This window comes from Thermobia domestica, chromosome 4 (assembly GCF_964235325.1).
Source record: "Thermobia domestica chromosome 4, izTheDome1.hap1.1, whole genome shotgun sequence".
NCBI lineage: Eukaryota > Metazoa > Arthropoda > Insecta > Zygentoma > Lepismatidae > Thermobia > Thermobia domestica.
Window position 1 is genome coordinate 327,329,481 of NC_137457.1, and position 60,948 is coordinate 327,390,428.

General features: G+C 36.4%; 1 protein-coding gene across 1 annotated transcript; it reads left to right on the plus strand.

Moving 5' to 3' along the window:
• Positions 1–38,265: 38,265 nt before the first annotated feature.
• Positions 38,266–60,395, plus strand: LOC145684437 (uncharacterized). The gene is made up of 3 exons (XM_081756819.1): positions 38,266–39,671; positions 47,635–47,688; positions 53,800–60,395. Exon 1 carries the CDS (start codon positions 38,403–38,405, stop codon positions 39,609–39,611), a length of 1,209 nt encoding a protein of 402 aa, XP_081612945.1. The 5' UTR covers positions 38,266–38,402; the 3' UTR covers positions 39,612–39,671; positions 47,635–47,688; positions 53,800–60,395.
• The last annotated feature ends 553 nt before the right edge of the window (positions 60,396–60,948 follow it).

The following is a 60,948-nucleotide window of genomic DNA, read 5'->3' on the forward strand; positions in this document are numbered from 1 at the left end:
ACCGTGAAACGTAAAATTTTTTTGTTTGAAAGTTTTTGTTAAAAACTCTTGTTTCAAATTTGTTTGAATTTTTTTGAAAACCGTTTATTTGTTAATCGAATAGTTAAAAACCGGATAAAGTTTGACGGTTAACCGTGAAACGTAAAATTTTTAGTTTGAATTTTTTGTTTGAAACTTTGCTTGAAAATTCTTGCTTTCAAATTTTTGTTTGAATTTTTTGTTTCAGAATTTTGTTTGAAATTTCTTTGACAACTTTTGTTTCAAAATTTTTTGTTTAAAAATTTTTCGTTTGAAATTTAAAAAAATTTTTGTATCAAAATTTTGTTTAAAATTTTTGTTTGAAATTTTTCGTTTCCAAATTTTTTGTTTGAAATTTTTTGTTTCAAAATTTTGTTTGAATTTTTTTTGTTTAAAATTTTTTGTTGAAATTTTTTGTTTGAATTTTTTCGTTTCCAAGTTTTTCCGTTTCAAAAATTTTTTTTCAAAATTTTGTTTCAAAGATTTTTGTTCGAAATATTTGTTTGTAAACTTTTTGTTTGAAATTATTGTTTGGAAAATTTTGGTTTGACATCTTTTAAGTTTGTGCACTCATTAGTAAAGAACCGGAACTGTTTAGAACTAAAACCTCTGGCAACATTGTGGTGCACGTCAGAACATGATAATGCAACGACATCGGTTTTGCATCATCGTTCGAGTTAGTATTCGTGGTAACGTCATCATGGCTACTTGTCTGCAGTTTCTAAATACGCGTGATGTGATGAAATCATTTACCAAGATTAATGATTTACAACAGAATGTACCTTATAGAATCTTAGCTAGCCAAATGATCCCTACAAAGTTTGGATTAAGAATCGTAGTGAAGCTTGAAAATGATAAGAATATAATTTTACCAGCAAGATATTTACCCATGGAAGCATCAAAACAAGAAGAACTGCTGCGTTTCTTAAATACTGGATCTGTATCTTTATGTTACAAAGGATTCTTGGGTCGAAGTCATCAGTACACAGCCGGATTCGTCAGCAATTGTGATTCAAACGTCAGCACATTAGACATAGTTGTATGAATTTGGTTGGTCGGCATGACGTCAGCAACTGTGATGAAATCATGAATCAGCACATTCGACATCAGCAATAACTATAAACCAGCAAATACAGTGTCATCCCACGAAATCATTTGAGCAAGTGCTTTTCAGGAGGAAAGATGTGTACTTCTAACGATAAAGAGTTCATCTTCGCAAGCTATTATCCAATAAACAAAACATGTGATGATTGGTATCAGTGCTAGAACATTTGAACCAGTGATTCGATTGGGCAAAGCAGAACAATTTGGTGTACAACTGACCTGTGAAGAATGGCACGAATCGACCAAATGAACGATGAGCTAAATGTGACCATAGTCAAATCATTAGGCTCAAATCATGAAGTGGTGCTGCGTACAGTCCTCGAAGAGAAGATGGTGCTGTTACGTAAAAAGAGTACATTCCATGTCCCTCGCAATATGGTGTATCTAACGGAAACAGAATGGAACAAATTTATCAACGTATTTCAGTGTGTGAAACATGCAGTGGAAGTGTGCAACAAAACAAGTATATTCCTTCAAAAATGTGTTATGCATATTGTACAACATGTATCTAGATATTGTCAACATTGTTCGTGGGTGCATAACTGTATTGATAAACAGTTTATTTGTGATCAAATGGACATTGAGTTTCCACCAATTGATATCGCAATAGACCTTAAAAGACTTCAATTGGAATTAAAATTATATGCTAAAGACAAACTAGTGCACGAAGTTCAAAATACATTGTATCGACAATATCCAGAACCACTATCTGGTATGGATGTATGTGGAGTGTAATAAAATGATCCATTTCAATGAAGTGTTTTTTTTCATTTCAAGTACAACCCCATGTTCTGACGTGCACCACAATGTTGTCAAAGGTTTTAGTTCTAACAGTTCCGGTTCGGTTTAAAAATTCGAAACAAAAAAAATTTTAAACAAAAAATTTGGAAACGAAAAATTTCAAACGAAAAAATTTTAAACAAAAAATTTTCAAACAAAATTTTGCAACAAAAAAATTTCAAACAAAAAAATTTTCAAACAAAAACTTTCAAACAAAAAATTTGAAACAAAATTTGGAAACGAAAAATTTTTTCAAACAAAAATCTTGAAACAGAAAAAAAAAATTGGAAACGAAAAATTTTAAACAAAAAAATTGAAACAAAAATTTACAGACAAAAAATTTTAAACAAAATATTTTCAAACAAAATTTTGAAACAAAAAAATTCAAACAAAATTTTGAAAAAAAATTTCGAAACAAAAATTTTTAAACGAAAAATTTCAAACGAAAAAATGTCAAACCAAAGTTTCAAACTTTTTAAATGTTAAAATAAAACTGAATGCAGCAAAGATTTGAACATCAGCAACCAATCAGATTGCACGAAAGATAGTGATCAGCCAATCAGATTGCACGAAAGATAGTGATCCACCAATCAAATTGCATCAACAATAACTTTGCCAGTGTTGTAGCATGTATTTCCTTAAGACTATGAGTCATAAGATTCAATAAGGTTAGCTATGTATCCCTGTACACTACCTCATCAAGGTCAATCACGTGGTACATCGTATTGCTTACGTTTATATTTGGCTGTAATAATCAATACCAATGACGCATTCTCAAATTATCCTATAAAGTTTAAATGTACCAATGTCCTGGGCTCCTAATCCCATCATAGGTCAATAACTGATCACGTGATCATACTCATATTTGACAATAATTTACCCAAAGAAAGAGATACCACCCAATTCTAAGAACAATTACCAATTATTGATATGACAATAAGAAATGTACCCCCTCCCAAAATTTAAGATTGGTACACAAACACACCTGTGTCTTATGAAAAAAGTAATAAATCCTGTACTTATTCAATAATAAAGCCGGTCAATAACCTTTAAATTTTGAATATTTGGCCATAAGAGGGACACCAATGGGTCCTAGAAAACGTTTACCGAATTTTGTTATTTGATAATTCCCAAATTTAAAAGGGAACATAAACATATGAAGGTAATAAACCATATAACGTGCTAAATAGGGGTCAATAACCTCCAAAATTTGATTTTTGGTAGTTCTTTACCCATGAAAGGGAACGATGTGGACCATCCAAATTTATAGTGGTACATATTGAGGTCCTGTACTATGATACCAAATGCTTATATTAAACAATTTCTAAAACCGAGTGGATGAGCCAAGATACCCCTCCCAAATTTTTAAAGTATGCGTCAATGTACCCATGTCTTATGATAGGAAATGAACCCATATACATGTCCATATAACCATATAACGTAATAGAACATCATCAAAGGGGAAGAATTGGGCCAGAAACCAAACACATGGTACAACATATTGCTTATGTTTATATTTTAGCAATTTTTTACCCATGAAAGGGAACAAGATGGACCATCCAAATTTATCATGATACATGTTGAGGCATGTACTATGATACCGAATCCCCTCCCTCGGGTGCATCAATGTACACATGTCTTATAATAGGAAATGGACCAATACATACATGGCCATATAACCATATAAGGTAATAGGACCTCATCCAAGGGGATAAATTGAGCCAAAACCAAACACGTGGTTGTACTAAAATTTGGCAATTTCGTACCCATGAAAGGAAACGAGGTGAATCATCCAAATTTATACTAATCTATATTAGGGTCCTATACTATAATACCAAACATGTAAAAGGGGCAATTTCCAAAATTAAAGGGGTGGGCCAAAGTACCCCTCCCAAAAATTTTAAACGGGGTGCACAAATGTACCTATGTCTTATGATAGGAAATGAATCCCCATACGTGACCATATAACGATATAAGGTAATAGGACTTCATCCAATGGAATAAATTAGGTAAAAAAAACGAAACACGTGGTACAACGTATTGCTTACGTTTATATTTTGGCAATTTTGTACCCCTAAACGGGAACGAGTTTATAGTAATATATATATTAGGGTCCTATACTATTATACCAAATGTTTAAATTGGGCAATTTCCAAAATTTAAGGGGTGGGCCAAGGTACCTCTCCCGGGGTGCATTAATATACCCATGTTTTATGAAAGGTAATGAACCCTGTATACGCCCATATAACCATATAGGATAATAACACCTCATCAAAGGCGATAAATTAGGTCAAAAGTCCAAACACGTGGTTGTACTAAAATTTTGGCAATTTTGTACCCCTAAAAGGGAACGAGGTGGACCACCCAAATTTATAGTAATATATATTAGGGTCCTATACTATTATATCAAATGTGTAAAATGGGCAATTTCTAAAAATGAAGGGGTGGGGCAAGGTACCCCTCCCAAATTTTTCAAGGAGTGCACCAATATACCCATGTCTTATGATAGGAAATAGACCCCTATACATAACCATATAACTATATAATGTAGTAGGACCTCATCCAAGGGGATAAATGGGCCAAAAGAACAAACACGTGGTACAACGTATTGCTTACGTTTATATTTTTGACAATTTTATACCCCTAAAAGGGAACGAGGTGGACCATCCAAATTTATCATAATACATATTAGGGTCCTATACTATAATACCCAATGTTTAAATTGGTCAATTTCCAAAATTTAAGGGGTGGGCCAAGGTACCCCTCCCAAATTTTTCAAGGGGTGCACCAATGTACCCATGTCTTATGATAGATAATGGACCCCTATACATGACCATATAACTATATAAGGTAATAGGACCTCATCCAAGGAGATAAATTAGGTCGAAAACCAAACACGTGGTATAACGTATTGCTTACGTTTATATTTTGGCAATTTTGTACCCCTAGAAGGAAACAAGGTGGACCGCCCAAATTTATCACGATACATATTAGGGTCCTATACTATAATACCCAATGTTTAAATTGGGCAATTTCCAAAATTTAAGGGGTGGGCCAAGGTACCCCTCCCAAATTTTTCAAGGGGTGCATTAATATACCCATATGTTATGAAAGGTAATGGACCCCTGTATACGCTCATATAACTATATAGGGTAATAACACCTCATCAAAGGGGATAAATTACGTCAAAAACCCCCGAAATTTGAATTTTTGGCAATTTTTTACCCATGAAAGGGAACGACATAGACACCCAATACTGATAGAGGTACATACTATGGTCCTAGGCTACCACACCAAATTTTTAGATTTGGCAATTTCCAAAATTTAAGGGGTGGGCCAAGGTACTCTTCCCAAATTTTTCAAGGGGTGCACCAATGTACCCATGTCTTATGATAGATAATGGACCCCTATACATGACCATATAACTATATAAGGTAATAGGACCTCATCCAAGGAGATAAATTAGGTCGAAAACCAAACACGTGGTATAACGTATTGCTTACGTTTATATTTTGGCAATTTTGTACCCCTAGAAGGAAACAAGGTGGACCGCCCAAATTTATCACGATACATATTAGGGTCCTATACTATAATACCCAATGTTTAAATTGGGCAATTTCCAAAATTTAAGGGGTGGGCCAAGGTACCCCTCCCAAAAATTTAAAGGGGTGCATTAATATACCCATATGTTATGAAAGGTAATGGACCCCTGTATACGCCCATATAACTATATAGGGTAATAACACCTCATCAAAGGGGATAAATTAGGTCAAAAAACCCCGAAATTTGAATTTTTGGCAATTTTTTACCCATGAAAGGGAACGACATAGACACCCAATACTGATAGAGGTACATACTATGGTCCTAGGCTACCATACCAAATTTTTAGATTTGGCAATTTCCGAAATTTAAGGGGGGTGGTCCTATGTACCCCTGCCAAAATTTAGGGGGTGGGCCAAGGTACCCCTGCCAAAATTTAGAGGGGGTGGTCCTAAGTACCCCTAGGTCATTGACCCTGGGCCAGGTCATTGACCTTTCACCCTGGTCGTAAAAGAGAGTGAGGATGAGTCATTCGGGCATACGCGGGGGCCTACTACTGATGTTCACCTCAATATTTTACTTTATGCCAAATAGTACCTGCACGAGATTCCACTGTAGTTCTGTATCTTAACACAGTGTCCAAAATATGTATCTCAAAACATGTACTACAAAAATGAAAACAAAGTACCCCTGGGGCTACGAAGATAATAATTAATAATTTAATAATAATTTAAAATCTATGTTAGTATTGTAAAAAAAAAAGGAAACATACTCTACCCAATGTACTACGCCTTCATAGAAGGGTAAGAAAAATTATACTTGGTTTACCTATGGAAATTCGCCCCCTCAAGTATTCATTCAAGACGGAAATGATATAGGAACTAAACGTTAGGACCCATGGTTCACTTGATTACACGTTCGTTTGATTTTTATTCATTTTCATAAAAATATTTTCAAAATGGAAGCATAACAAAACACAAATAAACTCATCATTAAATAAAATGGAGACAGATTACATTTCATAATGCTTAAAAATGCAAATTTATAATGCATAAAAATGAAATTGCATATAAATAATAACATCTTATTCTACCATTACTCCCATAGATAAATGGATTAAATAACTTGAGTTGATTAAACCAAGTAAATAGAAAATTACCTAATATGAATTCTAGAAGTATAGGGTATAAATTCATTATATATATACATTGAAGCTACCATATCAAATTGAACCTTCAATAATTGATTCACATAATTGTCTGAGTTAGTGTAAAGATTAGAACACATATGACTTACGAAATAATTAAATTGTTGTGTATAGCAAATAGCAACGGACCTAAAATAATTGGAGATATAGTATTCATCTATTAATAAGAGCAATGTTTGGAGGAAAATGTCCAAAAATAACGATGAGAAATAAACATGATATATGTAATTAACATTCCCTATCAATTGCAAACACTTTAACAAATAAATTTATTCGAAAATTATTCAAAATATTTTCAGGGGCCCTCTACGAAGTCGGACCCCGGTGAATACTTCCAGTAAATAATCATTAATAAGAGACATTCACATCAGAAGTTATGAGATTATATTGTTCAGTTTTATACTCAAAAATAAAAATAATCTAAAAGTGGGCCCATATTTTGAATTATGACCCTGGAATAATAATAGCCCATAGCTCAATGAACCCAAAAATTCATATAAAAAAACATTTTCATTAAATGTGCTGGATCTTAATTCGCAAACTCGTTTTAAATTTAGAATTTACGTTATCTACTTATTGATTTTACGCTCAGTCATTTCACTATATTCAAAGCCTTCTTACAAGGCTGGCTAGAATATTTATTATAAAAAATAAACTAATAAATATTCTACCCAGCCTTGTACGAAAGCTGTGTTTTTCTTTATTCAAGATGAACACAAGGCCATATTGTCATAATATCCATATTGAAAGCCTGTGACATTTTTGTGTTCACTTTGAACCGGCAGGTTCAGAAAATCTAAATCTGTGTCAGTCACTAACAATGAAATAAGTATAACGAAATAAAATTCACAAGACTGATATTTCGCTTTGGATTTTTTTTTAACTTACGACTGAACGAAAATATGGTATCACAATTACATTATTACACGGGACCTGGTGGTATGGGTATCCAGGGAAGTCACCCAACCCCAATATCCTTCAATAAAATAAAGTCTCGATGGAATTCCTTAACTATTGATTACATAAAAAGGTACCATGCATAATCAGTCCTTATGGTTCTGGGCATCAAACCTCCCATACCGCTTAAAGCTAGAAGCATCCGCTTACTAATAACCAGGGATGAGTCCAAAGTTAAACCTTAAATCTGGGAATAACCTATATATTTCCTTAAAAGGTTTGTCGACCAAGTTCCGAAACAGCTTTCAATTCCTTGCTCAGAAGTGACCCACCGCTTCAGGGTTGGAAATATATAGAAAAACTTGACCTATATATCCTATATATCAAAGCGCTCCGCATTACTACTAGATTAAGAATATAACATGCACTATCCAACAGGCATGTAGCAAGGATTTCGTGAAGGGGGGGGGTCCGTGACATGAAATACTGTGGTCATCACAAAAGGGGCTCGATCACTCTAAACTATTTTACTGGAACATATATTCCAGGTTTAGCCAGGTTTTCGTAACGGGGGGGGGGGTGACATGAAATTGTGAAGGCCCAGGAGCTCGATCAATCTCAACTACTTTACTATCAACATATTTTGGTTTGTTAGGACAATAAAATGAGGATATGTTGGCAAGGATTTTAATAAACTATGAAGAAATTTCGAGCAAAATAATAAAAAAAGTATTGAAAAAGATTTTGCAATATTTACGTCCTTCTCCTGTTTATTCAAATATAACAATTTTCCTTTCGTTATGACCTCAATTATTATAAAAAGTACATACTGAATACTGTCTTGTAAACTATCTCCTAATATAAATAAAATAAAGAGTTTGTTTGTGTGTTTGTCTGTCTGTCTGGGGACTGGGTCTGGGGACCAGACGAGTTGACTGAGAGTTACCAAATTTTGGTCAGGTGTGCCTTGGCCCTGGCCCCACTTCAAGACTAAGCGTTTTTTTCAAATTTCGAAACAGTGGGGTCTCAGGGAAGCGTTTACCGGAACCGGCTTGGGAACCAGACAAATTGACTGAGAGCTACCAAATTTTAGTCACGAATACCTTGGTCCAGGCTCCAGACCAGAGTTAAACGTTTTTTCGAAATTCGAACCAGGGGGTCTCAGGGGGGCGTTTACCGGGACATGTAAAAGTAGTAGAAAATGACCGATATTTATTTACTTATTTATTTAATAATCACCAGATACAGCTCAGAGGCCATTTTACATTGAATATCCAACAACATTAACAATGGAAAGGATTTGCGAAGGTATCGGCCAGGGTCTGTTTAGTAGGTACCATCCCGGCATTTGCCTGGTAGGACTGAGGGAAACCCAGGAAAACCTCAGTCAGGATGGTAGGCAGCGAGATTCGAAGCCACGACCTCCCGAATGCGAAGCCAACGCTCTACCACTTGAGCTATTAGTGTCGAATTCATATCTTCGCTGTCACTGAAATCAATGGTGAAACTCCAGTCGCATTAACTTCGAAATTCACGCTATTCGGCTCCGGGCCGGGGGTCACCGGAGGGGGGTGAGATACCAAGTCATATAAGAGTAATCCAAAATGACCGATATTAGTGTCAAATCCATAGTTTTCGCGGTCGCTGCAATCAATGGTGACACTTCCATTAGCGATGACTGCAAATATGCGGGCCGGGAGTCAGCGGGGGGTGGATACCGAGACATATAAAAAATAGCCCAAAATGACCGATATTTATTTATTTATTTAACAATCACCAGATACAGCTCAGAGGCCATTTTACACTGGATATCCAACAACAACAATAACAATGGAAAGGATTTGGGGAAGGTATCGGCCAGGGCCTGTTTAGTAGGTGCCATCCCTGCATTTGCCTGGTAGGACTGAGGGAAACCCTGGAAAACCTCAGTCAGGGTTGTTGGCAGCGGGATTCGAACCCGCGACCTCCCGAATGCGAATCCAACGCTCTACCACTTGAGCTACTTCGCTCTAGTATCAAATCCATAGTTTTCGTGGTCGCTAAGATCAATGGTGATACTCCCACAGGCGTTGACTTCCAAATACAGCTCCTGGGCGAAGCATGTGTATATTCAACTAGTTTTACAATATATGCGTTCCTTTCTCTGTTGAATAAAATGCTAACAGAACTTTCTTTCAACATATTTTTTTATTATTTCGTCAACTACTGTCGGTTCCAAATGACAGGTTAAGGGAGCAACAGAAAATTGTCCTTGAAATAACATGTTTGATACTGCAAGGATGCGATGACGAAAAATTATTATTAAAAATGTCCACGCTGTTACACAACGGCACTTATGCTTTCGAAAGCTTGAAATCTCCCTGACTAGTAGCATGAATTCTGAGAATTCCATAACTTTTCTTGAAATTTCAAACTCCCTGACTCTTCCAGAATACCTCGCTTACCTCGCCACCATATTGCAAGTAATACAAATCTCCTCATAAGAAAGAGTAAGCAAAAGCTTCCTGTAGTTTTCTTTTTAATTTTTAACGCTGATCCTTCTTTTTGTCATTTCATTTTATTTTATTCTTCATTATTTTTTTCATTTCTGGTCTCGAAGGGGGGGTCCGGACCCCCCGGACCCCCCCTTGGCTACGTGCCTGTATCCAATTATATCATAATTATATCATATATCAAGGTAATAAAACCAAAAAGTGATTATTTCACTATAAAAATACTATATCAGTGAACCTAACTATCACGCTATAGAATGATCGTGAGGCAATGTGAGTTACGTGGCGCTCACAATTTAAAGACAAAGGCCAAGTCCTGGCAACACCATCTTACCAGGACCGTGACGTGTGAGTTACATGGCTCTCACACACAGCCAAAAACAAAAGCCAAGCTCTGGCAAGCAACAACCAGCCGAGGCTTCTTTCCTCTCATTACCCGGGCCTTTTCGTGGCTATAGGGCTTAAACCCGGAAGGGTGACCAATCTGGTTTATATAGCTACAAAGAAAGAGTTATTTAGATCAAGTAAATGAGCTCAAATTACCACCACGACTAGTGTTCACTTAATTACTAACTCAAAACCTATTGAAAGTTTCTGTATCGTGTGACATATCAAACAACTTGTCTAAACAAGCAGTTGACAAATACATAATGAACGTATTGATCTGACAACGTACGAGAGATGAAATTGAGGAAAATATAGAACTTGGAATACATCGAATATGTTACATGTAGCCATAACAATGAGTCACATTAGGAAACTAAACTAGTAGTTACGGAAGTTACACATGAGACTTGTTTGAAATTAAATGAAAATATCAAAGCTAGAACAATTGAAGAAATTAAGTTAGTGAATGAGTGTCTCAAAATTCACACAATTCTCTTTCACTTTCATCATTTCAACATTTGTTCTTTCTCGACAAAAGAACTAATTCTCGATAACAGAAGAGTATGCAATGAAATTGAAGCATTTGAAAAATGGACTTTGCTGGAATCGAACACGGATCTTCCAAACGGCAATTCATTGTACTAGCCACTAGCCTACAACGTTCCTTTACCTTACATAGAGATTGTTAATTACTATAGTTAAATCGTTTAATGTAAGACCATACACAAGATACTAATGCCCGTATGAAGAGACATCCTTTCAGTGTGATGACTTAGGATTTCCTTCTATTTAGAAACAAGTTGTATAGACTTCGTAGAAGCACTAACCCCTATGTTTATCTTTCGTAAGTACGAGTTTATCTTATAAGCTTTGCACAAGTGATTTGTGGCGAAAATGGTAACGAACTAGACAATCCATAAGATTACTCGGAGTAGGTTCTCATCGAAGTAGTTGCTTTTTTGTTCGATTAAAGTTACTTTTGCTTTATTATTATTATTATTACAAAGCCTAGACTTGGCTACATATTTTATATGAAGCTTTCGATGGAATTTGAAGTATTTTTGTTGAAAAACCAACACACTCTACTTTGGAGACTTAGAGGAGGGAACATCATGTCCTTTTTAATTTGTTTGTTACTTGAATGCTAAAACAAGCCTGGATACTAAATTTCACATTTCTATATCTACGGGAAGTACCTTAAAGATTTTGATGATCATGAGAATGACTAAATAAGTGACGAGATCAATGAACTTCGGGTATAAACATCTGAAGTAACAGATTTATCAGAACATAATTTAGTACTATTTCTAAGCATGGTGACTATCTTATCAAACGAAAAGCTCAAAAATATACCGAATCGCTTCGAGAAAAGATGTAAACAGTAGCGTCTTTCAAGCTCATTTTGGGAAGGATCGATGCCACGATCCCAAATATTGTAATGTAGTTTGGTAACCCAGTGCAATATACTGCAACCTATGTGGAATATCCGCATTTATTCATTAACTATTATATATGTATGTAAGAAGTGAAAATGGATGCAGGTATAGGACTATGTCTATTGATACAATGAGCATAAATTGACATACGATGGTAAGATTTAATAACTTCAGTGTTCCGTAACGACCAAGTCATGAAATTTTCTTACACTTACATCGAGAGACTCGTACTGTTCTTAGAAGCAAAGTATTAGAGTTTATATAGGAGGAATAGACTTGGATCTACACGAGGTTACTTTTTAAGAGTGAGAGGCGCAAGAGTTCGCAATTTTTACATGAATTTTTTATATGTATTTTAATACAATACAGTATAAATTATCGTTAATAATAATAATAATAATCTTTATTTTAGTGCCGCGAACAGCGTTTGGCAAAAATACAGCACGTGGTATCAGAGTATTACATTGCGATGGAATAATAATACTACTAAAAATAATAATAAGTAAGAAAACAATAAAAAGAAGGGTACTAATATAAAACACAATGTAGATAAAAGTCAGTTAAGCAGAAATAATTCCTTGTCAATGCAGTAAAAGTTATCAAGTTTTCCATCCATCTAAAACAACAAGAAGCTAAGAACAGCAGTCATAAAATTACATTTGGCTTAATGTTTCTAAACGTCATTGATTAAAAACTATCAGTCAGATCACATAAAACTTTCACATTGTTTAATACAATAAGTCTAAAATGAGCTTAAAGAATATGTCAATCTTTTTAAAATTTCACATTTCCAATTCAAAGGAACTAAAATCATGGTATTTCTTATGCTATGATTTGGCACTTTAAAACCTATGTTTTGTAAGCAATATTCACTGATATAAATGTTATCTAGTATTTTTTGCATGCATACTCTGTCGAAATTTTTTCGTCTATTCATAAGGCTTTCTAAACCCCAATAATCAATCCAATATTCATAATTATGTGAGTAATAGCTCATTTTCATTTTAAAACATAGCAGTCGAATAAAACATTTTTGCACAGATTCAATCTTTTTTGTCAAAGTTTTAGAAATACTGTTCCATATTACCGAACCAAATTCTAATTTTGGTCTTACAAGTAATTTATATAGAAATACATACGTTTTATCTTTTTGAAATTCCGGCCACTGTTTAAAAATAAAACCTAGTATCCTTCTGGCACCTTGTATAATACAATTTATGTGATTAGAAAACCTTAACTGACGGTCAAATGTAATACCTAGGTCTTTAATAATGTTTACTTTCTCAATTTGTACACCGTTGACCTCATATTTACTGACATAATATTGAGTTTTATTGGTGTATGTCATAAATTTTGTTTTCTTATCATTAATTTTTAGAAAATTATTTCTACACCACGTGTTTACTGCATTAAGTCTTGTTGCAGTAAATAATTATCGAACTCATTGTTGACTAATCTGAACAACTTCATATCGTCAGCATATAGGGGAATTTTAGAGTATTTTTTTCTATCAGGTCATTTAAAAATAAAGAAAATAAGAGAGGGCCCAAGGGCGACCCTTGTGGTATTCCGTTTTTTTTTACATAGCCTACACTAGAATGTACAGGTCCGATTTTAACTTTGTGTGTTCTGTTTGACAGATAGCTTTCAAACCAGCGAATGTACAAAGGTGACAAACCAATATTTGATAACTTGCTAATGAGATACTTATGACTGACAGAGTCAAAAGCTTTTGATATATCTATGTATATTACATCGACTTGCAATTTATTTTTCCGGGCGTTATAGGTAAAGTCTGTAAAATGAATTAGATTTGTTACAATTGACTTGCCCTTATAAAAACCATGTTGAGACTCATTTAAGATATTTCTTACATTAAAATATATGTGTTTATGGACAATTAGTTCAAATATCTTCGAGAATGCATTAACAAGAGTTATTGGCCTGTAGTTGCTTGCAATCTGTCTATCACCTGATTTATATACCGGAACAACATATACTTGCTTCCACATTGAAGGATATACACCTGTACGTAATGAAACGTTAAATATATTTGCTAAATTAGTTGAAAGTTCAGCTGCACAAGCTTTTATTACATAATAAGGAATATTATCTGGACCTGGAGTAGTGTTCGGTTTAATTAGTTTAATTGCTTCCATTACATCTAAATCAGTAACGGTAGGAATTCCGATTAAAGCACTATTACTAACGATATTCTCCGGCAATACCTCTTGACCTACTTCTAAGTTAAAAGCTTCATAAAATACACTCTTAAATGCTTCAGCAATTTCGATAGTGTCTTGAATTAGCATACCATTACAATTTATTTGCTTTGGTACTTGTTTACAGTCAGACTTTTTAAAAACGTTCCAAAAATATGAGCTGTTCTTATAAATACTATTTTCTAAACCTGAATAATAAGATTTTCTTGCTTCAATGTATTTCTTTTTTACAAGTTTCCTTAGGTCTGAATATCTCTGACACCATACGTCATCATTTGTTCTTTTGGCTTTAACAAAATATTTAGTTTTTTTTTATTAGTGCTTTCAATTCTCGTGTCATCCATGGATCCTTATATTTTTGTTTACAACCAATTGACTTCTTAGATACATGCTCGTTAAATACAGAATAAATTAATTTATATAAATGGTCAGTGGTTTCATTGACACTGTTACTGCAATTATTAATTGAATTTCTCTAATGCCCTTGTAAATACCTAGGAAATTTGCTTGTTTCAAATTATAAGTATCGTACTGAGGAACGGGACAATATTTGTCACTATCTATAATTTTCCACTCAAACATGAATGGGGGATGGAAGCGATCGACTTTAGTCAGTGGTGGGATGTCAAAATGCATAGAACTGTTATCCAGATTTGTCAGCAACAAATCTAATACTCTTCCCGGATTACTATAGTCATATGACTTGTTTTCTGGTTTAAATTTAAAATATTGTTTAATTCAAATATTTTTCTGCTTTTTTCTTCGAATAATAATTATCAGTTGTTATGTTACCTGAAATCCAATCTATGCCTCCTGCGTTAAAATCTCCTAATATAATTGCATTAAAATCTTTCGTCAATACAAAAGAACATAGCCAATCACAGTAGTTACTAAAATCTTGAAGTAACATGTCAGGAGGGAAATAAACTAAACATAAAATCAATGGGGTACTGTCAGGAATTAAAATTTTTGCTATAATAATGTCTAAGGATTCGTCAGGGGGATTAAGGATTTCATAAGAATATTCATTTTTTATTAAGAGTAAACACCCTCCACCTTTAGACTTATTTGTGAGGGTTAGATTTCTATCTTTTCGTATCACACTGTAGTTTCTAGAGATTTGAGAAAGATAACAGTTTTCCTTTTTATACCACGTTTCTGTTATACAATAAAAATCATAGTTCTCACAGTTTATTTCATCTGTAAATTCTTTTTCTTTTGTGTTCAAACCATTAGAATTTTGATAGTATAGTTGTAAATATATCGTATGCATTGATTTTGTATTAGTTACGTGTTGTTGCTCTTTTCCATTCCGATCGCTTGCCGACGTGGGTACCACTATTTCATCCTTCAAACGTCCCATGAATCTTGTAAACAATACTCCTTCAGGCCACATGTCTGAATTGCACACAGTATCAAAATGTTTTTCATGTACACTAACGTAAAAGGATGAATAACTGTTGTGTTTAGTTTTTAATTTTGCACACTTTACAATCTCAATGTTTGCACTATCTTTAATAAATGCACTAAGCTCATCACACGAAACACTAGGATCAAGTCGAGTCACAAACACTGCGGATACACGAGGTGTTTTTTTGTTTACCTTTAGTTTATCACTAGCACTTCTTCCCTGCATTAGATTTGAGCTTCTTATAGGTTCGCGTGATTCATGGTTTGTTACGATTCCTGGCTGTTTTGCTGGATTAATACTCCTGGAGCGTTGGCTTACAACCTTCCATTCACTATTGTTTGCATTTTTTGCAACTCGCTCATATGGCATGTCGTTCGCTTCATTGACCTTGACATTGTTTTCATTCGAGCACCCTTGCACTAGAACATGGTCAGGTGTGGGTGGACTATTTACAACTTCTGCAAATGTCTTAACTCTGTTCTCACTATTTGCTTTCACCTATTCGTTTAATTTGATGTTTTCTTCCTTTACAGAAATTAATTCAGCTTTCAATGCCTCATACTTGTCACTTATTTCCTGTAATATAGATATTACATGGTCTAACTTTTCATTCACTACACTACAGCATGAAACACCTTTTGAGTTGTTATTTGAAGAAATAGTATTTGAGGATTTGTTTTCCTCATGTTCTAAAACTTCATCATCACTAGAATCACCACCATAATTGTCTATTTGATCAGTGTCTATGGAACTTACGTGCTTCCTCAATGTAGGAGTAACTGCCGTGTTGTCGTCTCGTTGCCTTATGCAGTTTTGATATTTATATGTTGAAATGCCTTTTTCCGAATACATTTCGTATTCAACACGTCCAAATTTGAGACAGTTCTTTACATGATATCTATTGTTGCATAGACAACATGCTAGAATTAATTGTTTTCCAAAAAATGGCTTACGACACAGACCACACGTGTCGTCAGTTGGCGCCATCTTGATTAATAATAATAATAACCATAATAATAATAATAATAATAATAATAATAATAATAATAATAATAATAATAATAATAATAATAAAGGAATAACACAATTACAATACATTCCAATAAGAAAAAATAATTCACGACAAGATTCGAACCCGGTTCTCTGCGATAGGAGTCTCCTGCTTTACCACCACGTCACAAATTCTTCATATAAAGCTAAAAAAAATAAACTAGTAGTTATCGAAGATAAACATAGAACTTTCTATTTCTACACGTGTTGATACAATTGAAAGAATGCGAAAATAATATCTCCCATCCTTCATTCTTTCAAAATTAGAAGTTAAGGTGAGGAAGAATATTGTAATATAAATCAGGACCATCGTTAAAAACGATGAGGTACCCTCAACTTGAAGAACATTTCGTGATATTTTCCCCATTGAGGGATGTCTATATAACTTCTTTTGGAGTTAAAGAAGGAAATCTCGAGTAAATCATTCTGACACTCACATAAGGAACGTCTCTTTATACAAGCATTAGTACAGGGTCGTCGCGTGGGTTGCAAGAGCCCGGGACGAGAATTCCAAGGCGCCCCCTTCCCAGTGTGTTATGAGAAACAACCAGAGTTTATTCTATATTCGTACATTTAAATATGGAATGTAAATTAAAATAAGTTAGTATTATGTCAGTTTTTTAGTGAATGGCTTTTATAGTTAAAACATAAAAGTTAATGAAAGCATGGTTTTTGAATTATTGAAATCGAGTGCTATTCTTGCTTAATTTGAACTAACATCAACATAGTAATATCTTAGAATATACAAATAACGATACAAATATGAAATTCCAAAATAAAAAAATTCTCACAGAGGGCTGGAGAGAGTTCCAGTTGAATTATCCTAGACAATGTTTCACATTACCGGTAATTTTCAAGTTCAATACTCTATCGAGAGTCCCTCAAGGATCTAATCTAGGTCCCCTTTTGTTTCTTCTTGTCATTAATGATATTCCTTTGTGCATTAAAACTAATTGTATTAAGTGCTTGTATTAACTCTGTGTATTAAGTTATTTTTGCCGACAGTCTCAAGTTACACTCCAAAGTAAGTTCAACTTATGAGTGCGGAAAAGTTCAATAGGATCTACAAAGAGTTAAAATATGGTGTAATAAGAACAAATTAGTTGTTAATGTGCCCAAATGTAAATCTGTATCTTTCACGAGGAAAGAGAATCCAATTAATTTCTATGCAATAAGTGGCACTTCCTTGTCTACTTCAAATACTATCAAAGACCAGGAGTTATATTTGATAGCAAATTAACCTTTGCTCAACATGTGGACGAAATAACGAGTAATGCATGTAGAAACCTAGGTTTAATTTATAGGATAGGGCAGAATTTCTACAAAGAATCAACATTTATAAGGTTATATTTTTCGTATGTAAGATCAAACTTACAATACTGTTGTACTATTTGGACACCAAATGTCACTAAATACTCTGATGCAATAGAAAATATAGAGTTTATTTTTTTTAAATGCTTGCATACAAGAAAACCAGTTTCTACCCAAAGTATATCCCCTATGAAGACTTAGTAACGAATTTTACTTTTCGAACATTAGAAGAAAAGGGGATGAGTGTTTTATCTGTTGTTCTTACATAAATTATTAAACGGTAAATTGGACTGTCCACAATTAGTTTCAGAAGTATTATTACTTGTCCCAATAGGTAAGACTAGATCAGCAAACACTGCAACACTATAATTGTCAGACAATAACTTCTGCATAATTAAACGGCGTATATTTGTGTTTGTATAATAGTGTATGATAGATAATTATCTGCACAACACTATAACTGGGCATTAAACCTGTTGTGTTGTTCTTATGAAATAAATAAATTTTACTTAGCCGTGGTCTGATCATCATTAACATATTTGATTTAACATTATTATTTTTTTTTAAATTCATTTACCAACACAAAATGAATTCCTTAAATTTTGTTGATTTGTCGGCCCGACGCCTCCCTGGTCGAGGCGCCCGGGGCAATCGCCCCTGTCGCCCCGCCCACGCGACGGCCCTGCATTAGTATCTTATATATAACCTTACATGAAACGATTTAATTAGCTAACAGTCTCTGTGTAAAATTAAAGTGAGGCTGTAGGCTAGGATTAGCTACAATGAATTGCCATTTCGGAGACTCGAGTTCGATTTCAGCAACTTCTAATTTCTTTCAAATGCTTCAATTTCCATGCATAATCAATGTGACAAGCAAAATCTTTTCCTCTCCAAAAAGAAAAATATGTTGGAATGAGGAGATTGAAGAAAGTATGTCAAGTCAACAGAGGCAATGATTTCAAAACTTATTTCCTGAAGTTGTTGTAGATTTGATATTTTCACCTATTTTTAAACATTTTCTGATTCATGCGTGATGAGTGTTTTTATTTCTTTGAACATACAATATATAATGAAATAATACATTACATACACTGCAATATTGACATTAATATAAGATGTTCATTGGACAACATGCTCCAAACCATTGAGATTTATCGTAGAATAAAGAACTGTTTCGTTTGTCACATACTCTACAATTTTACCTACATAAATTTCTGGCTCAGTGCTACCAACTGCTGTCAGTACCGTGTAAACCTTCGTGTAAAGTTGGTTGCATTTGTCCAGGCGCTTTCACAACTGCAAATATTCTGGGCACTGTGTTTTGATTTATTTATTTTTTAGAAGGCGAGAATTGAATGACAAATCTAATACTAAGTAAAAGGGAAGAAAAGAAAGTTCTTAATTACATTACCGTGAAAAGTTAGCACCTTAAAAGAGGGCCTCTTTTCCATCCATGTTAGATCGAACGAGTTTTCAAATTTTATGACTTCTACGTATAAAACGGGTGTAGCGTCTTTACTAGCAATGGTCAGATCCGGTTTTCGGCTCTGAACGGATCCTGTTCTAGAAGATCCGGTACCGACCCCGGGTTTTCGGATCCAGGTCTGGAACCGGTTACTGAATTTATGCACGATGTCGTCTCGCAAGGAGGAACGTGTGAACGTAATAGAACAGGAATTCTTGTCTGTAAGGTACACCTGATTTTATTTTTCGCAAACGAGTTCTGAAACAGATGTTGTAATACAAAATCACTACTAAACATAAATAGCTCGGAGTCATTCCAGCTTTCACTACTCTAGTAACTTTTACTTTTCCTATGTGTATTTTAGTATTTCCGCTGAAAAATTACCACAATAATGTATCTACGAATAATTCCAATTACCAATAAATTTTAAATACATTGCAATGCAAAGTCAAAATTAAAGCTATAGAAAAAACTAGCCATTTTTGTTTTCACACTTCACTAAACTTCAGTATTTGTGCATCCAACCAGGCACGTAGCCAAGGGGGGTCCGGACCCTCCCCCCTTCGAGACCAGAAATGAAAAAATTAAGAAAGGATTAAACAAAATGAAATGAGAAAAAGGAGGATCAACGTAAAAAAAAACTACAAGAAGCTTTTGGTTACTCTTTCTTATGAGGAGTTTTGTATTATTTGCAATACATGCTGGCGAGGTGAGTTAGATATCCTAGAAGAGTCAAGGAATTTGAAATTTCAAGAAAAGTTACTGGATTTTCAGAATTTCTGCTACTAGTCAGAAAGATTTTAAGTTTCCGAAAGCATAGTGCCGTTGTGTAACAGCGTGGACATTTTTTATCATAATTTTTCGTCATCACATCCTTGCAGTATCAAACATGTTATTTCAAGAAAAAAAATTATATTGCTCCTTTAATATGTCATTTGGAACCGACAGTAGTTGGAGGAATTATAAAAAGAAAAATTTGTATGGGAAGCTCTGTTGGCATTTGATTCAACTGAGAAAGGAACACAGATATTTTAAAATAGTTTACAAGACCTTATTGAGTATGTAGTTTTTGTAATAGTGAATATGTACTTTTTATAATAGTTGAGATCATAATGAAAGGAAAATTGTTATATTTGAATAAACTGAGGAAGGACGTAAATACTGTAAAAATCTTCAATACGTTTATTATTATTATTATTATTTTACTCGAGATTTCTTCATAGTTTGTTATTAAAATACTTACCAACATATCCTCATTTTATTGTCCTAACAAACCAATATATGTCGATAGTAAAGTAGTTTTGATTGATCAAGCTCCTGAGCCTTCAGAATTTCATGTCACCCCCACCCCACCTTGTTACGAAATCCTGGCTAAACGAACCAATATATTTTTCAGTAAAATAGTTTAGAATGATTGAGCTCCTGGTATGATGACCATAGTATTTCATGTCACGGACCCCCCTTCAAGAAATCCTGGCTACGTGCCTGCATCCAACAAATACCAGTATTTTTATACACAAACATGTATCTATTCACAAACATGTATATCTTGAAAAAAAAATGTAAAACCTTTCTGACACAAAATTCACCTTCTGGTGATTGCTTTTAGGGATGGCCGGAACGGGTTCCTGGTGGAACCGGTTTTCGGCTCTAAACGGATTCGGTTTTAGAAGATCCGGCTCAGAACCGGGTTTTCGGATCCAGGTCTGGAGCCAGTTCCCAAGATCTGCTTTCGGAAGCGGGTTTTCGGATCCAGCTCTGGAACCGACTTCGGAACCGGTTCTGAAAACTGGATCTCCAAGAACCGGTTTCTCGAGGAACCGGTTCTGCCGGAACCGGAACTTTGTGGCTATATCTAGTCTTTACGTAAGAGATTTCTTACTTGCAATAAAGTTTTATATATATTGTACCACAAAAATAAGAATAGCCACTGACCATCAGATTCCTTTCTATGTAATGTACCCTCGTCGCCAAAAGTGCCTTTACATCGCCATGACGGGTATGTGACAGCGCAATACTCTAAGAAAGGGATGGTTGTATAGGGAATTGTGATTAATTTTGAAGAGTTTTTATTTTGACTAGGGAAATAACGTAGGTATAGGGAGTAAAGGCACAGATTTGAAGCATCAGTGCACTGTCATCTCTGAAACGATTCGTATTATTGCCTTATATGTTAAGTTAAACACCACGACATCTGTCACTGATAGCGTAGATCATCTTACTTTTTAAAATTGCCTCTGTAGCCTATTTGTCCATACATTAATCTCCAGACATGATGTATAGAGAGGAGAAAGAAAGAGATACAACATCTGTAAGATTTATGTAATTCACTAAGGGACAATAGGAAACGAATGAGCTAATTACTGCTACTAGCGCTTTTTACTCTTCAGGGATTTACTACATGTTCGCAAGACACTATTCTAAGTCCTAAATCTGTGCGTGAATTATTTCATTCGCCTCACTGTAATTATTTGAGAATGGAAACTGATTACGCTGAACGTGAATATGTTTCTCGTAAAGCAAGAGCCATAATAAATGTAAATAAGGTTCTCATTATTATATAAAACTCATACGTATTTATTCCATGTATAGAACATTATAATACAGTAACTAAGCAACATCATAATCACTAACGCCCGCAGGCTTTTATCCAACGGGGGGGAGTCCGATATAGAGTTTTTTTGTTTTATTCCCTGTCTTTCGCCACTGTAGCCTATTAGTGAGAACATTCATCTCCAGACATGATGTCGAGAGAATAGAAAGAAATAGATATGAACAGTGGTGTAACTAATTTCACTGCGCCCTGGATCGATCGATCATCGATTTACTCATACTCCCCAGTCCCCCTGCCCCAGGTATTTCAGCTGCTGCGTTATATACTGTATATGGTTCCATGTCAGAAGGGCCAGACAAAAGGGCAAAGACAGAAAGACCCGAGTCAAAAGGGCCCTGCGTCAAACGGGCCCGGGTCAAAAGGGGCCCCGCTACAAAAGGACGCGAGTCAAACCGGCCTACGTCAAAAGGGCCCGAGTCAAAAGGCCCTGCGTCAAACGGGCTCGGGTCAAAAGAGCACGAATCAAAACGCCCCTCATAAAAAGGACCCGGATCGAAAGGTCTCCACAACAAAAGGGCCCGAGTCAAAAGGCCCCGAATCAAAACGACCCTCATAAAAAGGGCCCGAGTCAAAAGGGACTCCGCTACAAAAGAGCCAGAGTCAAACGACAGTGCGTCAAAAGGAACCGAGTCAAAAATGGCCGAATCAAAACGCCCCTCATAAAAGAGCCATAGTCAAAAGGAGCCCACGAGAAAAGGATCCGAGTCAAAGGGCCCTGCGTCAAATGAGCCCGGTACAAAAGGGGCTCCGTTACGAAAGGGTCCAAGTGAAAACGGCCCCACATCAAAAGGGCCCGGGTCAAAAGGTCTCCACAACATAAGGGCCCGGGTCAAAAGGGCCCGAATCAGAACGCTCTTCATAAAAAGGAGCAGAGTCAAAAGGCGCCCCGCTACAAAAGGGCCGGAGTCAAACGGCCGTACGTCGAAAGGTAGTGGGTTAAAAAGACCCTAGTCAAAAGGGGCTAAATCAAAACGCACCTCATAAAAAGAGCCCGGGTCAATAGGGTTCCACGAAAAAGTTACCTGAGTCAAAAGGCCTTGCGTCAAACGGACACGGGTCAAATAAAGCCGGAGTCAAACAGCCCCGCGTCAAAAGGGCCCGGGTCGAAAGGTCTCCTCAACAAAAGGGCCCGAGCCAGAAGGCCCGAATCAAAACGCCCCTCATCAAAAGGGCCATATTCAAAAGAGTTCCACGACAAATGGACCCGAGTCAAAAGGCCCTGCATTAAACGTGCCTGGGTCGAATTGGGCTCCGCTACAAAAGGGCCCGAGTGAAATCGAATCCACATCAAAAGGGATCGGTTCAAAAGGTCTCCACAACAAAAGGGCCCGAATCATAACGCCCCTCATAAAAAGGGGCCGAGTCCAAAGGGGTCTCCTTACAAAAGTGCCCGAGTCAAACAACCGTGCGTCAAAAGAGCGCGGGTTTAAAGGGCTGTAGTCAAAAGTGGCCGAATCTAAACGCCCCTCATAAAAAGAACCCGGGTCAAAAGGGTTTCACGACAAAGGGACCTGAGCCTAAAGGCCCTGCGTCAAACGGACCAGGGTCAAATAAAGACGGAGTCAAACGGGCCCGCGTCAAAAGGGCCCGGGTCGAAATGTTTCCTCAACAAAAGGGCCCGAGCCAGAAGGCCCGAATCAAAACGCCCCTCATCAAAAGGGCCCGGGTCGAAAGTCTCCGCAACAAAAGGGCCCGAGAATCGTTTGTTAACACAACGCCAGAGTTGGCGTGAGTCAATGAAAACTTGACCCACGACCCACTGACCCACCACCCGCTGTGACCCACAACCCACCATGAACCAATCTCATCCACTGTGACTTACTCTGACTCACCAAAATCCATCGTCATCAACTCTGAACACGATCCACGGCCTCTTCTGTACTGACTAAAGATTTTACACTTGTAATAAAACAAGACTGTGAAATTCTCACTGATCGGAGTTTGAATTTCTAGTCTATCGATCAAGCAACACTGTGTTACAATAACGGTGGATCTTACCTTTACGATATAATATGGTAAAGTGTTTGTCAGTGAGGAAATTCAAACAGTCCGAGGTGAGGGAAAATTAGTGTGTGCCTAAAATATACTTGGACTAAGAGAGTATTGTTGGAGGTGCTATTCCAAAAGACACTTCTATTCGCAGGAAAATACCCCTGCACAATATGGAAAAGGTTATCGTTTCTCAGTTTACAGTATTTTTATCACAAAAGACTTGAAAAATCAGTTTTTCATAGTGTATAAAAGTGTTCGGGTACCCTATGTGAGAGCATCTCCATAAAGTATGCTCATTATTGTAATTTGTGTAATCACTAAAACACCACGTTAAATTTAAGTTACAAATATGCATAATTGCAATTATTATAAATATTTATTCAAAGTAGTTTATCTAAAGCAAAGAAGAGACTTACTAAAAATTAGGTACAAAGTTGAATAACACAAATAAGCCATTAGTAATACAAGTATACATTTTCCATAACTCGTAATTTTCCACCTTAAAACAAATCTGAAATCGGGTTTATTTCCTGTTGTTAACTTTTTCGTGGTAAATCATCCACAGCGGAATGATGTCCATCCTTCAGCCAAGAAATAACTAGCTCGTCTACTTTGAGCTTGTCTAGCGGTGGGCCATTAACATTGATGAACAAATGAGACGATGTTTGAGCACTTAGTCTATTTCTAATATCAGTCATCTGTAAATTCATAAGGTGAAATTCCCGTTCCAGTCTATTTCTAACATCAGTCACCTGTAAATTCATAAGGGGAAATCCCCGTTCGCACTCTGTCGTGGAAATTTATAATACTTCTACCCGAATTCTGCAACTCCTCATCGACAATCTGCTTGTTAGATTTAAGTGTGATAACGATTTTTCTTGGTCAGTTATGAAATACCCAGCAAGAAGTATCATCTCTCTATCACCATACAACATCTTTTCCATGTCAATTGGCAATGTCGACTCATGGAGAACAGAAACTTCATCTACCACGCCTTTGATAGGGAATTTTGTGAATAAGTTATCAATTAAAGCTTGATAAACTGATGATTTCTTATTTGTTTATGAATTTAATTTTTGTAATTACACATGAAAGTTTGATGCCATTACCAAGTTCCCTCCCCCGTCTAGAAAGCGAAAGGGAACGAGGTTCCTGGAAAGATTTCAGAGGTGAATGGGAATTCCCTCCTTCTTCCCCTTCAATTACCACACTGCTGTTTGCCATGTGCCAAATTGCGATGAATTTCAATTAAATTATCATAGTTTAATTATTTCCTTGTTGAATTATAGATACTTTTCACTGGAAAAAGGGATGGAATTTGAAAGTTCCAAATCAAGGTAAGTAGACCAACGTAAAGGGAAAAAGAAGTGTAAAATTTTCCATATAATTATGCGTACAATCCAAACTTAAAATTTCCGTGTAACTAAGCTTACAGTACAAATTTTATCATTCCACGAATTCCGAAAACTTTTCGAGAAACGAAAAATCATCGAAAAAGGGAAAACGATTTTTTTAAAAAAACGATTTTTTCGAAAGAAACGAAGAGATTTTTTCGAAAAACGAAAAACGAAAAATCTTTCGAAAAAACGGAAAACAAATTTTTTTTCGAAAAATGAGACGAAAAAATTTCCGAAAAACGAAAGACAATTGTTTTCGAAAAACGAACGAAAAAACGAGAAATGAAATTTCCGAAAATCGAAAAACAGATTTTGTGAAAAAGGCCATCCCTAATGAATACTTCCGCGACAAGTCGTGGTTCTTATGATAGTGGCGTATTTTCGTCCGGAGAAAAATTAATGAAATAATAAATAATGTAGACTCCGATGCTTTTGAAACGGACAATGAATGTAGTTTGTACGAAGATTTTAGCATGAATTTATGTGACACACATACCTCTTTTCATATAACATCGCTGCTGAACAGGACGTTAAACTCTAAATCAAAACTCAACACATACCTCTTTCTATTTAAAAATATTGTGTGGTATACGATATTCGGAATTCAAGATGGCTGCCATGATGTGCACTAAATCATTTAACGCAGTTTATACACCAATGCCAAACTGTAACGTTTGCTTTTCCTCCGCCTATGCGTCTCTGTGTTACAGCCCTGTCATAATGCTTTCCCTATTTGATACATATGTAAAACATAGCACACCCTGTCTCAAACAGATGAAGTGTCAAAAATGAATTCACATTCTAATTTGTGGGAATATTCAAGTCTAAGTTGAAGTGTAAAATCATAACATTTTACATTTAAAACAATATTGTGTGATATGCAATATGGCGGAATTCAAGATGCCTTCCATCGTGACCACACTCCAAATCAATGCAATTGACATGTCGCTATTATTGTTCTGTCCCAATACTTTTCAGTAACCCAGTAACCCTTCTAACTTCAGTAAATGTTATTAAGGAGTTAAAGCATTACTGGAGAAGGATAATCCTGAAATCATTTACACCCAATGCATGGCTTATGCTCTTAATTTGGTTATGACAAATTCGACTGAGTAGATCCCTGAAGCTGCAAATTTATATGAAACCAGTGCCGTGTTCTGTCTGAATACTACAAAAGAAAGAATGTTTGTAAGAAAATGATTGATGCAAGCCACGAGGGACATGACAGACTACGAAAAGTTCAACAAGTTGGTACAACACGATGATGGAGCAGAAACAAGGCACTGAATGCAGTAGTGGGCACTAACGAGTTTCGCTACGAAAAATGAAGCCAAGACGAGGACTACTGTCTATCATCAAGATTTCTTTCATTTTTATTGTTCCTCAATGATGATGTACAGGACAGGGGTTTTAATGCTAAATCAAAATTTTAAGCTAAACTTTGCTGAATAAGTGGACATAATTTAATACTGTAATGAGGACTTCTGTGTTTCAGGACCTATTTACGGAAACGGAGCCTGTTTTAAAATACCTGCAGTCTCACGGATTGGACTATCTTACAACCTGGACTTTTAGACAATTTGCAGCAGCAGCTTTAGAAGAAAAGAGAGACAAAAGATGTCTGTTTAATGCTTTACGAAAATACAAAAATATTTTGTGTGAAAATAAATCAACAGCTTGCGCAATCTGGTGTAGAGATAGCAATGGAAAAAGACTTTCTGCACAGAAGAATCTTAAAGAAGAAGAAAATGCCAGGAGAGTAGATGAACTGGAAAAGAACTTAAATATAAGTGAAAATGATTTATTCAGAACAAAAAACTTCAACGAAAATTCTGAATACAGCTGTTACATGTGTCAGTGATAGATTTCAGCAGCCAAAAGAACTCCAAATACTGGAACCCAAGCACTTTTCTGAAATCAAGAAGAATGGTGTATCTGCAAGAACTTTCAGAGTTCTTGCAAAAAAAAAACTAAATATAAAACAGGAGAAAATATACAAAGAGCTCTAGCAGTTCTCTGTCGTGTATTTCACAGTCACAAAACGTTCTGGTTTTTGATGATCCTGAAGAGAATGATGCTCCTGAATCCGTAGAAGATGATGATGATTATGCATCTGAGCATGCTGTGGGAGATGGAACATCTTAGGACGGGATTCACGGTAAGAGTAATGATGATGCTGCAAACACTTTGTATGAAAATTGTTTGTCATATGCAGGGAAAATTTTATACCAATTTCTGTCAGTCTAGTTGCTTTAATAATTTATACATTGTATATAAACATGCGTTGTCTCTATCATGCACACAAGTGACATGTGGAAGGTGCTTCTCAAAGTTAAAGTTAGAGTAAACAAATCTCAGAGCTAGTTTGTGTGAATACATTTTGAACACATTTTTGCTAATGAATATGGAAAAAGGCATGTTAAATTTAGTGTCTGTGAACGAAGTTATTTAGGAACTCCGCAATTCATAAGCTGAACTGCAAAGAATCTTTACTTTTCAAAATTATTAGTTGTTTAGTGGTTCAGCAGTGTTTATCATTTTCAGTAAAACTGTCGTGTTCATTCCACAGTCAAAAGATATTATTAGTTGTTTAGTGTTACAATTTTTAGTAAGCTGTCCTGTTCATTTCATAGTAAAAGTTATTCGCGATTATTTTTTAGTGTATCAGCTACTATACAGAGTGTCTCAAAAGTCCCATGACATACGATAACTCTCTTATTATCAGAGTTACAACAAAATATAGGCGGGGAAACGGTCTCCAAATATGGTGTTTTCAATCTAAAGTGAAAGAATTTTTCAAATCGAACAAGCCGTTTGGGCTGTACACTCTATATGCGTCCAATGTAACATGAAAATGCAACGTTACCATTTACCCGGACCCACAACATAAATGAATGAAGTTACTGTCTATTAAAAGCATTATATTTGTAGGCGGTTTCTCCTCTTACATTTTGTTGTAACTCTCATAATAACAGAGTTATCCATGTCAGGGGACTTTTTAGACACCCCGTGTGGCAATACAATAATAATTATAAAATATTCTATTGAAGGTTTGTTTCTGGAAATCCTGTGCTTGCTGTGACATCAAATTTTCAACGACCAATGATAAATTATAGCTTGCAAAAACTATCAAGTAACAACGAATTTACAACTGCATAACGCGATGGCTCATCGCAGATGTTCATTGTAAGCAGTGGCGCAACCAGGATTTTATTTCGGGAGGGGCCAAGAATATCCAGTACAGTAGTCTGCAAACGACGTGCTGCACCATTTGTTGTGGACAAAATTGAAATTTTGAATTCTCCCCATTACAAGCAATTTAGTTATCGTTAATAACATGCTAAAAAACCTTAAAATGAAAATTCCAATTCACAAATTCCCTATTATTAACGGTTACAAGTTTTAAAATTTGCGCTATAATAATTATTTTGAACATCTTTATTTTTGCATAAAATGACGCACTCTTTACTAACATTTATTACTCTAAGAAATTAATGTAGGGATTTTCACTGGGTATTTCCCCTTTCGTACAGTGCTTTGACTTAATTCAATATTCATTTATACATTGATTTATTTTGAAATTTCACCAAAATTTGTCTGCAGCGCTGCTGTATAAGATAGACCAGGTTTGTTTCGGAGAGGGCATGGGCCCCCGAGTTCATAGCTGGTTTCGCCACTGATTGTACGTTATTTTAGAAATTGGTGTTATAGTCTGAGGGCCCTCCATGGTAACCGCGGCCTAGGCCCTAATACACCCAGTCCGCCTATGACGGGAGTTCAAGCAAACTATCATGGAGAACGACTTAAGCGATAGCGATTGTTCCAAAACAACAAGCAAACAAAACTAATATTACCATTCAAATTTCCTATTTGTTACTAATAACCACAGATATATTTCCTTCATTTGCACAAACACTTTAACTTACTAAGGGGACACAATCCTCTTGTGCATGCCTGATCTATACTCTTGCTTTGATCTCAAGTTTTTTACCCGTGGAACCGTATTTACCGGGCCCTTTTGATGCTGGGTCTTTCTGACTTGTGCCTTTTTGACGCGGGGTCCTTTTGACTCGGGCCAAGTTGACGCCTGGCCGTTTTGACCCGTGCCCTATTGTAGTGGTGCCCCTTTTGATCAGGGCCGGTTTGACGCAGTTTCTTGTTGACTCTGGCCCTTTTGTCGCAGAACTCTTCGGACCCGGGTCCTTTTGACGCAGCGTCCTTATGACTCGGCACCTTTTGTCGCGGATCCCTTTTGACCCGGGCCCTTTTAAAGCAGGGCCATTTTGTCGCGGAGACCTTTTACCTGGGCCCTTTCGACGCAGGGCTGTTTTGACTCGGGCATTTTGTAGCGGGTTCCCTTTTGACTCGATTCCGTTTGACACAGGGCCCTTTTGACTCGGACCCTTTTGTCATGGGACTCTTGACCAAGGCCCTCTTCATGAGGAGCGTTTTGATTCGGCCTCTTTTGACTCAGGCCCTTTTGTTGCGTAAACCTTTTGACAGGGGGTCAATTGACATACATACCACTACCTATTAAGAGAGAGTCGTAAAGAGTGGGTGATGTGTGTGTCGTCTGTACTAGAAATGCATGCATGCTAAAGCTTTTATATCTCAACTGTGCCTCTGCTGTCGCTACTGTCGCTATGTGATTTTTCGTACCTCCCTCAAAAGAGGAGGGAGAAGTTGTTGCGGCCAAGATCTTTCAATTGTTAGATGCGGAAGCGTTGCCAGAATGTATTATTTCACGAACTTCGCTGTCCTCTATCTTGTTAGCCATTCTAAGTAGCCTACGATCTTCACTCGTCAAGACCAAACAACTGAATGACAAATTGGCAACACAGCTGAAGTCATTCACTTCTTTTCTCCTTAGCAAAGGGATGGTTTCATTCGCCAGAGAGAGGCGCGGGTAGGGTCGAAGTATAGTTCGCATAGTTTCCGAGGGCACAGGTGGAATAGACAGGCTCTAGCGTACGCTGTATAGTTGCGTAAGATATGAGTGTTGTGCATCTACCATTGTATTGGTAACGTATTTCCGGACATTAATGGTTCGTATGTTTGTCACGAGCTGTTTCAAGCGACGCTCTCCCCATGTTTTCAACAACTTCAGTACGCCCCTGTAGTTCTGTCTCTTGGAGACTGTTATCCCCTTTTCTTCCCACTCCTTGTACACCTTCATTACACAGGAACTGGCGCATCCGGCAAGTATTGCTGTTTTGGTTATTAACGCACCTGTTGCTCGGGTACCCACAATCATTCCCTATTAAAATGCGGATAAATCCTGCCAACCTCCCATTATAACAGTGTGCTGTCTGCCAACATGTACTCTCAAGTGTATTCTTTCTCTGCAATAATACCAGTTGGGGTGGTCATGTAATCAGCTCGGCTGCTGCCCACATTTTGTTGTGTAGCGGGGTGGTCGTAATTCAGTGACCACTCAGCGCATTTATCCCCATCATTAACATGCTGAAATGCCTTAAAATAAAAATTCACATTTACAATCATTAAGATGATATAACACAGGTGATGTCTCATGTCTTAATGCAGATTAACAACGGTGCATGTGCATGTGCGTGTGTGAGTTTCCATGTTTTTAAAGATACTAGACATGATTGTTTGGAAATTTCACCAAAATTTGTCTGCAGCGCTGCTGAATAAGATAGACAAGGTTAGTTTCGGAGAACGGCCTGGGTTCCCCGAGCTCATAGCTGGTTGCGCTACTGCTTTTGGTTCACATCCTCGTTCAATTGTAAATCAATGTCACTCATAGCTAAAGAGTCGATAAGGAGACTAAACTCCAGCTTAATTTTTAACCAAAAAAGATTATTCGTTTTCCCCTCCCCAGCAGCCGGGGTGTCCACAGATTATGCCCATGAGAATATTTGGGGGACAATTTTTCATTGAAAATGGCACAATCAAATTGGAGAATGTTAAATTTGAGAAAGAACAATAGATATAGGAGAAAGAATAGTAAATTTGGGGAAAGAATGGTAAATTTGGGGAAAGAGTAAATTTGGAGAAAGAATGGTAAATTTGGGGTAAGAATAGTAAAATTGGGGGACGAATAGTAAATTTGGGGAAAGAAAAATCTTTCAGTTTTACGTCCCACGGTTATGCTGGTTAGGCTAAAGGAGATGGTGATGATCAGAAATGAATGAAATGGTGGAATGAAGAAAGTAGGAGGAAACGGGAGAACCCCAAGAAAACCCACGAGAACTGTGTTTCTCCACCACAAAATCCACCAGGCACGAGCTGGGATCGAACCAGGGGTCTCAAACACCGGAGGTGAACGCTCTGCCACTGAGCCACCACGCCCCCAATTTTGGGGAAAGAATAAATTTGGGAAGGAATAATAAATTTGGGGTAAAGAATGAAAATTTCGGAAAGAATGGTAAAATTGGGGAAAGAATAGCAAATTTTGGGGAACGATAGTAAATTTCAAGAAAGAATTAGTGAATTTGGGAAGGAATAGTAAATTTGAGCCAAGAATAGTATTTTGAGGAAGAATAGTAAATTTGGGGAAAGAATTAATAAATTTTGGAAAAGAATGGTAAATTTGGGAAAAGAATAATAAATTTGGGGAAAGAATTGTAAGATTGGGAAAAGAACAGTAAATTTGGTGAAGAATATTAAATTTTGAGGAAGAACAGCAAATTTGGGGAAAGAATGGTAGGAAGTCTACATTTGCGGAAAGAATGGTAAATTTGGGGAATGGTAAATTTGCGGAAAGAATAGTAAATTTGGAAGCTGGGCTCAAGGCGTAGAGAGCGAAGAGACAACTTCGAGACCGGTTTTTAAACTAACTTATGAGTTCGTGAATAAAGCGTTAACAAAAACAGTCATGGAATGGTTCGTGCGAATATTGTACTCTATGGGGCATAAAGATGCACAAAAGTGAGTAAAAGCTTTCGAAATACAGGTGTGGAGAAGAATATAGAGAATCGATCGAGAAACGAATGAAGAAGTGTTAGAAATAGAAAAAGATAAAACAATAATTTTGGATGTGTTTAGAAAGATGAAGATAAACTAGTTAGAGCGTTGGCTGACAAGGGAGGATCATGAAGTGGCTCCGCTGAGATCCGAACCAGACAATTGTGTTTGCATTTGATAGGTTATAACTAGTAGAACCCCAAAGTTATACGTGCCACCGGGCAGAATATCATGAGTTACATTTTGTAATGTAAAAGCTACAAAAACTATGTGCCAGAATAGTTTGAAGCGAGTCATTTGTTCGGAAACGGTTGGATAAATAGAAAACTCTGCGAACGCGTATCCCATTGTTTTCAAGGGCACAATTTGGGGGTAAAAATGTTTGCATCAGGGTCTTCCGCAGGGTCCAACTCAAAAGTTTCAAATAGCAAGCGGGGTTAAGTAGCACATCGTTTGAAAGCTATTGTAAAATGAAAGAAAATGGAGCAAGTCTCGACCCTCTACGACAACCCTGTGCAAAATAGCTGTGGGTCAAAATGTAAACAATAACTTAATAATTAAAAAAATTACATTACCAGCCGTATAAATCGGAAACTGTGAAACAAATGTAAAAACAGAAATGGAAGTGTGGCATTATTATCAAAGTAAAACGATTAAAGCTAAAACGTCTTTTCCCAGACCCTCCACAGGGTCCCAAATGGCAAGTATTGGGCCATAGATTTAAATGTGAAGGACGTTTTAAATGTATTTAATAGTAATCAACAAGCTACAAAATATTTATATAGAATACAAAAAGAAACGTATAATATGCTTGCAGTCAATTTTGTTGTCAAAGCGCTACTTCATTTCAAAAACAAGTGACAACCAAAATAGCGAAATTCACAGTATATATATTTCAAGTCTGTAAGATCGGTCATCACAAAGCCACAGTATATAGTCTCACAGAACAATATTTGCTTTCCATAACAGAAAGCTGTTGTTAAATGAAAGAATGTGGAGCAAATATCTAAGTTCTACTATAATCCTGTGCAAAATAGCGGCAGGTCAAAGTGTAAACACAAACTTATTTGAAAAGTCCATGGCCACCTTGAATCCAAGATGGCAGCTTAAAACATGTCATTCATAACAGTACAAATCTAAATCTCATGTTTTCTCTATTATGTATGTAGAAAGGATAGGAAGACTAAAGAACAATTGAATTTCGATTCACTGCAACTATTATTTCATTCCGTAACAACATATACATGTTTGTTCCGCGTGCACGTTCTTCACGGTTCTCACGATATCATTTACGTGAATATAATGAATATGCGATGAATACACAACTCTGACTTCCTATTCATGCTGCTAAACAAAAGTTGAATACCTTCGAGACTTTTGTAATTTTATCATACGTAGTTCATACATAAAGAACTTGCTGCACCTTTCAGGTTGGGGGCTCTACTGTAACGTATTTGTAATGGTTTGATTTGTATACCATTCGTTGATCACAATATTTCAAACAATACCAAATATACAGAAAAGTTCATTTACATGATTGGCGAGCATTACAAACCACGTGTAAATCAGTTCAGTACATCGAGTTGCGTCAAACTTTGTTGGTTTGGTCATAATATTCCAAGAAATAGCATATTTATATATAAGCTCACTTTTCATGCTCATAGTCATATTGGATTACAGACATGGGCGCCCACAGAGGGGGCAATTGCCCCTCCCTGGATTTTCGAAAAAGGTTAACATTTACATGCTCTTCTGGTGACAATAGTATACTTTTAAAATCAACATTCACTAAATGATTTAGAGTACCGGTAACAAAATTTAGTCAAACCCATCCCCAAGATTTTAATCTACTTCTCTCCCCCAAGTGTTGTTTCATATTTTTTTAGTAATAATTATATTCAGCCTGATGCTGCATGCAATGCTAAGTATTTTGAATGATGGTATCCGTCAACTGAGTTGAAAAGATAATTTCGCTCTTTGTTGTTTATTTTGCTGACGTGGTGCTGATAGCAATGAAGTTTTGTTTTGTTGGGTTTAATTCTAGCAAATATGTGTGTGTGTGTGTGTGTGTGTGTGTGTGTGTGTGTGTCTGTGTGTGTGTGTGTGTTGCCCTCTCTTGGGAAATATCCTGCGGGCGCCCATGATTACAGACGATACGTCTTTGATATTTTGTGGATATCTACTATTGACCATAAACGTAAATACCACATTTCGCTTCTCCAACTTCAGTGGTTTGAGCTGGACATGCGTTTGATACATACAGCGGCATTTTGAACTCAAGATGTCGTGCATTTGAACATTTTGTATCTTTTCGCCACCTACTGATCAACATTCATGCCAAATTTGTTTTTCCTAGCTTCAGTAGTTTGGTATGCCTATCTTTTCGACATAGGTTTTAAGCGGTGGACATAGTTTTTCAATTAAGGTTTCTGTTTACATTTTAACATTCCGCCATTTTGCACAGAGTTGTCGTAGAGAGTCGATACTTCCTCCATCTTCTTTCATTTAACAACAGTTTTCAAATGATGTGCTACTTAAGCTCCCTTGCCGTTTGAAACTTTTGAGTTAAACCCCACCTGGGACCCTGTGGGGGCGCTGGGTCAAAACGTTTTAACTTAAATCGTTGTATTTATTTGAAAATATTGCCTCACGTCCTTTTCTGTTTTCACATTTGTCTCATCGTTTCCGATTTATAGGGGTGACCATGGACTTTTCAATTAAGCTTTTGTTTATATTTTGATCCACCGCCATTTTGCACAGGGTTGTCGTAAAAAGTCGAAACTTGTGTTCCATTTTCTTTCATTTCACAACAGCTTTCAAACGATGTGCTAGTTAACACCCCCTTGCCATTTGAAACTTTTAAGTTGGACCCCGTCTGGGACCCTGAGGCAAACTTTTTTACCCCCAAAAGTGTGCCCTTAAAAATGATGGGATACAGGGTCGTCGAGTTTTCCATTTACTTAATCGTTTCCGAACAAATGACTCGGTTCAGACTATTCTGCCAGGAAAATTTCTTTCGTGGCTTTTACATTACAAAATAAGTTGTAACTCACGATATCCCGCCTAGTGTCACGTATAACTTTGGGACTGTAATTGATGAACGGTAGTAAAACAGAAAAATTGTACGTGAAGACGAAGAGGTTAGCTGAATACCATCGTGCACGGAAGCTTCCCGGTTTTGGCAAGTTAGCTGTCAATAATGGCAGAATACATGTCGTCAGTGGCGTACACAGATGTTCGTCAATGGGGTCAAGCTATCAAGTTCAGGTAATTTCATTTGTTTCTATACATATGCTAATATGTTAAATGCATATCTTGGAGGATTTAATCGTGGTGTGGGCAATTACTCATACCAGTACTATAGGGCTGTGTAAGCGATATAGAAAATGAACGAATTAAAATAAAAAGAGCTTAGAAGTCAGGGGTGTCCACAGAGGGGGGCTATGACGCAAAGTGCGTCATTGAAATATTTGGGGAGTTAAAAATCTATATAAATATGTTTGAGGGGGTGTAAAAAATAATCGAAAAGATTTTTTCATGGAAGAACACATACGGATAGACAATTGGGGGGGTGCGTCATGGACATAAGGGGGGGGCACCACTGTAGAAGTAGCGTATATCTTTCTGTTTGGAATAATACAAGTACCGGTATCAATGGCGGCGCTACAGGAGGCGAAAAAGAGCGACCGCCACCCCAATATTTTTTCTCGCCCAACCTTCGCCCCTCTTCCTTTTTCTATGTACAACTCGCGAACTCATGATCAGGAAATGCTGCTGTAGAATTTGCCAGTGAAATCTACATGACATTGAAATATTTGTTGCTCATTGAAATGTTTACAGATATAGAAGCTACTTTTGTTCATTGACGAATTCTTTAATGCTGGTTCTAATCCCTAATTAACTAAGCTCTTCTGAGTATGGCTAACCACTGACACTTCCACTCTCCATATTGTAAGTCAAAACAGGCAAAATAAATAAATAAATAAATAAATAAATATTGATAAACTGCAGCCACATGCGTGCTATGAAGTGAATAAGGTAAACATAACACCCTATATATTTCTACAAATAACAGAATTTCAAGGGTGCCCTCATTTGAATGGGATCATGACGAAACAGAAGAAGAATTTTCAAGTAACCAGGGGTGCCCACAAGGGGGGGCTATGACGCAAACTGCGTCATTGAAATATTTGGGGGGGCTAAAATATATATAAATATGTTTGATGAGGGGGGGTAAAATTAATCGAAAAGATTTTTTTTATGGAAGAACATCTACGGATAGACAATTGGGGGGGTGCGTCATAGACATAAGGGGGGTGGGCACCACTGAAGTAACTATGAGTCGTCGGAAGCTGTACAGTCTAGGGATGGCCACAAACTTCCGGTTCCGGCGGAACCGGTTTTCAGAACCGATGTCGGACCTGGATCCGAAATCCCGGTTCCAGAACCGCATCTTAGGAACCGGTTCCAAACATCGATTCGAAAACCCGGTTCCAGAACCGGATCTTAGGAACCGGTTCCAGATCTGGATCCGAAAACCCCAAAGACCCGTAAAGGAGGAACAAAGTTCACCTTCAAAAAAAATGCAAAGAGGACCATTTGCTTGTGCCTTCCCCGCCCAGACCCGCTTGTGCCCCCAGAAAAAAAAATTTTGGTCTAACAGTGGGTGTTTAGCCAAATGAGTTGGCCAGTTTGCCTGTTCAGCCAATGAGTTTGCCAGTTACCCAGTTTATTTAGCCAAATGAGACAAGCGGTCGCCGCCTGGGCGCCTGCCTGTCGCTTCCACTATTTCATCTAGCACACTGTTCACAGCCTGCCAGCAGCTCGGGTTTAGCGTAGGGATGGTCACAAAGCTTCGGTTCCAGCGGAACCGGTTTCGCGAGGAACCTGTTCTTGGAGATCCGGTTTTCAGAACCGTTCCAGACCTGGATCCTAAGAACCGGTTTCAGACCTGGATCCTAAGAACCGGTTTCAGACCTGGATCCGAAAAACCGGTTCCGGAAGCGGATCCGTTCAGATCCGAAAACCGGTTCCACCATGAACCGGTTCTGGCCATCCCTAATAGTCAGAAACAAAGCAGATTGCTAGAAGCTCTGAATTAAATAATAATAATAATAATAATAATAATAATAATAATAATAATAAAAGGAAAACCAGTGTACGGTAGTTGCTTCGCCTCCCCAAAAATGTCTTGCCTTCCCTCTTGCCCCTTAGTATTATGAGCCTAAGGCCGCCACTTACCGGTATCCGTTGCATTAAACTGAAACATACTCAAAAAGTTTTGGAAGACGACTTATAGTGATTGACAGCTGCACCTTTATTATTATTATTACATATATCCGTGAAATTAGCTTGTAACTTCCAACATTTGCACATATATGGTCAAGAAATAATGCCTAATAATGAAATATGGTATTTGACACCATACATGTTGAAATTTTATGAGAAGTGATAAAAATAAATGAATATACATTGGAAATTAGAAATTACATAAAACTAAGTTCGATGATCGACCTGTCAGCATGAAAAGTTTACCGTGCGATTGTGATACAGAAGTAAGCGGCTTCCAATTGTTTTATTTCACGTTGCCGAAATACAGGATTATGTAGATATTACATATTTGTGTTAATTATATTTCAACTTCAGTTATTTAAATAAAAAGTAGTCTTCAATATGTATTTTCTTTTAATATATATAAATATATATTTTTTTTTAAAAAAAAAAGTAGCCTATCTTCTGTTATGTAATTATCCTATTTGCCTAGTATTACAAGGTATAATCCTTTTCCTGATATTGTTTATTTGCAAATGCTTTTGTTTTATACTACTAACTTCAAAATATTATGCTGCACGCAAATGCAACCTTGAAACATAATCTTGATCAATAAATTTAAAGCAAAGTAGGAATCAATTATGATCTAGAGTCTGATCAGAAATGTGAAAATTTATATTTTCCTAATATAAGAATGCAATAATCCGACTATCACACATGCTAAACTGAATTCCGTTTTCTTATTTCTCACTTGAGGCACGTAGTACTTCCGGGCAACAATGGCCTCTGGAGGAAAGTTGGGAAGCGAAGCTGCAACTCTTTGTTTGGTGTAAACAAGAACGCGAATCAAGGAAGTGTCGTACAGTTGCGTGTAATAAATTATGAACGCTACAAGTCTCTATGTATCTACTTGCAGACTAGTTTTACAAGCAGATACAGAAGACCAATCTACATGGACAGATCTATATCGTCTTGTTCCTTATTTGCGGCAATCATTATCGTGTACTGTTTGTGGTAATTTGTTAATAGAACCGTATACTCCAACTGAAACTAACTGCCAGCATCATGTCTGCAAATCGTGTAAAGGAGGAAAGAAAAACTTGAAACCGTCATGTAGTTGGTGCAAGGACTATGACAAATATGTGGAAAACGTTCAATTAAGGATTCTGTTACAGTGTTACAAAAAGTTGTGTGAATATGTTACTAGTACAGCAATTTACCGTAAGCTGTCATCAGTGACAACTAACGGTGGTACATGCAGTCTGTTAGATTTAATTCATGAAGGTACCGGGTTTAAAGATGAATTTAAAAGTACAGCGGGTCTTTCGAAGTCAGCGTATAGCATTTTACCGTGTGTTTACACAACAACCAGTACGTCAACACAAACACAAATCGCAGCTGGGACGCCACCACCCAACCTGGACTCTCCTATTAAGACAGTATCCAATGGTTCCTCTCTCTATTCTGTTATGTACGCCAGTGGAAACAAAATAACTATCAAAAGAAAAGCTCCTGCAGATGGCTCAACCAGTGACTTTTTAGAAACTGAAGTAGGATTTAAGAAACCAAAAGTGAAACCTGCAAAACCCAAGACGAAGAAGAAAGGCTGTCGCTGTGGAAATGCAACAGCTACTCCCGGGAAGTTAACTTGTTGTGGTCAGCGATGCCCTTGTTACGTAGAAGCTAAGGCTTGTGTGGAATGCCGGTGCAGAGGCTGCCGCAATCCCCATCGGCCAGGTGGCAAAAAAGTCCGCCCCCATATCCCAGAGCTGCACAGTATCCAGCTTCATATTCCGACACCAGCACATGACACCCAAAACTCCACTCCTACCGTTATTCAGCCACAGACGTATCAATTCGAGCCAGCGCCACAACTGACAGATATGACGCAGACTTTGAACACAGCGATCCCTCTCCAGGTGCTGGGCGTTCACACTCAGCTGGTTCGAACCTCCTCCCTGTATAGTCCTTCAAGTACTCTAAATTTACAGACGGTGTCGAGTGTAGTACCTGCTGCGCTGTTAGTTGGTGATGAAAAGTCTCCTTCGAATTCTAACTCTGATAATAGTGACGTTGATATTGATGTGTGATAAAAAGACTTTAGTAATTATAGTGTGATAGGTAGTGTTGTGGAATAAGTGAATGGGAAGGTATGTATAGCACATGGGTAAGAATCTTAAAAATCAAACAAGACAGGCAAGGTTCTAGAACACAGGTCCCCCTTCCCACTTAGCCGTAATAAAGACGGAAAATAACGTGCCCTGCGGGGCTCTAACCCGCCTTCACTCGCTGACGCTCGCTCGGCAATACTATGTGAATTAAATTTTTTTTAATTTGGTACAGAAAAGAACCAACTTAGCTATTAATCTATATGGGGAGACCTGTGTTCTAGAACCTTCCCAACAAAGACATCATGACGTCCATATCAAACACCTTGTATTATATTTCATGGGTTTAGGCGGTACATATCTTGTCTCCAGTTGAAGGTAGAATAATGCGTGCAGGTTTACTTTTGGCACACCACTCGAAATAATTTTTTCACTAATTTCCTTGTTATTGTCCCCTAAAACATTTGTACTGGGCGACATGAAAATATCTCTGTGCCATAGATAAAATTCAAGGGGACCAACAGAAGTAATTGTTGAAGAATTACGATTCTTTTACGATTTGCTTATAAATACGGCTTCCGAATGTGTGACATAAATCTACAGTACAAAAAAAAAAAAAAAAAACTGCTAGGTGGCCACTAAAATGCTCGAATGCTATCTAACCGAGTCAGGGCAGGGCTAAGCTGTTGGGCTCTCGGCTGCGTCCGAAGGGATCAGGCGTGTCAGCAATGGTGGGTGTGCGCGTTAGCGAGGGTAGTGAAAAGAAGTTACATTTGGCAATGATATGAGTTTTAATAGCACTGTACATGGTTTCATACTACTGACGCTCCACTTGTATACATAAAATACAGCTTCTGTACATTTCCGGTGGAAAATACCATCTAATAGAGTCATCTTTCATATGACTTACTTATTTTATTCATGATTTTACACTAGTAACCCTACACTTGTAAACATAAAATACAACTGTATTACGGGGGGCGCGATGGCTCAGTGGTAGAGCATTCACCTCCAGTGCCTGGGTTCCTGGTTCGATCCCAGCTCACGCCGTGTGGACTTTGTGGTGGACAAGCACCGTGCTCATGGGTTTTCCCGTTTTCTCCCAGTTTCTTCATTACACCATTTGATTCATTTCTCATAATCACCGTCTCCTTTAGCCTAACCGGCATAACCGTGGGACGAAAAACTGACAGGTTATTTTATTTTATTTATTTTTTACTTTGTATTTTTTTCTGTTACCTGCAGAAATTTGTTCCTTATAAACGTGACTTTTATTGCAAAGAATTGAATTTTACCTGTTAATCTTCCAAAATGTGATGCGCCAAAACTACACCAGCACCCTGGATTTATTCCTTTTCCACAAAATATCGGTGCAGATTAAGAATAAGTGTTCTAATAGAGAATCATTGTGTGTACGTCCAATAAAATCAACTCTTGAAGAAAAGCATCGTTTATAAGAGACTGTGCATTTCTCGATGCAGGTTTCTGTCAGGAGGGTATAATCATTATGATTATCACCAGGGTTTGCCCAAGTGGGCCCAGTCCGAAAAAACGCCGGGTGTTTTCGGGTTGGACCAACCTGGATTTTTGGGCTTTTTGTTAGTATATTATTGGTACAACTGAGGTGATCATATTGAAAGTGATTTTTATCAGATTTTAGACTTCCTATAAACGAATTAGATGGTTTCATGTAGAATCAACACCAGCAATAGGGTAAAAATTCTTGTCAAATTTAAGAAGCATAATGCTCTGAGTTCCGGAGACCACGTAACGCTTACTATTTCAACGTATTAGTGGAAGTTTCAATGTGCAGTAAAGAAAACTGCATTTTCGGGAAAGAACCGTCTTGAAACAAGTGCTCGGGAAATTCCAGTAATTGAACGCACAAAGCATCGGAAGTTAACTTCAACAATAAACTATTTATTTTCTAACTCATGAATTATATCTTTGTTTAAATTAATATATTAGGTTATAATAGCATGAGCGCATCCAGGGATAATCTAAATTAACAAAAAATTGGCTACTTACCAAAAAAAAAAAAAAAGTGCCTGTACCAAACACACTACTGGGTACAACTTTCGGTCCTTTACGTGTAGATTTTCATAGTACAAGCACGAGATACTCTAAATTTCCTATATAAATATTGGCGGCGATCCAACGTAAAATTTCAGAATGGCGACCATTTTTCAAAATATCGAGTATCCACACTACAGGGTGCAATTTTCGGATTTTTAGGTTGAAATTTTGAGAGTAGAAGCACGAGACATTCTAAATTTGCTATATAGATTTTCTCGGCGATCCAATGTAACATTTCAAAATGGTTGCCGTTTTTCTAAACATCAGTGAATGGAAAATTGTTACAATGGCAATCTTGAAATATAAATCATATTTTAACATTTTTACCCCAGACATTGAAATATTCCGAAGAAACTCATATGGGCCCAGGTGTTTTGGGTTTTTTAAAAATGCCCGGGTTTTTTCAAACCCTGATTATCACACCTGCAGTGTTTTGTGGGTAAAATTAGGCTCAAACTGAGTAAAGAATAAAATTAATAAAGTTAAGAGCTTTTAGTAGATTGCTTTCACGAGGGACCAAATAACAGGGTGTCTATCGGTCACGAAATTTAGCTTTTGGTTGTTTTTTTTTTTTTTTTTTTTTTTTTTTTTTTTTTTTTTTTTTTTTTTTTTTATCTGTACAAATATAAGTACAGCCTGAAAAAATGTTCTATAAAACTTAAAAATTCACCACAAGAAATATCTATGGTCGGCTTTAGACGCTACCAAATCGCCAGCAAAACACGCTTCTATCGCATGCTGAAAATTCGGCCTAATTCCCTCTTTAGAATGTTACGAAATTTTATGGTTTGGTAAAGTAAAGGTCCCGAAATTTCATTTTGGAATTTTATTAGATACTCTGTAGAAGCCTGAGCAAGGAATTGCAGATCCGTAGAATAGGGTTATTATACCGAAGTCTTTGGGACGGTCTCTATTTTTACATTCAATTTTGTTAGAGTAAAGTGGCTAGTTTGTTTGCATGTAGTGTCCCCATACTTGGTTTTGCACCTATCGCGGTTTGTTGCATGTGATCTCGGATAGTTTCACGCTAAAGCATCAGTTGTTTCATTTCTTGTTGCTAGTGTCATAACTATTCATTGAAACATAGTTTTTCAGTACTGGTTTGGACTGTATACCTGACGATACGTAAACCTTCCAAACAAAAGAAAGCAAAATATATTTATCATAGGCATCGCATAATGCTTTTGTTAATGAAATATTGGAATTTTTTCTCCCCAAAAATTCTTCGTTATTATCCACCTAAGGAATATAAATAGCATACTCTTCCATTCTAATATAACAAATTTCTCTTGTAAAATTTCTACATACTGGAACACCTGTTCTTAATCAATACCAAATTACCCAGTACAATTTTCATACCACAAACTCTGAGAGCGTCAGTGGTGTTTTACTGGAGGACTGTGTCTTTAAATTAAATTATTATATTAATTATTGTGTCTTTTTGCACAATATTTCAACAAAAGATGACTTTTTTACATCAGCTGCAAGGTAAATTCGACTACGTAGAATTTGTTATCGACAATAATCGTCGGATTTGTTCCACAGATGTGAGCCACAAGTACTTAAATTTAAAGAAAAAAAATACAAGGGAAATAGAGTAATGGCATCTTCCCTTGTTATTCAACGTGGAGCGTTTAAATTCAACTTATCCTTTCGCAACAAACTCGATACCCTTATGCCCACCGACGCTGACGCACCCGCTCCCTATGGATGCACCCATGCGCTACCGCGCGGGCCCACCTGCTACGGCCTTGCACTTCCTCGATTAGCTGTAATTCGTGCTTTCTACTGGCAACCTAACAGAGATTCGTTTGCACTGTAGTTTCTACGGGACACGTTGGTACGCTATATTTATACGTATAACGGTTAAGCAGGGAGGACATCCAGCACATACAGTGACTGATAAGTAAATCATCCTGACACATATCTGCGCCCAAATTGTCTGTTAATGCTTATTAAAATTGTACTTACTTATGATGACCTTGTGTTTATTTAACTGTTTACGTTTCAGCAAATGGTTGTTGTTGACGATCGATAGCACCAGTGATTGCCTTTCCCTGTGTCTGTAATATACTCTCTTCTAGTAACCTTTTAACTAAACTGTTGTTTCATCTTTAAAAAGTTTTCTTTATCTTAACAGGTAACTCGGAAAGCTACTAATTCACAGTTAGTGAAAACTTTCTTTGAAATTTTCAGCGTTTTTAAGTGAGTACAGTTTTAGTAAGTATTTAATGTACATGCTATTGAATTACGGTAACTAGCTGTAGCATTATCACTTATTGATTTAATTCAATAGCGATATATACGGTTTTATTCGTGAATCTACATTTCTTGTACAGTGGGATTTGTTGTGTAATCCACCGGGAAGTGCGGAACTTTTTTTTTTCGAGATGTGTAATAACTTGAGGTAGTGGTATTTGAAAAAAAAAATACAGCTTTATGTTAGGTTGGTAACACTGTTACCCTGGCGCTATCTCAGAGTAAATTAAATAATGTTCCCGTGCCGATATTTGCATGGTATAAACTTTTTTAATATATTAGATTAAAAGTTACAAAGGCGTATCAAGATAAATGGTTTACCTTATCTATAAATTATGTGTATATATAGGGTGTAACACATGTAACAAAAGTAGATTTCTCACATGAAAATAAGAAAGAACTTCATATGGATCTGTGGTCGGAAGTGCATAGTTTCGCAGTTATAGAATGCTGAAAACGTGAAAAAATGAACTTTAAAGGTCCATAGTTCCACTGCTGTAGAATCGATCGTAGTCGGGTCAAGACATCACTGAGGAACTAGTATGTGAACTATCCAAATATCCATCTTTGAGAACCTCCAGTACTTGCATAATCATTTTTAGAGAGGCTGTTTGGGAGTACTTGATCAGTCTCCGCCTACCTCTCTAAAAATTGGTGTGCAAGTACTGGAGCATTCTTAAGCATGGACGTTTGGATATTCATATACCAGTTCCTCAGTGATGTCTTGACCATACTACGATAGGTCCCATAGTAGTGGAGCTGTAAGCTTTTAAAGTTTACTAGTTTCAAGTTTTCAACACCCTATATCTCCGAAACTATCCACTTTTGAGCATAGGTCCATGTGAACTTTTTTCCTTATTTTGACGTAAGAAATCTGTTCCTAAAATATTCTGACACACTTATGGAACGCCCTGTATACCTTAATACGAGCAATTGCTTGCTTGTAAACTTTATCTTAAAAATTTTTGAAACTTTTATGAAACCCATCTGCGGAAACGGAAAGTCAATTTTACGAAAGTTAACTTGTTTCACGCGAATAAAGGTTTTTTGTTTTGTTTTGTTTGGTTTGGTTACACAAAATAGAAACTGGTCCCTGTTTTTACCTTCATGACTACTGTGGTTCGGATTCCACGTAATCAGTAGATCCACGTCTCATATAGCCTCGCTACTGAACGGGACGTTAAACTAAATCAACTCTAAAAGAGAAAATTCTAAAGGGTAAGTTATCCCTGCTAGGGATGTTTTTTTTAATCAGGGGTGAAGTTTTGTCAGTGGGGAAATTTCTGACATCTGTCCCGTCAGTTCACACACACTGGTTTTTAAAGTACATAGCTACTCATTTATTTTCTGAGTCTAATATTTGATGTGCTATTCACTATGCTCATTCCTAAGCAGATCGTGGCAGCTTACGCACAACCATTGTCCTTGTGAGGATTTTAAGACTTTCAAAAAAAGAGGATTTTACTGCAAAAAATTTAGAAAGAAGCGAATAAAACATACTTACCGAGGAGTGAGATCTTTATATTCATTTAAGCAATTTGTCTTATATAGTTCAAGACTAATATATTTGTCTTATATATTAGTAAATATCATTTTCGTGTTCCATCATTCTTTACCGTGCTAGATAAAATTGAAGAAGTGAACAGGTGTTGCACATGAGGTGCTCAGATCTGCCGAGGAAGATCTCATAAAACACCGAAACGGTACAGGTGATATTAGTTTTTACTAAAGTGAGTGGCGGACGCTCTCAACCTTTACATATACCTTTTAAAAATGAAATTTCGCTGGCAGAATATGTCTTTCTAACACATATGAGAACGATATTGCAAATAATTAACAGAAATATAATTCTGTTATGACAGAATTAAATTCTGTTCTGAATAATTAACAGAAACAGTTCATTCGACTTGAGTAACTAGCTTTTTATTATTATTATTATTATTATTAATTAATTAATTAATTAAATATGGATTTTCAGTTGCATTTCATAATAATCTAGTCAGTACTTAAACATTGACAGAGATACGTTCTCCGAAAATTTCTTTTCCACTGAAAATAGCTAGTAGTAGTAACAAAAATATTTTGAAAACTACGCAAAATTGTTGTATATTGACACATCAAACAAGATTGGGACGACTAAATGGATAAGTTCATGAACGAATCTTAACGTTTTCGGATGTTTGTATGGTTTTTAATGTAAATGTATCAATGTATTTTGCAGTGACATATAAACAAACACAACAATATTAGACCTCACTACTCTGTATACGGAAAGAACTCACTGATAGGTGTAAAGAGTTTCAACAAACGTCTGTGCCTAAACTGACGAAAGACCGAAAATACTGTCTTAAAATTAATTTAAGTAAGCAATTTATAATTTCCATTTCAGAATAATAAATTGGCAAATCATATGCAATAACCATTGTTTCGCTCTCAGCGAACCCTTTTTTTTTTAAGCATAAACTTATTGCCCTAAAGAAAACTAAGAATGGATCAAGCATGGTGTATTGGTTCCGGCATTTTCGGCGTTACATTAAATGTTTACAGTAATAAATAAAAACACTTAAGCTGAGCAGGTACTCAATACGTTTTCTTACCTTAGTTTTGACAATCCTGACAGCAAAAGTTTGACGTTCAATAGAATGTCTTAACACTTAGACACATACGCCCTGTTTACATCAAATCTACACGCAGTACGGGAATTTCCTCAATCTGAGAATAACTGTTCAAAACTTTCTACTTTAATAGTATTTTATTCACTTATTTTTGCTCCAGATATAGTGATATATTTCTTTTTAAGGACATAAAAAAGTTTCTTAATTTATATTGTAGGTACGCCGAAAAGCTTATTGCCTGATGTGGTTGAAATTGTAACAACTGCATGGAGTTTTTCCAACGAAACTAGACGCAGTGACGGAGATTGTCCTTAATTTCGAAGCTCCCTATGCTCATAAGCTCGAGTACCATTTTTCAAACTTTTCTAAAACACAGGGCCGCGGTGAGTCAGTGATGAAGCCTCACCTCTGGCGCATGAAAGTCCTTGGTTCGATCCCAGCTCGCGCCTCGTGAACTTTGTGGTGGACAAACACCGTGTGCCTGGGTTTTCTCGGGGTTCTTCCCACTTTATTCATTCCATCATTTCATTCATTTTTCATCATCACCGTCTCCTTTAGCCTGGCCGGCATAATCGTGGGATGTAAAAAAAAAATTCATTTCATTTTTTCGAAAACACGTCTTTGTTCTTCCTTACACTCCATTTTGATCACAATTATATGTATAAAAAGTATAGTACGATTATAAAAAATAGGAACAAATGAACACGCGGTGACGGCTTTTCCCCGCAAACATAATATTTCCACAACAACAGCTCATCAGAAACAGACAGCGTGATGTATGTTCACAAACAAGTGAAAGAGGAAGCTGGGGGGGGGGGGCGCCACAGCTCCCAGTGTAAAGCTAGTCTTAGACAGTTTTTTTGAAAAGCTAGGAATCCCCGTTAACATGTATACTTAAGTGTTAAAACCATAGATGATAATTTGTAGGAGAAAAGTTAGTGCCTTTCACGTTTATTAACAAGATTGCTCTTCAAATAGTTCATATTACAATGTATTGTGATTTTTTTTTCTTTTTGTAATTAATGTTCATTTACGAAATGCTCTTATTATTTCAGGGGACATGAAACACCAATGACTTTTAATCTAGACAGTGGAGTTATACTTAAAAGGTGAGAGATACTTTGTTTAATTAACAGTAGAAACATTTCTGACCTGATATCAGAATTTGAAAATCGAGTTTGAAGATACAATGAGAATACATCTTAATAATTCTATTACTAACCGTCCTACAAATATCCTAATTTGCGAAATATTCTGCTCATTTCGAAGCGGGAGGGAAAGTATGACTAAAACTAAAAAGTAAAAGCCCAAGCTGTAATATTATTATTCATTGAAATGAAGACCTAATATTTGTATAGGATGCACACATACTAGATACATTTCATTATTAAAATAGATCTCACTGAAGTAATAATAAACACTTCTGACCAGAGTAAATACAGTGTAACGGTTTCGACAACTTAACGTTGTCTTCATTAGACACTAACTGAAAGAAATATCTTAGAGCATAGATATTTATACTAAAAGTGAAAGTACTCGAATTCCTTGTGTGCTTGGGTAGCCACCTGAGTCGTACTTCCCCGGGCGTCATCTGTCTGCCACCTGCCCTGACTTAATTACCCTCCCACCTGTGTTTTATCTTTTCCAGACATCTGTAACACACCTGTTGTTTATACTTGACCAATTGGCTGATTAAAATCCCTGTTCATTTAGATGGAAAGAAAAGAATATGTTTATGTACTTGCTTCGGAATTTTAACCATTTGCTTCCTAGTCATATAACACAGTTATTTCGCAAACGTTATATTACGGATGAAGTAGTAAATTGAGAGCAAATAGTATTTTATTGCAGTTTTGATGATCGAGCTTTCTATGATTTTGTTACTATTTATTTATTTATTTAGTCAGTGATCAGAAATGAACAAATCGTTTTACCATTGTAATTCGTCTTCAGGTGGAATACAAAATTAGAAAAATTATATATATATCGTTGGGAAGAAACAGGCATATTAAGTATTTAGTGATAACAGTAATAATTAAAACTAACCTGAGTATGTTCCTTTTATGTATTTTTTGCCGATATTTCAAGTACTTCCCGCGGGTACTCTTCGCCGGGGTTTAAGCATAAGACCTTTTTTTCTGTGAAGTATTATTATTATTATTATTATTATTATTATTATTATTATTATTATTATTATTATTATTATTATTATTACAATTGTGGTGTAAAAGCTGTCATATTCATATTAGTTCTAATTGGTATTATTATGTGTTCCATACGCTCAATAACTAATTACGAGGATGATTCAGAAATTAATGTATCCAAGCCCACTACTGGGCCAATAGTACTGCAAACATTCTGAACTATTTATCATTAATGCACTGATGTTTAAGCTACAGAATATCACTTGTTTCATTTTCCTCTCTCTTCTCGTTCCAGAGTAATGGAGCAATCCATGACATCGAGTGGTGACGTCCAGTTGAAACAGGGGGTGTCATTGAATTCAGATGTCTAATTTGACACCCTAAAGCACCTGCAGGCCAGATTAAGGGCCAACACTACAGTTGTGATGCAGAGGTGGAAGCACCAGTCGAGCAATGGTGTCGCCAACAGCCACCACAATTCTTCGCCGACGACATGAAAAACATTGTTTCGCGTTGGCCCAAGTGTGTTGCCCGTAATGGGGACTATGTTGAAAAATGAAGCTACCATTCCTAGCTGACATTGCAAGCTTTGCACTGATACCTGTATCGGTGTTATCTGTCAAACACAAATAAAGGTATCACTTTGGAGGCATTACTTTCTGAATCGCCCTCGTATTTAATGTCACCATGTAAATGACTGAAAATATTGAAATAACACAAAAAAATATAAGTGTTTGACAGTTATGAAACTACAGTTGAGTTCCAAACTATGCGAATGCAGTATTGAAACAGAAAAGATAACTTCCGGCTGCATTAGTGGGATGATTTCAGATGAAATCGGTTAAATAGAAAATTTCTACCACTTCCGATCTTAGTACAGACATTCAGAAGATTGAATCTTTTCTTAAGATGCTGAATCGAATCGATTCCAACAATCCTCTTATCATTATCTTTTACAGTTTTTGTTCTATGAGTTCTGAAACTTAAAAATGGTCGATGCTTCTTCGTTGTGTGTATGATTGGCATGTGCGTCTTCTGCACGGGATACTTGTTCGATTCCCGGCGGGAGCTCATGTGGTTGGGATTTCACGTGTCACAAGCCTGGTTTCAATAGAAGGTTAACGATTCTTCTGATGTTGAATTGATTGTAATAGAACCGCTTCTCGATCTCTCTTAATCAATTTTGCTCTGATACCTCTCAACAGATGGACGGACAAGCAAAGCCGTTCTGCAAGATTTCCGACACGTACGCATAGCGTAGTTTGGAAGTCTAAAATTCGCTGGAATGTCATAGTGTCGGACCTCTTTCGGGTGGATGCATTGATATTTGAGTCAATAGTAGTTTTTCTGTGTTGTTTCAGCAATGTTGTACAATATCTGCATCTGGCTCCTGACTACGTCTAAGGACAGTAAAAGTTCCGTAAAGGTTTCTGTTGCATCAGTTGTAAATAAATAATTACCATTACTGAAGTCCAAACTCTTGTCTAGAATCCTGAGACCTCTTTTCTTTTATCGCTATTGTTGCCTCTGCTGCGTAACTTAGGAAATGGAGAAGGGTGTCATTTGGCTTTAAACTAATCAGTCATTAATTTAAAAAGTTAAGTTGTTTTGGTTCTATCCGTGTTTTGTTTATTTTATTTTAACTTACGTGTCAAACGCACTAACTGCGCTTATCATCAGAGTTCAGATAATTTGAGCAGTGTTCTACAATAATTGTGGTATAATTTAAATTGCTACATTTTATACGAGGGTGTATTGGAAAGTTCGTGGCCTGACCTACAAAATTAGAAAATATATGAATAAGTTATGTTCTGTTTTTCCAGGCAGTGCCTCTCGGCAGAGATATATTTACGTCACCTCTCCGGTATGATTCCTCGAGTTCTGCAAAATATCGCAGTATAGCACTTTTCACCTCTGCATTCGAAGAAAATCGCTGACCCTCGAAAAACTTTTTCAGGTTTCTAAACAAGTGAAAGTCCGAGGGGAACACATCAGGCGAATAGGGCGCGTGCGGCAACAGTTCGAACCCACAGTAATGAATTTCTGCCATGGATGCAAAGGGCGCGTGAACGCGCGCATTGTCCTGGTGAAACTACATCTTTCTTCGCAACATTCAGGCCTTTAAATTCTGATTTCCTCATGCAAACGTCGCAGAAGGGTGTAGTGGTATTCAGAATTGATATATTTCCCTTTTCCAAGAAATCAATCAGGATAATGCCCCTAGTATCATAAAAAAAATTATGCCATAACCTTGTTTGCCGACGAAACTTGTTTGGTTTTCTTGAGACAGGAGATCCAGGTCGTTCCCTTTGCTTCGATTGTTGTTTTTATTCCGGTTTATGATGGTGTACCCATGTCTCGTCTATAGTCACAAATCTGTCAGTAAAGTCCTCCGGGTCACTTTCAAACAGTTTGAGTCACGGGAAAGGGTGAGTCAATTGTGTTCGTGTTCAATTGAAAGCAACTTGGGTAGGCATCTCATGGACACCTTAGAAAAGCCTAATTCGTTTAGGATAATGTTTTGTGTTCGCTCATACCCACAGTTTCAGGTATCTCTCGGATTTTGATTCTGTTGTCATTCAAAATCAGGTCACAAATTTTATGGACATTATCTGTAATGGTCGATGTTTAAGGCCTGCCACTACGGGGGGGGGGGGGGTGTCTCTTCAGTGCTGTTTCTGCGACACTTAAACTCAGCTACCCACTTTTTCACCATGGAATATGAGGGCGCGGTGTCTCCTAATGTCTCTTCTGTGTCCATGTGAAATTCCTGAGGTGTTAAGCCCTTTTTATGCGGGTGCGTAATGACAGCTCGATGCTAGATTTTCTCCCATGTCACAAATTTCCGTCATTTTCGCTGACTTAGCACCTTATAAACTCCTCACCTGAAACAATAAAGAAATGAAATTTTACACACTGACTATCAACGAACATAGCTACGCAGCTAATGTACACAAACATAAAATAATTGCTTCCTCCCTAGTTAGGCCACGAACTCTCCAATCCACCCTCGTATTTCAGTATAAAACAACTAGATATTGTTATAATTTATAGTATCAGTCAAATTTATATATAACCATTTTCGTAATTATTATTTTTGTTCTCTTTTTATTATTATTATTGTATTGAAATATTCCAAGTATATCTCAATTTAAAACCTTTCTCTCTGTTCAATGTGTTATCACGTAATTATATTCGTGAGTGGATCTGCACCGCATTTTCAAACAAAATTTTATGTTAACAAAGAAATGTAAGCAAAAGGCCGCTACTCACTATGCAATAATAACAAAATATTATAAGTAGCGCTTTCGGAAGCCTCTTATTCCATCTTCAGCTTACTAACAATTCGAAGAATTAAAACATGGGGAAGAAATATAGATACGTAAAAAAATGAATAAAAGGGATTTAAAATATGTGAACCACAAGTCTTCTGTCAAAAATAAACACATGGTCACTTACTTGTCACCGTTCCCTCTTCATTGCTTTTCCCTACTTTCCAGGCGACAGAAATACGTAGTAAAAAGACTGCTCCAAATCACATTTATGTCTCCTTTATCTAAATTGAGTGTAGGTTTCTCTTTATGAATGTAATAGACTTCTTTAATTTTTCGTGATTATTTTTGCTTTTTCTATCAAATATGAACTAGCTAGCAATGCTATGGTTATTGTCTTTAAGAATAGGCATGACTATTGACGATTAGGACAAGAATAGAACCTAGACTTTAATAGTATGGAGAGTGTCGCCAATCAACTTAGGAATTCCGAAAACTATGGATTCGATACTAATGTCGATCGCTTTTGATTTTTTTTTTTTTTTTTTTTTCATATTACCATTCCCCCTCCCCCTGGGGTACTAATGGGGGCTGAACTTGAACTTTAACGCTATCCGGAGTGTATTATAATCTCAGCTACTTCAAGAACTATGGATTCGACACTAATGTCGATTATTTTTACATATCTCTCCCTCTCCTTGCCCAAAGTGCTAGAGGAGACTTACCCCAACTGGAAGCTGACCTTGAACTAAAGCTGATGAAGAAAACACGAGTTTTCATGTATGTGCCCCGAGCAAAATAGCCAAAATTGATAACTTCTGGGCAATTACAGTTAAAAACATTATGCAAATTACGGAACGAGCTTTTTTAGATTTTTTTTTTCTTTAATTCCAGGTATGTACAGTAATTATATGTAAAAATGATGTATACTGGTGATCCTACTTTTTGACCACAATTCCTGCTTTTCTTACTATTTTTATCATTAAAAGTTGCTTGAATATCTGTAATAGGAGGCGCGTTCGGAAAGTAACCTCCGATTGGTCACTGTGCGTGAAGTAGTGCGGGCAGCGCTAGTCTTTGCACAAATATGCACAGTAGATCAGTCTGCATCCAGCCGTGTTAGAGTGAAGGTTGTCTGATCACTAGTTCCACTTTTGTAGCGTCTCAAAACGTGTGTTGCAATAGAAAATCCTGTCAAGTGCGAGGTGTGAGCTGTTATACGTTTTCTTACGGCAAAACAATACTCGGCAGCAGCTATTGATCGGGAACTTTGTACCGTGTATGGATCACGTGTGATCAGTGAATGAGTTGTTCGTGAATGGATTCGTTCATTTAAAAGTGAACGAACAAACATTCATGACCAAATGAGGAGTGCCAGGCCATTAGTGGTCAATGATGAATGCGTCCAGAAAATTGATGTCGAAAAGTTCGTGAAAATTGACTTTGACAATTTTGGAGTTTTCCGATGAATTTCCACAAATTTCCAGCACTGTGTTTGGCATGACACAGTGACACAAGAGTCTAGGCTATGGAATTTCTAAGCCAATGCATAAATATGATAAGTGGCTTCAATGTTTATGGAAACTATGTTGAAAAATCGAGCAACGAAGTAGTTTTCAGATGTATCTAATAAATTCTTTTTATTTACTTTGGTGTTTCCTTTTTAACCAATCGGAGGTTACCTTCCGAACGCCTCTCGTATATTGTGTGTGCCAAATACGATGCCCTCCTTGTTAGTTTTCAGTTTTGTGTTTAATGAAGATGATGATGTATCTAATGCAGACTTTTTTTCTCTTTGTTTCAGGCATAGCTTTCCGTGTTTGCATTGCGTAGCTTTATAATCTCGGAGAAAAGGACAATGACAAAGCAAGCGTGTGTGTGTGGGTGTGCGTGTGTATGGTGTTTTGCGAGTGGGAGAAGATGAGCGTCTGAAGCCAGAAAGGAACAGAATTTTATTTCTTCCTGTGTTAATAGTGGATGGTGTGGATCAAGAGTGCACAGTTTGGATGTTGTACAACCTTCATTCGTGGGTATCTTGTTCTGCTCGTATATTGTAAATTCACAGTTGTTACCATCAGTAAAAATTTTTATTTTTTAATTCATATTTGGTGATAATGAATTATTTCTTCTATTTATATAAATGCATATATGTCTACATACATACACACAGAGTCCATGAGACGTATTCAAGGAACGTTGTAAATGAATTAATTGTTCGTACGATAGTAAAATTTAAAAGAATGAAATGTACCCATTAAATCATATTCCCAGTGTTTCCCCAAACGAATCACATATTTTTTTACTCTTATAGGTAGTTCTGAATGGTTTGTATTACTTAGAGTATACAGTTGAGATATGTTATGCATAGATACCTACTATCTTGAAACAAACGCATTTTAAATTAGAAATGTGATTATTAGCCCATATAATGTGGGCCAGAAAACACTTGCAGAAATGCGTTTGAAATTAATTATTTATGAACTATGAAATTATTATGGGTTCTATCATATCTTTAAGATATGTTATCTAAATCAAATGTACTAACCATCCTCCATCATTTTCAGTAGACAATTTATATTTTTTAAGCACAGAAAAATATATTACCCTATACTATTAGATGATAATTTGTCAAATTTAGTAGTAATACGATCTTTTAAATCCTCTAGATCCGTAGTATTTTCAGAAAGAAACAAATCATTATTCTCAAGGCGGAAAACACTGCACAAATAACTGAATCACGTATGTACTGATTAAAGCTGTAGGGTACATGTTCAGAAGAAACGTTAACTTACCTTGTATCACGATTTGTGCTGCGTCACTGGACCATTTCCTTTATATTTCCAGTTGTGGTTTTTAGCTTCCCTATAAAATACAATTTTACACAAGAGTATTACAATAACTTGTTCTTTTCAAGAAACTAAAATAAAGTTTAGGGAATACTGTGTATAAAATCGTATTTTATAGGAAAGCTAAAAACCACAATTGGAAGTATAAAGGAAAGGATCCAGTGACGCAGCATAAACCATTGCTGAAGATGATTTCAGCGTAGATTGAAAATTATAATTGAAGGAAGAAAATCGAGGTACAAGGTTAAGTTGGTTAAGTTACGTTACTTAAGTCAAGCACTTTTTGGTAAATGTTGTTATATAATCAGTAGGAACACACTTTCATCCTTGGGTAACTTCCTCTTCATTGTAAATTTATTAAGGTTTAAATCCTTTATAAAATCACTTCTTACAACCATGTCATAACATGTTTGCGTCAATTAGTTACTGCTGTTGTACTCAATTGATAACTTCTGGTGTCAAGAGTCTTGGAGCCCACCCTGTATTTTTAGGTACCTGGTTAATAAACCAAATATTACGTATATTTAGTGTGGTTATCTGTAATGCATTACGAATTTATTAAGCGATCATCAATAGTCAAATTTTAACTGCCTTCCATGGCAACGAGAAAAAGGATTAATGCAGATATAATAAGTGCGAGTTAATTACAGTGTGAGAGTCAACTGTATGTAGTAACCAGCAAAAATGTTTGCAAATAAACAGTTATATGTTTTGCTACTAACGTTGATCAGTTGTCTTAATACAGATATAGTGTGGAACATTAACAACCGCTAACCTTTTTATGTGCTCTGTGATTCCTATTCTAATGATTACTGAACTCGAAATCATTTCAGCGTACAATTCTGATTCTATCATTTGCCACACATTAAAAACAAAATAAGAATAGGTAAGTCACTTGTCCAGGGACTACAAGAGATTAGGAGTAGGAATTATAGATTTCTAGACTTTCGACAGCGATGGTCACGCCTGACGGATGACTACACTATCCGGGGAATTGGGAAAGAGCCGGCCTGGGACCATTATATAAGATACCATCACGGCATTTGCCTAGTGTAAATGAGGAAAATTTAGGAAAGCCTCGTTCAGGATGGTGGGCCTGATAAAAAGCATTTACATTTTTTCGACCAAATGTCCTCATTTCAGAAGGTACAAAATGAAGCATTTTCTCTCTGTGTGTGAAATTTGACAACTCAGATAAAGTGAAGACTTAGCAACATTCACCCTTCAAAATTATAAATAATTTGTATATATATATATATATATATATATATATATATATATAATACACGTACGTACGTAGTTGCGACTTACCTTGTTTTATTTGTATACAGGGTGTTACAAAAATCTGTCACTGTCACAATATTTTTAAAACAGATTCCTCACATCAAAATAAGAAAAAAAAAATTCTTGTGAACTTATGCTCAAAAGTGGGTAGTTTCGGAGTTATAGGGTGCCGAAAACGTGAAACAAGTAAACTTTAACATTTCACAGCTCCACCAATATGAGACCTATCGTAGTGGGGTCAAGACATCACTAAGAAACTGGTATGTGAACTATCCAGATGTTAGAGAAGAATCCTCCAGTTGTGACAAATTTTTGTAACACCTTGTATAACTGTCATTGTGAAATTTTGAGCCACTGTGTGTTTGCGTCATGACCAATAGTTTAAGCTCTGACTTTAATATTATTGTTTCCTTGAAAAGGAGTGGGGTGTGTAACGTTCCTTAATTAAGAGTCTGACAAATGATAGCAACAGAATTGTTTGCTGAAATGATCTGTAAATCACAGTAGGAACCACAGGACACATAAAAGAGTTAAGGGATTGTAAGTTGTTTAATTGTGCTATAGTTTTCGATACTGTACATACAGAAATATATTCTTCTTACGTCAAAGAAAAAAATTTAATGAAGATGATGGTCTCATTTCGAAGCTAACAATAACAGATGTAGAATGTATGTAAATTGAATATAAATGTCGATCCTACCCTACCTTCCTGAACCTCTTCTTTGTTTTCTCTCTTCAGAACATTTATAAGTTCTTGAGGCAGCCATTTAGACCAAGCCCTGTGCACATGTAACTCATCGATTTAAATAAAATTTTGCATACTTGTACAACATAGAGGAATAATCGACTTGTTTTCAATGTTGCGAGTTTAAGAGTAGAAATCACCCTTTGAACGTTAGGGGTGATCTCCAAGGGTAGACAGAAAACAATCATTTAATGTAGAAGAAAACATACTCCCGGGGGACAGCTGATTCAAAATCTGACATCAAAATTATAAAATTCAAAATGGCAGATCCAATTTGGTTATCACAATTACCAAAAGTCTTCTGGTTTGAAATGCTCTGCAGTTAGCCAAGAACAATTATAGTTGGCGGGGGTTACTTCGATAAGGTTGCAGACCGATTTGAAACCCCTTTCTGTACTCATTTTAAGGGGGTGCTTGATTAAAGTGAGTCTCTGTACCTCTCACTAGTCGGAGTGCTTGTTTAAAGTGAGTCCCCTTGCCTCTCACAACGTCAGAACTTCATTTATCCGCAATTTTTATGATTATGAATTTATTGAGAAAAGTTTTACAGTATTAGATCCGCCATTTTGAATTTTGACGTCAGATTCTGAATCAGCTATCTTAAAACCGCTCTGGCACTTTTTTTTCTACATTAAATGATTGTTTCTGTCTTGCGTGGAGACTACCCCTAACGTTCAAAGGGTGATTTCTACCCTTAAACGCACACCATTGCCGAAAAAAAAAAGTGTCGATTATTTTTCGATGTTCTACAAGTATGCAAAGTTTCATTCAAATAGGTGAGTTACACTTCCGTAAGTCCCCTTGTAAATTTGTTATGAACTAGAATTGTACTAAATAGAAATAATAGTTATAGTGTATGTTGCAGCGAAGCGAAATTTTTACCTGTATTTTAAAACTTGGGCCAAAGAAATTCGACTATTGATGATTGTCCAGTGAATTTAGAGTACACTAAAGAAGAACAGAATAAAGAGTTTGTTTTGTTTTACATATGTTAATTCGACTGGTTTCTGTGACAATATCTGTATTAGCTGACAACCTTTCTCAAAGTTGTAAACCTGAAGCTAAACATTTCCAACCAGAAGGCAAGATAACAGTTCTTATTATTTTATATGGAATGTATGTACAGTGTTTTTTGAGTACGTCGCGGGGCAACATTTTTATACACATATACACCCATTTCCTGCATCAATTCAATAAATTCTTAAATCTAGTGAAATAATGACTTCATTTTTATGACTCCAGTGATTATATACGAACGGCATGTAGCCGAATGTATGTTTTTAAAAGGAATCCAGTGAGAACTTAAGATTGGAATTCCACTTCACCTTGTGTTTTAATTTGTTATTTTCTCAATTGGTATCTAATAGTGAAAGTAGAAATAGTCTTTTACAGCAGCGAAGTGCTAGTCTGTTTCATTAGAATAGACCAGTGGTTCTCAACCTTTTTGGAACTTGACCCATATATCGTAATTGGCGATCAATGTGATAAAACTAAGGGGGAAAGCTTTTTTTATTTTTTCGATAATAGCAAATTTTTGGTTCTAGATCATAATCTGTTCAGATCATAATCACAATTTTCTTTTCTACAGAGCTTTCTTAACACCATGCTTGTTATTTTGCTTAAATATTAATATTCTTTGAAACTGCCCGAAGCCACATTTTCTTTGGTCTCCATTTTCTTTGGTCACTTTTTTACGTGCGACGATCAGTGTCGGTAAATGTTGAGGAAAAGTTGCGACTAATGTAACCGCGATTATTCCGGATTATCATTCCTACACCGAAGTTTCTAAAACAGCAAGAGTCTCGGGAGAACAGAGTCTGACGCGAAGATAAGGAAATATGGTCTTGAGTACCATAACACAAAAGACCGTGACAACCCGGTGGATTCTGGTAATGCCATAGGAACTAGTAACTAGTATGTGCCATATCGAAATATTCAAGTTTCAGGCTCCTGCGGTACTTCCGCAAAAAAATTTGTAGAGGTTAGTTGGTGAGTACTTCAAATTACATGCCCATAACGAAACTCCCTCTATAAAAATTGTTGCGTAAGTACTTTAAGATTCTGAAACTTGTATTTTTGGATAGGGCACATATTAGATCCTAAGTGAAGTCTTGACCTTACTACGTTAGGCCCCATAGTTTTGGAGCTATGGACCTTTAAAGTTCATTTTTTTCACGTTTTCAACAGCTTATACATCCGAAAGAAAGCATTTGTGCATCCAGATTGGTCTATACTTTTTGTCTTATCTCGGTCTCAGGAATCACCTCGTAAACGTTGTCGTTGTTTTCATACACCATGTATATAAGTTAGTTGAAATATATATGCCAGTTGGTATTATACACTAGTGCACTACTCACCGCATGCCAGAATTGCTCGTATCGGGTATTGTTTCTCGGTTAGAACAACATGGAAAACTCTGTAAACTCGATTTAGGAGAGTGTACCTCTGAGTGATATACAAAATCTGAACTGTATGTATGATGTTCATACATTCTTATTCGCACAGCGATAACTATGTTCGAAAAATAGTAAACTTACACCATTTTTACTTTTGTAACTTGTGGCGCCCAAGGGGTACATTTTCTGAATCGAAATCTGTATCGTCTAAATTTAAGATAGCAAAAGAACAGAACTTCACTGGCCCATTCACCTTTTTCATTAATGCTCGTATTTTCGCAACAGTACGCAGGAAATTTTAATACTTCGGTTTGAAATAAACAAAACTTAGACTCGTATTCGTTCAATTCTGCTTATCTTTTTTAGATAGTATACATGGTTGCTTACGATCAGATCCTATTGAATGCATACTAAATATTCAAATAGATAATTTAAAACAAGATAGAAAAATTCTTACCTGAAACATCCACGAAAGCTTGCTTTTTACATACGGTTTCGGAGCATAACTTCCCCTGTTCGTTAGTGTGACTAATAAGATCTCGCTGTTAAACGAATTTCATGTTGAAGAAAGTCATCATTGTGGTTAAATCCCCAAAAAGTTTTTAAACGAAAATTATCGTTCAACAGTAGTGTGTACGTCAGCAATGTCTCTTTATAGAATTGGAAGATTGAAACGAATCTTACAAAAAATGATTATAATAATTTCTCTCACATTTTTGATCCTCAAGATTAATTACAATGAAACATTTCTCAAACTAAACAAAACAACACATTGAGCAAGGCTATGTGATAATAGATAGATAGATAGATGACACACAATCACGTAACAGTTTCAACAGAATAAGTATGTCTTCATCAGACTTCTACTCTTTCTGACTACTTGAGAGTTGGTCACCTCGTACATACTTCCCGGAGATCAACTTTTAATTAGGCTCTGCCCCATCATTAAAAAGGAAACACTTGTGTTATTCACTCTCTCCCTTATGCAGCTGCGCACTTGTCCAATTAAAGATATACGTTTTTGCTGGATACTTGTCTCAGTAAATGACAGGCCTAAGGGATCCATGTGTTTGTTTTGAAGATAAACAATTTGCAATTTCCATATCGTATTTTGAGATCGGAAAGATGATGATCTCCAGTCAGTGTTGCCAACCTGAAGCAGCATAAAATTCCTTCAGAACATCAGAATTTTCCTTTTTCAGTCCAAATGTTCCAGAAGGCAATTTTTTAATATATATATATATATATATATATCAGTAATGTAAATGTTATCTTCATGCTTGCACAATAACTGTGCCCTATATAGCGGTCCTTTTAACAGTAAGTGAAAACCTAATATTACAGCACGCACATAATAAAATGACACCTAAAACACAAGGGATTAAGCACAACGAACACAATATTACGGAAAACCGAAAAACTGGGTCACGATCCATAGGTTGAGGAACACTGTAGTAGAATTGTTGGTAATTTGTTTGTGTAGTGTTAAAAATAACAGAAGTGTGTTGTTCGGTGAAGCAGATTTACAATAATATATGTATATATATATTACAACAAACAAATGTACTATTTTCATTATCAAATCAAGCTTGTAATGAAAATAATAAGTCTTTTAATTGTTGTTATTAAAAATTTGAAAAAAAAAAATCTTCATATTGAATATACATATATATATACGTATA

What these genes read in the sequence shown, in the direction of transcription:
- LOC145684437 (XM_081756819.1), top strand. Translation starts at nt 38,403, where the DNA reads ATGAACGCTACAAGTCTCTATGTATCTACTTGCAGACTAGTTTTACAA.